The 71,614-nt window shown below is 44.8% G+C and overlaps 1 protein-coding gene across 2 annotated transcripts; it reads left to right on the top strand.

Moving 5' to 3' along the window:
* The first annotated feature begins 9,400 nt into the window (after positions 1-9,400).
* On the top strand, positions 9,401-49,810 carry EHF (ETS homologous factor). Of its 2 annotated transcripts, none has more exons than XM_037040492.1 (9): positions 9,401-9,555; positions 30,477-30,576; positions 34,365-34,610; positions 36,727-36,789; positions 39,308-39,376; positions 39,493-39,561; positions 44,709-44,771; positions 46,041-46,236; positions 46,332-49,810. In XM_037040492.1, the coding sequence occupies exons 2-9, from the start codon at positions 30,480-30,482 to the stop codon at positions 46,429-46,431; spliced, it is 903 nt and encodes a 300-aa protein (XP_036896387.1). In that variant the 5' UTR covers positions 9,401-9,555; positions 30,477-30,479; the 3' UTR covers positions 46,432-49,810. The 2 variants fall into 2 exon arrangements, with proteins under 2 accessions (XP_036896387.1, XP_036896388.1); XM_037040493.1 differs by having other exon boundaries at positions 44,712-44,771.
* Positions 49,811-71,614: the final 21,804 nt, after the last annotated feature.

A 71,614-nucleotide genomic window follows, 5' to 3' on the forward strand; every position in this document is an offset into this window, starting at 1 on the left:
GGCATGTCGGCTCCAAAAGAGATATTCAGCAAGCATTAACCAGCTCATAGGTCCTTTGCCACGGTGACAACTTCTTTTTACAGTGTTCTCAGTCCAGCCTCCAAGGGTACTAAGAACAGCAACCATTTATGGCACCCTGGCAAACTCCTTACACATACATTCCCTCTTTAATCTCCACCGAAGCCGTCAGGGATGGTATTACCTCCATTTGCAGGTGAGAAAATAGGAACTCAGAGACGGCAGGTAACTTCCCAAGGACACACAGCAGTTAGAGGAGATCAGGTTGTGGCACTGTCTACGTGACACACAGCTGGATTGACCAACCCTCTCGGTTTCCCTGGGATCACGGGGTTCCCCAGGAGATGGGGCTTTCAGTGCTGAAGATGGCAAAGTTGGGATGAGTAGGCTAGTTTATTGTGGCCAGGTTTGGCAGTAGTTCTGGAAAAGAGACTGACAAAAAAAGGGAGTTGCAAAGAGAAAAGAGCAGAACTCGGCACTGTTTCTTTGTGGAAAGATGTCTGGGCTTTTCCTGCTTCTAGCAGTGTTCTTGGGAGTCCTCTTCTCAGCAGTCGCTACAGAGCCTTATGCTGGTAGGTGTTCAATAGCCCCTGCGGGTTTGATTCCCACTGGGAATTAGGGTTGTCTGTGCCAAAGTTGTCCTTCCCTGAGGCACTCCATGGTGGCAAGAGGAGCCACTGGGAACCACGTACTTGCCCTCAGGCTCCAACGCATGGCCTCTGGAAAGATACCAAGCCCAAGGGAGGACGTCTATTCAACCATCTTGTGTGCATCACACATCCCAGGGACATTGGGAGGGTCTAAGGAGATAAATAGAGGAAACCATTTCTAAAGTACTATAGACACATAGGATGTGTGGGTTGTGAGTCTAGACACCAGAACCCCAAATCTGGGCTTTCAAGCTCTGAGAAATGTCAGTCTTATGCCCTGCCACCGGCGAGGAGTCATGTCAAGCCTTTCTGGGGACAGGACAGTGAAGAACCTGTCTGCTTGAGTACTTGGAATGGCTGGGGCAAGGCTGCACCCCAAAGTGGCCCCAAATAAATGGCAGAGTAGGACATGTGCTGACATCTCACTTCATTAGAACCTGTGTTTCCTGACAGTAGAATTTTCGTCTCTTTTTTCCTTCTAGGGTTGAATCCCCATCACCAGCACAGTGTCTAGCCCATGGTAGAAGCTCAGTAACCATTTGTAGAATGTTGACTATTGCATGGTTCCAAGTGCCCCCAGCTATTCTGGGAGATGTAAATTCTGATGAAGCAATTGGGAAAGGATGACTGGGGAAATGGGTTGGATTCCACTGAGCAAAGATGGGATAGGACAGTCCGCATGGTGGGAAAGGCAGGAAACAGGGAAGCAGGGGACGTGTGTAGAAGCGATCTGTGTCTACTGTGCCTGGGATGTACGTTGTGAGGTACAGGCGGAGATCAGGGGACTTAGGACATGGACGAGAAACAGCTGGTGGAGGACTGGGAAGTGGTGCATCCTCAGGGAGTTTGCACTGTCTATCTCTGAACCACTGTTTCCAAAATTTCACATTTTATTACCCCCATTTTTGCTATGTTCGTGTACCCACCTCTCTTACTTACCTAATAATTCTCACATGGACTTACAGTGACTCCCTATTTCACTTTGCTAGGTTTGTTCGCCCATCAGAACTCTGTAACTGTTAAAATAACAATTACTATTCACATTTAAAATCATCTTGCTTACCACCTTTGGTAGGTGTACTTCCCCCCGAGGAGCCCAGCCTCTGGGGACAGGGAACCGACAAAGAATTTTGACTGAGGGAATAATCTAGTTGCTTTCTGAGAAGGCAGCCAGCATGAGGAACGGGAGTGTGTGTGTAGAATCCTGGTACAGTTGTGACTACAGCAAAAAGAAATATTACCAGGCTGAGTTTGGAGGGCATGTGACTGTCTCTCTGTGGACATTAGGATAAAATATGCAGAAACTGCTCTGTCCCTCTCTGTCTCTTTCTTTCTTAGCCTCACTTCACCCTCTCTCCCAGCAACCCAGCCTACTGCCCGGTGCTTGCCCTGAGGGATGGACGGTCTCAGCAGTAAGAGGAATGAACAGAACACTCAGAGTAAGGCTTCGGGCCCTGCGGTGACCTTGGTGGGTCTGGCCGCCCACAATTGTGTTTATGTTCACTTAGTGCTGTGGTTTCCTAGGCTCATCTCACCTGGTTGTTCGATAAATGTTACCCCCGACCAAGGCTCAGATTCACAGAGCACTGACCCATCCCTAATATGCCCATTTTCCCAGCTGTATATTCAGCGTCCCAAGTTAAGGTGACCTGCCAAGCTGGAAAGAAAAGGGATTAGCCAATATCCAAAGTTTGCCAAAGGTTCCCCTCCTCCGCCACAACTACACACAATGGTGGGATCTAGGGTTGGACTCCCTGAAGTTTTCTGCTCTAGTGGTCCTGGCAACTCCAGGAGAATCACAAATGGGATGAATTGGAGAATTGTAAACCCTGGGAAGACTTTGAAGTCTTTAGGTCGACAGAATGAAGTCCATCAAAGTCAGACTTTGGTATCGATGGAGAATGTCCCCAGCAAGCTGACTGTGACCCTCTTGTACCTTCACGTTGTCAGGGGTGGCCCTTTGCCCCCTACATCCCATTCTTCCCAGCATACCAGAGTGCCAGGCCTTCTGGTTTCCATCGTAAGGAAGGGGTACCCTGGGTCTGGCCCCGCTTATTGGAGGGCTGTCCTCACAGAAATTTTCAGATGAACCTACTTTGCAGATTTTGGGTTTGGTTTGCAGAGGAGTTCCTTATTTCACTTTTACTATACACCCACCTACACAATATTTTTTGGTTCCCAAAACTTCAGAGCTATTACCCTCCAGCCCTAAATCAGGACTCTTCATAAAACTTTCCTGGGGCACTGTCATCAAAGAAAGTAGGTCTCAGAATAGGACTGTTCAGTACACAGGCTTTGTCCAGGAAGACAGAATGACTAATTCTGTACCCTGAACTCACATGTGGTTGCTTAGAATGGGGGTGGGGGAGAGAAAGGGGAGAAAAATCATACACATGCCATGATACACGTGGGGAGATTTCATCTGGATTTCCCCTAATGTGGAATTATTCAGAAATAATTCCAAGGGCTTCTTTCTTGACATTCCACCAATGTACAGGTGCATATATTTTGAATAGACTGAATGGATAATTTATTTATGCAAATGAGTTTTTTGCATAGTCCCAGGAGATGTGTTTGTCAACTCTTGGATATCGTTTCCAGGAGCTTTCTGGTTGCATGCTTTCCAGAGGCATGATCAGATCCAGAATTCCTAATTTCTATCTGGAGAGCATTTAGGAGCAGAATCTGGTCAATGATCATCTTACATTTCCCCAAGACATTCTCAATTGCTTGTGAAAAATGGAGACAGAGGAACTGATTTAGTGGGGGGCAAATTCCACTCCCAACTAGGTTCCACTGCTGCCCTCAGCCTTCATGTTTAAAGCCTTCATCATCATCACTCCAACTCTTTGCTCTATTCCTCTGCTGTTTCTGGAACCAGATGCCTAAGGGTTTTCTCACAGTGGTATTTAGCCTTCCCTGTGCTATCAGGCCTGGGGGTGTATCAGGGTGACCTTTGTGTCAAAAGAGTTTCATGACTTCCCGGGCAAGATCAAGTCACAACTTTTTCCAGTGGGTTTCCCCTCAATTCTGAATCTGAATATTTGACTTTTTAAATATTTGGTGTTTAAGGGCAGGGGCTGAACACTTTTCTATAAGATCCACCACACACCTGTCTACCTATTTCATAGTTTTGGCTTTTTCATTTCAACTTTACAATCTGAGTCTTCTAAGAAACATTTACATCTCTAAATGCCTTCCAGAACTGAGCTTGGTTTTCCACGTCTGTGTAAGATATTAGAGTCCAAATTTCAACAAGCTGTTAAGCTTCTCTTTTTTTTTTTTGAAGAGGGTTGTGGTTAAAAAATCATGGCATGACAGTAACTTTGGCCTGACCCTGGCCACTTGCTTGACTGTGTGACTTTGGCCAAGTTACTTTACCAGGCTTGCGAGTGAGGCTCAGTTTCCTCATCTGTAAAGTGAGAATAGTAATAGTAGCTTTCTGATGGGGGCGATGCAGGTTAAAGTCTTAATCTCATAACTGGGACATGGCTAAAGTTTAACAAATGTGAATGATCGTTATTATTCTTCCTTTTCCCTGGAACTTTCTAGTTTTACCCCCTCCTTCTTTGCATTTTGAAACTCGGAGTTATCTAATCACCCACATGTAACTTCGTGCACTGTCGAGGGAGTTCTTTTGGGATCCAAGCTCCACACTTACAGGAGGGGGTATGCATTTTCTGAGAGCCCACCAAGTGCCAAGCACTCTGCTAATGCTTTATGCAGTTTCTCATTTAACTTCCCAGACAGCTCCCTGAGAACATTTATATCACTCATAGATGGATGGGGAAAGTGAGACTTAAATTTTAAGCAAACGTGACAAGGTTTGTCTTGGTCTGTCTGCCTTTAAAACCTATGTCCTTTCTACCACACCTATGTCCTTTCTACTTCTGAGATAGCAGAGCCACCTTGCTTTTTTAGGGTGAAGAAATAGGTTCTGAGTGCCCCTAGTCTTCCAATTCCACTGTTTCTCCTAAATAATTAAACATTTGGATGGTAATTTTATACATTTTCTAGTTGTGTCTGAGAGTTTCCCATCTCTCATGGTGTCTGGATGAAAGAGACCGAGCACTGAGACCCTCACCCAAGGCCAGCTTGCTTAAAACGTCTCCTTGGAGGGCAGGCTCCAGGTCTTCTGGTTGGTGTTTGGTGGAAGGACATGGGAGTCCACACAATCTGAATGGATGGTGATGGACACAAAACTGATTATCGTCTCTACTACCACCCCACTCCCTGGAGGTGCCAATTTGGTAGGTGTGAGGAGGGACTCAAGAATCCGAACTTGTAAAGGTGATCTTGATGCCCCACAGGCTTAGAGCAAGGGCACAGAGTTCAAAGGACAGCGTGACAGAAAAGGTGGGGTGCCTGTGGGCGAGGGGCGGGGCAACCAGTCCTGGACAGCTTGCAGCTGCCTCTCTCCGACACCTGCGCACCGGCATCTCTTCAGTCTGTTCTATACTTGGGGGGGGTCCCAGGGATTATTTTATGCTAAAATAATGTGTAAAACCAACTGCTATAATGATAAGATCCTCTTCCCCACCCAAAAAAGAAGAAAATACTGGCTGCAGGAAGGCTGCTCAGAAGTGGCCCATTTTTGCCCTGTCTTGCCTGCTGCTCTGAGACTGAGAAATGAGCCTTTCTGAGGACCTGGTAGAAAACCTTTTTAGAGTCCCAGTTTGATTCTAAATGAAGTTGGCAATGAAGTTGGCAGTAAGTCAGGGCACTGTGCACAGCTATTTGTGAGGAAAGATAAGGCCAGAAAGAGAATAATAAGATCGAGGTAAGGCAGAAGGAATGACACAGGGGTGAGTTAAGTTAGGCATGAGTGGAAGTGTCTTGAGAATACTTAAAATATAAACAGGAGTTTAGAAAATTCATCTTTGGTACATAGGTAAGATTGGGGACACAGTAAGATCGTGTGTGTGTGCAATGGCTCATTCCTTCCAAAAATGGTGAGCAACCCTCCCCACTCCAGCTCCGAGATTGTCCCGCAACCCAGCAGTTCAGTGGTATGTGCCATTGGCAGAGGATTTGCTCAGCGTGGAGGCACAGATGTGACAGCAAAGACACCATCAGGGGGTGCTACACAAATCTGTTAGGACAGCTGTCAATGCCAGGCCTCCCAAACAAAACTCAGGTGCCACGATTCTCCTAAGAAGATTCCAAGGGCACTAGGAATCTAATGTAAGGCAAAGCATAAAGATTTTTTAAAATGTGGCTTCTAGTAGGGGGCAGGGTAAGAGACAAGATTATATTTATTAACTTTAATTTGTTATTTGATGCTCTGTAAGATGATTGACGATAATATTCTACTCTATAGAATCCCCTCCCCCACACTAGACAGAAATTCTTGCTCCCGTCAATCTTACAGTAATATTCTTATGGGGCTCTTACCAAATATTTGTTCTGCCCTGGAGGTAACTCCATGTCATCAGGAGGGAATGATAGACAGAAACACATATAAGCACACACTTGCTTTCAAAAATAAATATAAGGCTTCTAGTTTAAAGGTGCTGTGTAAAGTAAGCAACCATCCTCTTTCTTGTAAGGCAAGCACACAACTCTCATTAACCTTGTAACCACAGCCTGTGTTGGTATTAAGACTCAGACCCCTTAGGGCTTGATACTTGGCTTAGAGTGATTCTTTGTCTTGGCCTTGATTTGGGAATTTAGGTCCCTTGGCTTCTTTGGTTCTGTGATGTGTATCTTCTAGTAAACAATCCAACCAAAAGCAGAGTCCTCAGGCTGCCACAGACAACCTAGTTTGCTCCGCCCCCTTTTTCTCAGTGGGAACCAGCACCAGGGCTCCATCAAGTCCTACGTGCTTTTGTGCAGGTCGGAGACAGTGAAAGGGCCTTGACCTGTAAAGAAGACCAGGAAGATTTCTGTGCAGAGCATTTGTGTCTGTAGAGTGTATTCCAGTTCCCAGGGTCATCTTGTTCTTGACCTAAGGGCTAGCTGCTTTGCTTCACTCTCTGAAATCTTCCTGTCCATGAAACCCAGGCAATTAGCTTTGTCTCATCACTTGACTTCTTCGCCTGTGTCTTTATCAGTCTCCAAGAATCCTGGGACCTTCAAACAAATGCAATCTATTCTGGGCTTCAAGTCTGGCATGATAGTGAGGCTCTTGCCTATGGAAATTCCTACTCAAGAAGATTATGGTTTTTAGGAAACTAACAATGTGTTCATATAAAGGTTCTGGTATGTTTAATATTTTGAGGGTTATACTTTTAAACTTCTTATCTATGAGAGACATGCTTAAATATTTGAGGCTCTTCCAACTGGAGACCTCAGCATCAAATTCAACTTTTAGCATTCTTAGTTAGATATCAGAACTTCTATCTATCTACGTATCTATCTATCATCTATCCTGATGCAAGTGCTATCTTGTTGAAGTTGACCATAGGGTAAAAGACCTCACACAGGTAAACTCCAAAGGAATTTCTTTATGTATACAACATGTTTAAAAATCTAGTTTTTGGGAAGTGGGGGTGTTGTGTTTGTTTTCCTTCTGGGAGGTTTAACTAAGTCTCAGGCAAAGAAGATAACCAATAGTAGGTACCCACTAAGTACCAGACACATTCTTAAGTACTTTATATAGAAAAAAACTCCACAAATACAGTGGAGTTTTTATGTATATAAAACCAGAGTATGAGTATGAGATGATACCTTCCATCCCTTTTCATCTCTACCAACCCAAAGTGACTGTTCCCCAGAGTGAGCAGTCCTCTGACCTCAATTGGGCAGGATAAGATAGATGAAGGAATGAAGATGCAACTGAAGCTTTTCAGCTAGAAAATAAAGGGCTTATAATTACAGGCGGTTGGCACTGGGCCAGAGAGTGACGTCACTTTTGGAGCTGCTTTTGAAGTTCACCACCTCTTGACCACACAACCCTATGCACCTCCCTGCTCTCCCTAATCTCAGGCAAAACTGTGACAGAGTCAACTGGTACTAGTAATACCCAGCCTCCCCAACACACACACACACACACACACACACACACACACACCCTGTAGTGGGTGGAGTTGCTACCTCAGTTGCTACTCATGATTCATCACACAAGCAAAAAAATATATATATATATAGAAAGGAGAAAGAAAAGAAAAAAGTCACCAGGCTACTTCTTCAGCGCCCTGCTCTCAGATCTTGGAGCTGATAGGCTAATTGGGGCTAATGTGATAATGAGCAATAATGACATTTACTGTTTTTATCAGGCATTTACATTTTATAGGGCCCTTGGGAAATACATGACTGCGGCGAGGGGATGGTGGAGAATGTTTAATGAAGGTAAGAGGCAGAGGGGCTTTTTAGAACCCACAGATATTGTACTCCCAAACTCTTCAACCCTCCCATACCTGCCTGGGTTCCAGGACCCTCCCAAACCCACCTCTGCCCTCCTACCAAGTCTTCTCTACCTTCAGAAAACTTGGCATCACGTTGCATAAACTAGGAAAATATGCAAACAGGAGAGGAACGTTACTATTGCTCACTTGCCTTAACACGACCACCGCTTACTTTTCTTCCCGTTCAGCCTTTGGTCATATGCCGACTTTTCTTTATCACACAAGGAACTTCTTGGATTTAATCATAAAATCTTTGTCTCTTGGCCAAAACTCAATTTCTCTTTTCTCTCTCACAGAGGGCTGGCCTGACAAGTTAAAGAAATCTGCTCAGACGCTTAGCTCATGCCAGGGCAGTGGCCAGAAAGACCTGAGAGAAAGTTAATGGTTACGGGAGGAAGAGTCCTTGCCAGGAACAGTCCCTCACCTGAGTGGGTGGGTGTGCCCTGGTGACCCAGTGGAGCAGGCCTTTGTCCCAAGGGGATGGGGACTGCATGGGCATTTAAAATCCATAAAGCCTCTCCAGGGGCTCTTGCCCAAACCATGATATTCAGTTTCCAGTTTCAGCATCTTGGTCTTTTCCTCTCTGTAGCTCCTCTAGAGAGTGTCGATACACATAGATAAAAAGACAATGCAGTGTCAAGAGGAAGTAAAGAACCTGGATAATCCAACAACTGGACAGTCAGCCCTTGCACTGTTGATAGATGACTGTCCCACCTCAAGGACTCAGAGGGAACCCTCTCTCCTGGGACCCTCCCGTTAAACTTCCTCCCAAGTCTCTTACCTGGCACTAGGGGAGCTGGCTTTTCAAAGTCCATTGGAACTGTCAAAGGCCATTGTCATAGAGGCGATCGTGGTGCCCGACCAGAGAAGCTCTGCTGTCTGTGGGCCACCTGGCGGGGAGCCCCTTCAGAACCCAGCACCTGCACAGCCAGGGCAAAGGTCTCGATGCCAAAAAAGAGTGGACTAAATATAGATTAGTAAGCGAGACAGATGTTATTCTCCTATACTATTGCCTCCTCCAGATTTGAATTTCTGCTCACTTGGCTTTTATAGCCTCCCTTCCTGATGGTGTTTTTGGGCAGCACGTATGGGTGCTTTTCACCTGAAACAGCCTCTAAGCTGAAAAGAACAGTCACCACCAAATCAATTCCTCATCCATTAACAGGTTGTCTCTCTGTTCCTGAGACACAGGCATAACCTGGTTAGACCTGTTTTGTTTGAACACTAATGTGTGAGTTGGCCAAATGCAAATGAGCCAATGTTTGTAATCCCTTATTTTATTTTTTTTAAAGGGCCCGGCAGCCAATCAGAAGAGGGGGAAGTGACTTAGGGAATTCCCGGTTGGTGGCTTATTGCTTAACATCCTACAAAATGATTTAAAATTATTGTCATATGCATTTATCTTCACTCTGATGAGGGCTCAGGCACGATAACACCCCTGGCTCCCCACTCCCGTAGGAGCTGGCGTGAGGGCTGCCTGCTGCCTCCCCTCCATTAGCCACAGCTATTGGATTTCCCACCCAGAATCTTTAGTAAATGAGGTAAGTCCTTATTTTTAAAACTTCTTTTGAACCTGGAGTTCAACCACTTGAGTGGAAAGAGAAGTCTAACATGAATCAGACAGAAGAAACTAAAGCAGGCTCCCGGCGGCAGCAGGCAGGAAGTAAGCTTGCCTCACCTGAGCTTACCTCACTGGGTCTTAATAGAATTGTATTTTTGGGGGGGTGGGGAGAGCAGTTAGGCTACTTTGGCTGTTACCTGTGGATTCCTTGCATTGGTCTGGACTTCCAGACACGATGGATTTAGAAGCCCTTGGTTTCCCTCTGTCTGTGTCTCAAAGCCATTTCTCTGGGTTGAAGTCTGAGCCAAGCAGGCAGCTAGCTTGGGGGAGAGCTGGTTGGCTCAATAGCTGTTGGGCCTCATGTTCTCACTTTCTGGAGATGTCTTCTGCTGGTCATTTTTCTGGCTTGGTTGTAGGGAAGGGCAGAGTCATTTTCAGTATATTCTGGGGTCAGAAAATGGCTGGAAATAAGCAAGGGCATTCACATCCATATTGGAGAAGGTGGTCAGGCAACCCAGGGAGGCCAGGGCACTGGGGAGAGCTGCACACCGAAAAATGAATTTGTCCAGAAAATAAATTTTTTTTGGCCAAGCGTTTCACCATATCTCAAGGTAACAAACTAGACAAGCCTTTGTTCTATAATGGGCTACTATGACCACAGGGGCAGACGTGAGTCAGCAGCACCAAGTGCCTTCCAAGTCAGGGACTCTCTGGGTTGTGTTTGGACACTATGGAGAAATATTGACCCCCCAGGTGGATGGAGCTGGGGACAGTGGAGAATTAATCTTGGTGGTAAATAACAACACTGAGTCGGAAAAGTGATGTTTTTGCCATCGTCTTTGCCAAGATTTAGTGTGCTCCCAGTATAGTGGGAACATGTGTCTTTTTAAGATGAAGAGAAAGAGTCTGTGAATCTTAGTGTGTGAGTGTCTTCTGCTGGTTACTTTTTTTTTAACGTTGGTAGCAGTTAGAAAGTGAATGTTTGGATTCGGAGTACTTCCTGATGAAAGGTCTAACTCAGGAGTTGATTCTGTAGGCATGGGTATGAGGATGTGTGCAGACAGAGCCTTTCACTGTATAAAGGGTAGTTGGGGATCATGAGTGGCTGTGTGCTAATTCAACCGAGGTCAAGGGAAGAGCAGATCTGTAGTAGGAGAGAGGAAGTTTTGTTATTAGGGTGAACTGCATGGAAAAATGATACTATCAGAACAGGCTCTCAAGAAATGTTAAGAGTGGCATTAATAGCTGCATTTGGAGTTTCCAGAAGGCCCCACTGTCCTCTTTTTGAGACCCGGAATTCTGAGACTGTAAAATAACTCATTAATTCCATATTGTAGTCTGGAGTCCTATGGAGTCGAGTCACTTCCCCACTAATCACTAAGGGCTTATGTGGATAAATATTAAAAACAGTGATGAAATGTGAAATGAGAGGGTTATTTGGAAGTTTGTCACCGTATTTGAAGAAAATATATAATGGAGGCAATTCTTTTCCATGTTTCTGAAGTATTTTGCAAGGCATTTTAAAAGAAAGTAACTTTGAGGGGACAACTGCGCTTGAGTTCTCCGTGTCACTGTTTGAGATGGTGGCACCAGTCAGGACCTTTGCGGGGTGGCTGTGGGCAGGGGGCTGCCTTTGGCCCAGGTGCCCTACGTACAAAAGGTCTCAAATTCAATGATGTCTTTTCTTTTGTGCTCAGAAGCATGTATTTGTTAAATACATGCTTTTTAAAACACTTTTATTTATTTGTTGAAATGTATTGTGAACTCCCCCGAATGGAAACGCCTTGGGCCTTCCTGGACCTTGTGGAGCCTTGTACCTTCACACTTAGGATTATCTGTTAATGCTCCCGGTGATTTACCAAGTTTCCCCAGATCCCCTTTCTATACCTTTGGACTCCTTGAGAGGCTGAGACAAAACGAAAACTGAGAGGTTAGAATATTTACTCAACTGCGTTCAATTAGCGAATTGGAAACTGGAAGGAATTCGTATCAGGTCTCAGGTCAGAATGTGAGTGCTGTGGGCCAAAGTTCACTGCTATGAAGTGAAACTTGGCTTTTGTGGATCTCGTCACATTTTATTTCCTCCTCACATCCCTCACCCCTACCTCCAAATCAGGGGATTTTAGCCCTGGGTTGTGTTCTTTAGACCATCTTGCTTTTCGGAAAACCCAGTGTTAAGAACCCTGTTCAATGTTAAAGTATCAAACACAGAGATTTATACAAATCATGACAAAGTTATTCAATCTCCCCGCCCCCCACCCACCTCAAATGGAGTCATTTCTAAGCCGTTTCAAAGATACGTGATGTGCAAAGACCTCTGGGTGGGGTGGACACCAAGAATTCCGTTGCAGAACCTGCTGAGAGGCCATGCCATCATTTTAAGGAATCAAATATAAAGTTAGACCTGATTTTCAGTGACACCGTCTGGTTGCGGTTCAGCCCATTTCTCTTATAAAAATGGCTTTCTGGTAGAATTAAAGTCAATCGTTTCGGTTGTGGGTGAGGCCCTGGGCAGGAGCCTCGGTGTTTAGAGACCACACCTTCTCACCCTGGTTTTTTACTGGGCAACTGACCGAGTGCGGTGGCTTTCAGCTCAGAGAAGCTGAGTCTGAGTTGGGGGTGTCATCTGGAGACAGAGGCAGGAAGGCAGCCATGTCCTGCCAGGATTCTCTTAAATCTGTTGAATAACTGCAGAGATGGGAATGATAAACTATAATGTTTTCTTACTTTTTTTAATAGTAAGATTTTAAATAACACGATTTGGCCTAAGGAGCAGGCAACTGTGCTCTTATTAGAAATATTTGACTATTACCTTTACTTAAGTTGGACAGGGTTTTAAAGGTCCAGACTACTCAGCTGTGCAGCGAACAAACAGTGCAGTGGGGAGAATCCACTCACACTAGAAGCGGACAAGTATTCAAGCTGAACAGCACTGATGTCCGTAAGCTGAGGTGCTCTGGAGTAGAAATTTCCACAGGTTTCTCTGAGTTTTTGATAAAACGTGTATTGAACTTCAGAAGGGGTAAGAAAATATATTTCTTTAGGAATATTTTCTGAAGAGTTTCGGATTCACCTTTTGCGTGATCAGAGCACAAGGTGGGCAAGGCAGTGTGCAGGGCAGTGCCTGGGACCGATGGCCGGAGGGGCTAGTTTGCCAGCTCCGGCAAAGCTGTGTGCACACTCTAGACAACACATTCCACCTCTCTGGGCCTGTTTCCTCGACTGGACAAAGGGGCTTGGATCTGATTGCCTTTAAGATCCATTTCGACCCTCAGATTCTGATGACTGGGGAGAATCAGCTAGAGGTGCCTAGAGGTCAGCAGGTTTACCCGGAGTCTGTGAAAGCTGAGGATGGCATGGGAGATGCCCCTCTAAGGATGAGACAGAAAAGAAAATCGGTAGGAGCCTTTAAATGGCTTCCTTGGGGTCTTCAGAGTTTTGGCTAAGGGATATAGCTGGTGGAGGTACTCAGGATACCTGGAGCCTTTTCTGGGGGTGTTGGAGTCTGCTCCCATGTGTCCAAAGCTGGTGGGATTGCAGAGGCGGGTAAAGCTGACTGTTTCATGACCACAAGGAGCAGACAGGGCACAAGAGTTGGCATTCTAATGACGTCTTCTATAAAGCACCAAAGCCATCTGCTGAAGAGTGAACATTTAGACACCCGAGGAGTCGTTCAGTTTATGTGGTGCTGATCCGCTTGCTTGACTGACTGTCCCTGAATTATTGGGCAGATTAGATGGGCAGAGACTCAATTCTCCTAGAGAAAGACCCAAGGGGTAACAGAAGGGAAGTACAATTGGCCTAACCAATCACCAGGCAGCCAACCTGGAGCCTGGTGTTCCCAGAGGGCCTCACTCAGCCTGCGTCTGCAGCTAGCAGGCCTCACAATGGGGTCAAGCAGGGCAGCCCATTTAAACAGGCTCCTAGAGCTTTAATTGGCTTTGTTAAAAGAGGCACCCTGTAAAAATGCTCTTTTAAAAACTCATTTCACTAGCACCTAACCACATTCTGTCTTCAGTTTGTTTCACAGGGCTGCCCCTTTTATTCTGGTTCATTAAACTCACATTATCTTTTTTTCCCCACTCTTCTTCCACACCCTGACCCTCAGAGCCCGCTTGCCTTCTTTTCTCAGAAGCATCTTGTCATAAAGGTAGCTGCCTATTTATTTAAAACATGGCCAGCATAGGTGCATTCAAAAACTGCTTTCTGATGAAAACAACCCCCAAATAAAAAGGAGCTCCAATGCCTAGTGTAATATGTTGATGATTAGACTAACAGACCACCTGATCCATCCTACTATTTCCACACAGCTCCTTGTTTTTGCTTTTGTATGATCTTGTCCAGACGCATACTTTCTGTGATATAATTGTTATTGTGGTGAGCTTAAAATTTTATATTCTGCCACTTCTCTCTCACTCTATATTACAGACACAAAATAAACAATCTTGGGAATGGGCCCTAATTTGCCCAATTATGGACTTGAGAAATTTCTATCACCCTGCCGGCTCTTTCTCAGCCCGACGTGAACTTCATCCAGAAGTCCGAATAGTCTTTCTTAGAACATGAAGAAGGTCTTCTATTTTTTGTACATGACAATGGATCTTGGAGAGCATGGCTGTCTTGCAGAGATTATTTTTGGGACCCCTCTTAGGACCCTTTTAAATAATCCCCACAGTGGGGATAATGCTGTTTCTGGTGGTTCTGGTAGGCGGGGTTGGAAAGGTGAGGCTAATTTCAGCTTTGTCTTCAGGGTGACTACTGACAAGGCTTATTTGGTCTTTGCAGTGAACTTTAGATTTGGCCCAAATTCAGGCTCTTCTCGATTATGTCCACTTATAAAATTAGAGAGCACCTTGTAAATCCATTGGTCAGAAGGCAATGGCTGGAGGAACACAGAAGAAGCACAGACTTTGCTTGTGTACTAAAGGGGCAGGAGGCTGTGAGCTTTGGTTGCCTGGAAACTGGCGGAGGGTGGTCCAAAGAACACTATGCTTAGACTCAAAATCTCTGGGTTCAAATTTGACTCTGCCTGTGGGTAGCTGAATGACTTTGAGTGAGTTATGTAAGCCCTAGAATCTGTGTTTCCCTGCCTGGAAAGTGGGGTTAATGACATCCACACAAGACTCTTATTGGGATTAAATTAGATATAGAATCTGAAAGCACTTAGATAAATGCTTGTGAGTAAGTAATTAGTAATATATGAAATGGAAATGGAGGATAAATCCTCAACATGGGTGTTTTCAGTGAGTCTCTCTTGTGTCCAGGTGAATGAATAATTCTGAGATTTTGTTTTTTGAAATGATTAACGTTGGTTCTGCACTGTGACCTTGGTAAAGAAATGCTATAGGTTTTCACTGGGGAGGGTGGGTGGCAGGGAGATGAGATGAATCTGGGTCATGGGAGACCTCCAAACTGAGCCTTGTCTTGAGCTGGCTGAGACCACCTCCCATGGAGGTTCTGGGGCAGACCTGGTTGGGGGAAGGGCACACAGCACATTCTGATCCCTCTGCCTAAATGCCTGGCACGTAGGAGCCTCCAAAAGAACCTGATCCCCCTCCAGGCCGTTCCTGTGATGAACTGCAGCTGTCTGCACACGGCCCACTCCTAACGCCGTTGAGAGCGTTTCTCTAGAGGGCTTGAAAAACATTTCAGCTTCCTTATTATACCAAGGCACTGTGGGGTCTGCCTCCTTTAATTCGTTCAAATGAGACTTCTGGCCACGGAAGTGGCTTCTAGAAGCTGGTTGAGTTGAACAAGCAGTCTTCGCTGTTCACAAAACAGGAAGGGTTCCTAATCTGGGATCCGAGGATATCTTGGTGTCCCTGGAGAAAATTCAGGAAATGTGTGAACTTGGATGTGAAGAAAATTGTTTTTATTTTCAGTGACCTAACTAAATTTTAATATTTTTTCAATTTGAATGTAAGCAAAACTCCGCAGTAGCAAAACTTTGTAACTGTGTCACCAAGAGAAGTTGCAGACAGGTTCATGTCACATGACACTTGGTGCAAATTGTCTCAAAGTATCTAACTAACTAACTATTTTTCATAGAGGATATTGGACCTCTACTAGGTAATCTTATTTTATGTGCTAATAAAGAAGCACGTTATTATTCTATCACACATTTATTTAAACAGTATTTTGATCATTGTATTTCAACAGAAACTTACTTTCTAATCCTATATACTTTATTTTGTCATATAAAAGCATTTTGAGGAGGGGTTCATAGGTCTCATCAGACTTCTGAATGGGCCCATGGTATAGATAAAAGGCGAAGAACTCCTAATTTAGAGTATTCTCTTACACAGGGCTAATGAAAAGACTTCTGAACAGCATCGGCTAATGGATGGCCTTTTTCAGAATAGCGGTAGATATTTTTCCTGCCCATTGTTCCTGCCGATGGGTAGCCTAACAAAAATAATGGCCATAGTGATAATAATAACGGTAATAATAGCTAACATTTGTTGAGTGCCTGCTGTAAGCCAGGTGACTTTACAGGTGTGTTCAATGTCAAAATTTAAAAAATTTTCCCCAGCTACTTCAGATGGCTGTCCAAGGGGGAAAGGCAGAAAAGATTCCCCTCCCATCCCATGTGGAGACAGAGCAGGTGGAGGCCAAAGAGGGGACTGAGCCCTGGACAGGGCCAATGTCCTGGGTCTGCTACCTGTGTGGTAACTGTGCTCAGTTTCATGCTGCTGTTGCTGCCTTGAAATTCTTAATACATTTTGAACTTGGGGCCCTGCATTTTCCTTTTGCCCTGCAAATTATGCAGCTGGGCCTGCCCCGGGACATGGTAAAATTGTTCAAACGTGTGCGAACTCCCGAGATGCTTCTGTGAAAAGCCGCCCCCGCTCATTCTTATCTTGCTCATTTAGCTGACCTTAACCTCTGGTGGGAAGCTGAGGCTAGTGTAGAAGGGATGATGTCGTTTGTGAGTTGGTGAGTTTTCTAATTTTGTTTGAATATCAGAGATATCCTCTGAGTCAACTGGAAGAATGGAAGCTAGTCAGTTGGAAGGAATTTGATTCCTTGGAAAACCTTTTTGGTAAGGAATTGCTTGCCTTGCAGTTGGGTTTTTTCAGTTTTTAAAATAATTTAAAAATCGTTTCAATTGCAGTTGACATACAATATTACATTAGTTTCAGGCATACAACGTAGTGGTTGGCCACTTATATACCTTACAAAGTGACCCCCGGTAAATCTAGTATCTGCCTGACGGCATACACATTTACTACAATAGTGTTGACTGTATTCCCTTCGCGTTTCTCGTTTTCCAGAGGGCTAACTTCATAGACCAGTGAGCTAGGAACGGCAGAGCGAAGTGTGTTCTGGAAGGGAAGGCAGGCCTCCTTGTGCTGAGTCCAGCATTCTTGTAGGAAGGCACTAAAAAGAAAATCATGCTTTCTTGCCTGCCGTATTTATTGATTATTGGTACAAAAAGAAAATCCCGATTCTTCTAAATGGGGGAATCCTGTAATTTTTGGAAAATTCAGATGTTATTTGCTTCCTAAGCTGCAAAGATGACAATGGAAGTGGCCTTATCAGGTTCTGTCTGTGGTTTATGGCTAAGTTTTTACAAACTGTTCCAAGGTTTGAAACAGGGTCATGGACTTGGTGGAAGGGGGTGAGGACTTCCCTGCACTGATTGGTTGGAGTAATGGAATTCAGGTTCACAGAGTGGCCCATCCATGGTCTTTCTCTCATCACTGCGATGTCCACCACATGGCACGTTTCTTACCATGACCTGTGATGGTTCAGAACCCCGGTGCTTTTCCGAAGAAGCCATAGTTTCCCCTTCAATTTTCAGTAATAAAAACTGCTCTTTTTTCATGCCTCACAAGTCTGAGGTGGCTTCAGTCAGCCAAGCCCAACCCCTGAGTCAGTCTGGAGCTTTCAACGGAAAGCCAGACCGAAGTTTTGATGGATGGGTTCGAGTGGCCATGAACTAATGCTTTTGTAGCATCCACACTGGTATACGCTAGAGGCAACTTTCAAACTAGGGCACAAGGAAAAAATTCACATTGAGGAAAAAATTGTGGGAGCTGTGCTTAAAGGAATCTCAACTTCCAAAATAAAAGTATGCAATCTTAAGAGACAACCTCTTCCTCTTTAGAAATACAAAGATCCATTTTCAAAGCTACAAAGAATTATGTTGCACTCCCCCCTAATATATTTATTATAGTAAATCCAGTCCATTTACTAGCTCTGTGTCTTTGGGTAAGTTGCTTAGCCTCTCTGTGCCTCCTCATCCATGAAATGTGGGTATTATTTGTACCAACATCCAGGGTTATTGCAAGGACTAAATGAGATCATTCAAGTCAAGCCTAGCTCAATTCCTAGCACGTCGTGAATGCTCAATAGCTATGAACTATCTTCAATGTCATAGTTTGAGTTGTTGTTTTGTAATGATACCACCTCCAAAGTGGTGGCTGTTGACCTTTCCTTAGCTGGAGCACCTTAGTCTTTTCTTAGGAAGAAACTTGAATCTTAAAGCGGTCAAATTCATTGTCCCATTCCATCTCAACCCCTCCCTGGCTTCAATCCCCACTCTTACCTCCCTCCGCCCTTTCTGCATTCCTGTGCAGTTGGTCTTATTTATTTTTCAGCCAACTGAGGGTGTTGTTAAATCTCTTATTTTTCTGGCTGCCCGATTTTGTTCCGAGGCACTCCACTCCCTGCCCCGCTCATGACAAGAATGCCTGGGAGTGCTCAGCCAGCCACATCCCTCCCCTGTCGGAACACCCTGTTCTTAATGCTCTTTGAGAAGCGGCATTTCTGAGGCCTTTCCCCACTGCCATGACCCCCCATTAAGCCAGTGGTCTAATGAAGGCCAATGGCTCAGAGACAGCTGAGGAAAGGTGGTAATCTAGGGGAACATTTTGCATTGCCCACATCCTATGCTTTCTTCTCAAAGCTTAAAAAAGAGCTATTAAGAGGCTGCTTCTGCTCAGCGAGTGTCGAAGGCTGGGCAATGATGCCATTGCTTAATTAGTGTTGTCACGATCTCCATTTGAGTGATTTGTTTAGCTCTTTGTGGCCCTTTTTGGCTTGTGCTCATCATGTGATATTGACAAAGCAATGAGAAATGAGAATGTGATGACCCTTGGCTTAATGCAGAAATCGTACCTTGAGCACAGGTTCTATCACTTGAGGTCCCAAGTCCCGGGGGACCTCAAGTCACTTCTCAGGACCTAAGTGAGTCTACACAGCTTGCCTTTGAGGTATGTGTGGGTAGCCTCATTTGCCCAATGGGGAAAGCTATGGTCTGGGAACCAGCGTTTCCCAATTATGCTGTTTGTCCGGGACTGCACGTAAGAAGCCTGTGAGAGAGGCCAGCCTGAGATTCAGGCACTCCAGGTGTCTGTTTTAGGAGGTAACCCATAGACCACACCTACTCCCTGAACAGTATTGACTTTCAGAAGTCTACACTTTGGAAGAGTGTGGTTTGGCTTTGATCATAGCCCGGCAGCCCCTAGTCTGCCCTTGTTAATCGGATTCGTGATCTTAACCTGGGCTGGCTGGAGGCTGGCTACGTCACTCTGTGGCTCTTGGGCTCCCTTGCAGAGCCAGACGGTGGAAAAGTACAGTGTCTTCAGGCCTCTAGGCCCTACGAGCTCTGGCGCTGACCTAATTGATTCCCTCTTACTTTTGAGAGAGTGGGAGGGCAGCGTCCAAACTGAAAATGCAGGGGTTTTGTGTGTGTGCTGGCTTTGGGGTTATTTATTTATTTATTCATTTATTTATTTATTTTCTGGGTTTTTACAGAAAAAACAAATTGGCATGAATGCTCCATCAAACCAGCTCAGGCTGTTTGGGCAGATGCCTTTCTTTGCTTTTTTCTGTTTATTTTCCAACAAATCAATGCTTAACTGGTTGTTATCGGAGCAGAGCAACAGGTGCAAAAAAAGAACTCTGCTGCCAACTCAAATGAAAAGGCAGGGCTTATACCCTCTGGGAGGTATTCGGAAGATAACAGAAGCCCCTGCCAGCAACTGAATTAACAGCTCTGTTTACGGTGGGTTTTATGTTAACAACCTGGTCCTGACCCTCCTACACATAAACACGCCATTGTCTCGGGGAGAGACATTCAGCCATCCAGACAACCTACGGCTTTATTCCGCCCCGAGTGGAGATTGGTTTTGGCTGAGGCTGCTTGGTGAAACTCAGGGCATTCCCCTGCCTGCCAACTTGATGTCTTAGTAAGGGTTTCCTGTGAAGGCAAGGGCGTGGGCTTGCCAGGGAGAAGAGGATCGGTCCTGTCTTTAAATGCAGTTGAAGTCCTTTTCCAGGTTGGTCATTTCCAAATGCCAGGGCAGGTTGCCCCTCTCCCTGCTCTTGCTCCGTTCCATTCCCAACAGGAGGTGGGATCGAGCTCAGACGACTTTGGAAAGAGCTGCCATTGCTTTGGAAGTGGCGTCCTTATAGGGTGGATAATCGACCTGGGTAGGGTGGCCTCTGTGTTTTGTCCCCGGCACCCAGTATGGTGTTTAGTGACTAGTAGACATTATACACATTATACACACACACACACACACACACACACTCACAAATACAAAGTATATACATATATGTTATTTATATATATGGATAAATACTTATAGTAGCATGGCAGGAATTTCTGTTTTTTAAGATTTTATTTATTTGTCTCTAGAGGGGAAGGGAAGGAGACAGGGAGAGAAATATCAATGTATGGTTGCCTCTCCTGTGTCCCCTGCTGGGAACTGGCCTGCAACCCAGGCATGTGCCCTGACTGGGAATTGAACCGCGGTTGTTTGGTTCACAGGCCTGCACTCAATCCACTGAGCTACACCAGCCAAGACAGCATGCCAAGAATTTCTTGATGATCATTTCTCTCCACTGAAGGCTAAGACACCAATTTTTTTCTGGGTATCAGGCCTAAAATCCAGGCAGGGTGGCTAAGTAATCTTTTGAAGGGCTAAGGTGGAGATGGGATCAGGTAGGGGCGAGTCAGACAGCCAGAAGATTGTCTTCACAGGAACAATTGTCATAAAAGTCCTCTGCAAATGCAGTGTTCTGAGGCTGACTTTGTTTGCTGAGGCTTCAGAGAATTATACTTGTAAGCCGTTGAGCATTGTTGAGTTTACCAGTTTGGTGATACTGAGCATTAGGAATTACTTTATTTCAAGCTGGCAGATAACACGGTGATAGAATCTCCATGGACAGATTGGAGCTTGAGTTCTCCAGACTGAAGGTGTCATCTCTGACTTCCCAAGGATTTCCTGGCATTTATGGACATCTCCTTCAAGAGTGCTACCTCCTGGAGTTAGTTATCTTATTGTGAGAAATGAGGGAAGGCGGGTAGGTGAACCTGTGACCTGAAGTTCTTAACTGTGAGAGTACCTAAGGATTGGTTAAGGGAGATTCTTAAAAATGTAGCTCCTGCCCTGGAAGGCGTGGCTCAGTGGATTGAGCACTGGCCTGAGAACCAAAGGGTTGCTGGTTTGATTCCCAGTCAGGGCACATGCCTGAGTTTTGGACCAGGTCCCAAGGGGGGCACATAAGAGACAACCACACATTGATGTGTGTCTCTCCCTCTCTTTCTCCTTCCCTTCTCTCTCAAAAAATAAATAAAATCTTTTTAAGAATGTAAATCCTGGTTTAGAGATCTTGGGCGGGAGCCCAGGAAACTTTACATTTAACTGCTCCTCAGGTGAGGACGATACAGGTGTTTGTAATAGGAAGTGAAACCTGTTTGTTTGTTTGTTTGTTTGTGTTTTAGAATAAAGAAAGGAGGTTAGTGAGGAGACAGCTGCTGAAGTTCAGGGTGGTAGTAAATTTGACAAATTCTTTACTGCATTTACCGAACAGAGGTTCAGAATGGCCTTGCTGGACACATGGTTCCTACTTCAATGGCTGAAGGAGAGGCACAGGAGGCCTTTCCTGGCATCCCTGTAGGGGAACAAGATGACACCAAGACCAAGTAGGAGCAAGAACAGAATTTCTCAGGCCTTCTCTTAGGGGTTGGTGTAAACATATGTCTCCAAAACCTGACTCCACTAAAAAGCCTTTATTTTTCAATTCATCCTGAGTACAAGAGAGATTTCTTAAAGACCCATGGTGTCCACAGATCTTTAGGGGACAGTGGGTGGTCTGGGGGGGGCCAAGTGCCCACAAAATACAAGAAAAGCCAGGTGCGGACATGTGTTTTGGTAAATGGAGGGAGCCCTAACTTCTACCGAGGGCTCAGAAGGCTCTGTGACCTTTTAAGACTCAAGGTTTGCTCTGTTCTCCTTAGTTCGTCATTTCTGAATTGGATTGATACAGGCTCTGGAGGTCACGTAGGGTAATCTTGTCTTTCAATCAATTCTGATGTCTGTCGGCTGTCAGTATCTTCGTCTCGTCTGAGTCTGGCACCATGAATGATAAAGATCAGCAGAGCATGTATATTTCCAAATGGCTTACAGTCAGTAAAGTGTATCTGTAAGGGATCAACACTTGGCCTCCTGATACTGCCTCATTGCTCATGAAAATGCTTGAGAGCCCAGGAATAATACCTCTGATGTTGCTCCTGGAGCATGAAATGTCTGCTTCAAAACACATTACGGGCTTGTGAAACTACCTGTGGTGTAATACCAAGAAGATCAAATACATTCCCCAAGCTTGATTCACATTTTGGTTCACTTGAAATCCATGAATTTTGTCTGCATCCCATTCAGTGAGACTTCACATGTACGTGAATTTGCTTTTCCCCTCCTCGGGAGTGCAGCTCTTTTGAAATGATAGTCATACTGAAACAGGAAGTCCATAGCGGTTGCAACATCCTTAAGGTGAATGCTTTGAATTCACCTGCTGCTAACTTTGATTCAGGGCTAAAAATGGTCTAGACATCGCTGTAAACTCCAAAGTAATGATTCAAAATGCCTAATTGCTCTACTGGCTTGAGGAGTAAAAATAGCCATAGGTCAGCCAGTTCTGTGGCAATTTGGGGATGGGGTGGTTGAACAAATAAAGGAGCTGGGAAGACGCAGACCACGGCTTTGACTTCCAACCCCCAGGGGCTGGACATAGCACAGGCACCAACCAGCCCTGCTTGACGTCTGCTCTGTGGCCCCCAGAGCTCCTGGCAGCAGGAGCGAGCTGTGCTTTTTGGCCTGAGGCCTCCTTCAAATAAAGCACAAATAGTTATGGATCAGTTTATTTCCAAAATATAAAATAAAATGACTTTCTTGAGTCACAGAGGGAGTATTTATAGTATATATGTACAGGGTGGGGCAAAAGCAGGTTTAGAGTTGTGAGTATGTGAAACAGAGTCTATTCTTGTATAACCATTTATTTATTATTATATTATTTTTCATAAGAACAACTATAGACCTACTTTTGTCATATCCTCTTTGTGTGTATCTACACATCACAAGCCCATAATGTGTTTTGAAGCAGACATGTGTAGACACATGTGTCTATAAGTGTGTACCCATGGATGCATGTGTAGATCTTACTTTAATGGCTACAAGAGTATCATGAATTAAACTGGTCCAGCTTTGGAATCACTAAGCATATTGTAGAAGAGGCAAAATGAAGGCAGCTTTTTACTCTTTCATCCTGGAGGGAGCTCTTGGATGTACTGGAAAGAACGACGTCTTCAGATCGCTCTGGCAAAAGGAAAGAGGGTCTCAGTCAGGGTCCTTGCATGATTGAATGTGCCCGAGTTCGATAGTCTTGGAGAAGCTTGATAACGGTGAGAGGCCCCAGATGGCACAGGGAGGACACTGTGAATATGTTTGGGATGGGGGGGGGGCGGCGAGGATGAGTGGAGGCAACATTCTTCTCTGGCAAATACCTTCTTCACAGCAGAAAGTGGCTAAGTTCCCGGGGTTTGTTGCTAGATGGTCTGAAGTTTGAATTCTCTTCTAGCTCCAATTTTTGCTAAGTTGTGTGACCTTGGACAAGTCATTTAAACTTTCTGAGCCTCAGACTGGTCATCTGTGAAATGACATAATATTAGCCTTAGAGAGTTATTATCTCTTCTCAGCTGAGACTTGCAATACAAATAATACAAATGCATTTAAAACTATTAGCACAGAGCTGGCACATTTTAAGTGTTCAATAAATCCCTAGATGCTACAGTATATTTATTATTACTTTTTTACAGCATTCATTCCCAGGTCTCAGTAACCCCACCATGGAGCAAAAGACATTTCTTCCAGCTGGGCTGTATTTGTCTCTGTTCAGAGGTGAGGCCAGCTGAGCTGTCCTTGGCTTTGATAGAGTCTGTGACTGGGCATAGCCTCTGGGGTTTTGGGGTCCATGGTTCCAGCTCTTTGCCAGTGGTGTGTCCTTCCCTGGCTTTTTTGCTCCCATTAGCTCCAATTCCAGACCCTACTCTTTGCAGATACTGAGCATTCCTCGTGCTAAGGGACCCCATAGAATAAAGAAACCCTGTGGTCATTCTCTGGCAGGAGCTCTCTCCTTTGCGCCTGTAAACCAGCCGTGGTGTATGGGAGTGTAGGGCAGGGTGATACCTGTGGCTTGCAGAAGTGCGCCCTCCCACTGCTCCTGGCCAGCTTGGGCACAGTGTGTCTTGTGGGAGGAATGGGAGCAGGAGGGATGGCTTGCTGTCACTCTAGCAGGTACTATGCCCATGGGGGCACAGCATGGCTTCTGTGAGCAATGGCTGAGAGAGGCTGTTCATAGCTCAGCCTAATGGCGCATCCACACAGCATCCCAGAGTCGGGTGGGGAGGTGGGAACTCCGACTCCAGGCTCCACTGTGCCAGCCAGCTGGAACTAGGGAGTATTGTGTAGATGGAAGAGGTTAGAGGCCTTGCTTGAGATGAACTTGGCCCTCACTTTCCTCCTTGGAGATCCAATAAAATAGTAACAACACAATAAATAACGAAGCAGCTAACATTTACAAGTACTTACTGTGTGTCAAATACTTTTCTATGCATTTTGCAGGTGCCTTCTCATTTTATCTTTCAACCACCCTTTTCGCATTATTTCCATTTTATAAATGAGGGAACTAAGCCCCAGAGAAGTTGGATTCCTTGCCCAAACCTTCCGCTTTAGTAAACTGGCAAAGCCAGGCAGGATTTTACACATGGCTGTCTGGTGCCAGAGTCTGGAGTTACCAACCATTATACCATCCTGCCTCTGCAGAGTCCACCCTGACTCCAAGAATGTCCCCAGATCCAATCAGCACAGTTTTAAAGAGAGATTTGTGGGCAATCCCTATACCAGTAGCTGACATTTCTTGGCGCTTGTCACGGTTGAGAGATAACGTGCTGGGGATTTTACAGACATTCTCCGAGAGTTCTCATATCAACTCCACTTTCCCCCCGCTTTTTGTCGTATGGGGAAACTGAGGCTTTAGAGAGAGTAGGGCTTCCTGAAGGTCAATACCGCCAACTGGCAGGCAAAATCAAGACTTCACCCCTCGCTCTCTGAGGCATGAGCTCTTGCTCCTTCTGCCCTGGAGAAACACGACAACCCTGGGCTGGGTTTGAAGCTCCTCTCACCTTGACTTTGTCCTTTCAACTCAGATGTCAGAGAGATCCGGTCTCTGTGGCCAGGCTCACCTTCTTCTGAGCCACGGCCAAAATGTGAGGCTTTGAAACGTTAGGGTCAGGCCAAGGGTCTGTTGTCCCTGCCCCCAGGTGTGGTGGCGGTTGAGCCGGGGCTGGGAGAGAGTCCAGCTCTGACAGAGGCCTAGAGGAGGAGCAGGCACAGGGGTGGCGGATTGTCTCTGTGTGTGGGTGGCACAGAAGTAGTCCAAGTCCTTTGCACCTCAGGGCTGTGTGGACCTCTGTGTTTGACCCGAAACTGCGCATTAACAAAGTGGGGAGCAGAGAGTGGCCGACCTCTGCCACCACGGTGTGGTCAGGGGCCACTCCGACACAGCTCAGTGCTGCCTAAAATCAAATAGGTCCTGGCTGGAAGCCTGGTAAGAAGTTCTGATCTGTACCATGGTCGTGGTCTGCTGGGTAGGCTGCGTGGCTCTTCCTCTTCCAATACATTGTAGATGTCTGTCTCTAAAAGTGTCCGTTTTAGACACTTTTGCACAGAGGGTGAGTTCTTGGTCACTGTGAAAGTCTGGGGGGCCTGGAGCCAATACTGTTCCCTCCCATTTTTCCTACATGTGAAGAGGGCATAATAGAATGCGGATGAAAACCTCACTGGATAATCCACATTGCGTTTCAGTTTTGGTGTTTGAAATACAATGTATAGTTTGTGTGTGTGGAGTTTTTCATAGCCCAAGCAACAATTTGTGCTGTGTCCCTAGAACACTACCTGGGAATAGATAAAGTTGCCTGATACCCTGTGCATTTTCCTAAACCTCCACTTAAGATGCAATGACTTGGGTTGTACCAGGCACTGTATGGGGGTCTTATTGTCCCTTATGTCATTTAATCCTCCCACGAGCCTAGGTGGTAGTTCCTGATGTCGTGCCTGTTTCCCAGAACATAGAGCTGCTCACAAAGGGCAGTGGGTAGCCCATAGTTATCACACCAGCAAGGTCAAAGTCAGAACTGTCACTTCCACAGACTCTACTTTCAACCAGCATTCTCAACAGGAGGTAATTTGGCTACAGGGGACATTTGGTGGGGGGTGCATTTGCTACTAGAATATAGTGGCTAGAGGCCAGGGATGCAGCTAAACATCCCACAATGCACAGGATGACCCCTGCCAGAAAGAACCATCCCGGCCCAAAATATCAGTCATGTGGAAGTTGAGAAACTGTGCTTTTTACCTAGTGTAGTGGCTGAGGACCATCCCCAGAGTTCCCCCTTGAGCTAGAGATGGGGAGTGGTAAGCCCTTTATCCAGCTTGCTTCTGACTCGAAGGGAGAAATTATTCTTACTTAGGCTCTGAATTTTCTTCTTCAGCCCTAGAGAAGGTACAGTGTGTTAGAGACATACCTTGAGAACTGGTGCTTAAAGAAAGGAAAGGAAACTGATCTTCACTGAAGGCGTGTGCGCTGGTGCCGGATTAGACACCCTTACACTATTTATCCTTCAAAACAGTCTTTACACTTAGAAGACACCAGCATTCCCCTGAGTTTCCCGTTTAAAGCAGGGGAGAAGTTGAGGCTCAGAAAAGTTAACACACTCCAGGTCCCATGGCTCAGAGATGGAGCCAGAATTCTAACCCAGGATTCAAAGGCTTCCAGTCTCTACCTCACGTCCTTGGTGCTTTGCTGTTCTTTTTTCTTTTTTTCTCTTTCTCCTTTCGGTAGGAAATAATAGAAGCTATGCTGAAGGTAAAATGGGGAGTTTTAAAGAAGAGCATTGAAAAATCCCCCTTTAATTTAATTTAAATTTAATTTAATTTAATCTCCACTTTTAATTTTTTAAATTTTATTTATGTATTTATTTATTTTAGAGAGAGGAGAAGGAAGGGAAAAGGGGAGAGAGATGAGAGAGAAAATCGATTGGTTGCCTCTCATAGGCTCCCCAACAAGGACTGAACTCCCAACCCAGGCACGTGCCCTGACTGGGAACCAAACCTTTTGCTTTGCAGGACAATGCCCAACCCACTGAGCCACGCCAGTCAGGGCAATAAGCCCCCAACTTTTAAATGAAAAGGGTGGCTTTATATCCCCCATAAAGTAATCACTAGGTACCATAGAAATTCTGTACTGGTAGGAATGTAGATGAGTTGGTTATAGTAATACTTTTCTTGTTTTTTTCACAGTTCTCAAGGCACATTTATTATCCACGATCTCATTTTTCAAAAAGATTTTAGTATTTCTTTTTAGAGAGAGGGATAGGGAGAGAGGAACATCCATGCATTGCCTCTTGCATGTGCCCCGACCAGGGACCAGCTGAGCCACACCAGTCAGGACTCCATTATCTTATTTGATCTTCACAACAGTCCTCTGAGGCTGTTGGGGGAGGGGTGGGGGTGGGGCAAATGTCCTCCTTTGACACCTGCAGAACTGGGCCCCAGAGCAGGGCTGGCTTGGTGAGAGGCCTTCCGCCGGGTGAGCCCGGGGCCTCCTGTGCCCACGCCGAGGGCGCTGTGCCTGCCATGTCCTCCTGGGCTGGAGACGCTGGCCTTCTTTTCTCGAAAGCCTGAGTGAGCTAAAGTGAACTCTGACTCAGTAAGGGTTAAGCCACATAAACTCTTTTATGAGCTGTAACCATTTACTGTGCCCTGTAAAAAAAAGGGCCCCTCACAATACTGACTCCTTTCCCTGGGAAAAGGGGTGCCAGCCTCCTCGGGGGGAGGGGGAGGCAGCAGTGACCTTGTAGTCCTCAAGGCTCCTCTGTGGGTTGAGTAGGTCTGGAGGCCACCAGAAGATAATGGCAAGAAATGGTGTCTGCCCTGAGGAGAGGGGCTGGTGGGCAGTGGGTTACAAGCGGAGAACTGGTCCACAATGTCCTGTGATAGTTACTGAATTCTTTTTTACCGCCTGCTAAGCTCTGTCCACACACACCCTCATCGGAGTCTCATTGTGCTTTGAGTGTGGGATTGTTCCCATTTTACAGGCGGGGAAAGTGAACATCAGAAAGTTTTTGGCTAAACAGACTTGGGAGTTGCTCTAGGTCATGCACAGTAACCAGGGGGACTAGAGTCTGAACCCACATCTCCTCAACTTCAAAGCCAGGGTGCTTAGCCTGCATACCACCCTGCCCTCTGGGAATTTATTTTGGGAAGTGGTGAACAGAAGCTCTGAGCTAACCTAGGAGGTATACCTCAGAATTGGCCAGGGCAGGTCTTGCTTCCACTGAAACGGCCACTTACGAAGAACCCTGCAGGCAAATTCTTGTGAAAGAGTTTCAGGGAAATCTCCCCTGCCCATCCCCCTCCCGCCTGGCGGTCCCAGTCCTCCCTGCAGAAGGGCTGGGCTCCTGAGCTTCAGCCCTTTCGGGGTTAAACAGTAACCTTTTTACTGCTTGTGGTTGAGCAAATTTTGGCGAGGAACAAGCCCAGCCTTGAGCAAACAGGAGACCGGCCAGGCCCCTTCCCTTCCCAAGCCTCCCCGCTGGGGACTGGGAGGTTTTCTTTTTGCCTTGAAACCGCTCATCTGATTTCTTACCTTTCCAGCGATTGCCCTGAAAAGCTGGATGGAGAAAGGCCCCGTCGTCGTGAAAAAGAAATACTTGACTTGGGTTGGTTTCTTCTTGTCTGAGGGTGAGAATCAGAGTTTTCTGGAAGAGAACTTAAAATCAATTCAGTCACCTTCTTTATAGGTATTTGTGTGGAGAAACTGAGGCCCACGCTTCTTTCTGGTTTGTCTGTGAAGCCCTGTTTTGTGCCAAGTGCTTAAGGTGTGGAAACTCATTTAATCTCCAATCAGTGCCCATGGTAGGCACGGTCATCGGCACGTGGTAGGTGAGGAAGTGAGGGTTCGGAGAGGGTGACAACTGTCAGCGTGAGCACTGACCTCCACTAGTCAGTGGCAGAGCTTGGAACAAACCCCGACCCTTCTGGCATCGAGACTCTCACCGCTGGCAACACCATGTGCGACCCAGCTCTCCTGCCTGGCCGTGCCGTGGCCCCTTCACTGCCACACGGTCATCCTTCCCACCCTGTCTTTCTTTTTCCACCTTCGACTTAGGCTGGACTCAGGCCCAGTTTTTGCCAAACAACCGTGAGGATGATGTTAATGATCATCGCAAAGGTTTCTGTCTCGCCGCATTTAACTCTGTTCCCAGTACCTGAAACAGTGTCCAGCCTATTACAGGGCTGATACCTTTCTGTTGAATAAGTGAATACATGTATAAATTTTTATGCCCTTTCTAGGCCCCTGTCTTCCCCTCTCTGACCCTCCACAGGACCAGAAGGGCAGTCGCTAAATCAGAGGAGGGGGTTTTGAAGGCTGGAACTACTCTGGGTGGGCACTTCAATTCTGGGGACATTGGGGACCCTCAAAGATGCAAGATTCCCCCAGAATAGGCAGAAAAATTTCCATGGTCTGCTGCTACCAAACCAGCTCTGTCTCCTTATGCCAACATCCTAGGGACTGCAAGTTACCTGTATAGACCCTCGGTAATGCTCATGCACCTTCTGGAATTGGCTGCTTTTCTTCTGAATGATCGAGCATTCGTTTAAACAGGGCTGGGTTCTGAAAGGCACAGGGTGCCTGGCTTGGGGGCAAGAACATTATATATAAATAGATGCTGGAGAACTGAAGCGAGTATTTCTAAAGTATACATTTTTCACGTTGTTTAAAAAATTGCAAGCAAGCCCTGGGAAGGAAAGCTCTTCTCCTGGATCCTTTACTGAGAAAATGTGCCCTCGGACTGAGAGAGTCACCTTTTGGTCACCTTCGAAGCTTGTGGTATTCTGCAGGTCACTAAGATGGGAGAGAAAGCTAGTCCAAATTTTTACCAGGAAGGAAGGGAGGGGCAATATCTTGTCAGGGAAACCAACTGATTCCTGATACGGTCACGAAGCCAGATGCTGGAGGAGCTCTGGGCACACCCTGACTGAGGACCCCCCAACACGGCCCACCCAGGGCAGAGAGCCGAGCGGGGGACACGGGCTGGGACTTGGGGACATCTGAGTTCAGGTTCCTGCACAGGCGCTGGATCTGTGCTACTTCCAGCTTGGATCTTCATTGATTGCAAGTCCACTTTAAACAAAACCTCTTTGGCATTTTCACTTTTGGGGGGCGGGGGATAAAAAGACAAGACTTGGCTGCTGGCCAGACTCGCCCTGTGAGCAGGTATTGCATTTTCCCTCCGCTTCATTCCTGATCAGAGATTATTCATTTATGAATGGGTGGCTGTAAAAACTTGCCTCATGCATATGAAAATTGAACCTGGAAATTTTTAATTGCCAGGGAGTTTTGCATTTACCGAAAGGGCCGTGGCAACATGCTTTGGAGGCAATGGTTGGAAGGACGAGTTCTCTTCCTAAATTCACTCCGTGACCTGTACTCTCCAATGATGTTTGTCCAAGAGGCACTGACTGAATGGGCTGTTTGATCACCTTACAGATCATGATTCTGGAAGGAAGTGGTGTAATGAATCTCAACCCCAGCAACAACCTCCTCCACCAGCAGCCAGCCTGGACAGACAGCTACCCCATGTGCAATGGTAAGGGGGCCGAGGCGGTGCCACCCAGGGGATCTTTGCTTTGCTTTCACTAGGGCTTCATTTCCCAACTTAAGGTATGAACAATACAGCAGGAGGCGCGAGGCGCCGTGGGAACGGGGAACACTCTTCATGCCGGAGTCCTCTTTGGTCCCTGGTGCTCCAGACCGAAGCCCATTTGATACATTTCATTGTTTCCTCCCAAGATGGAAGGTTCTGGGTGGGCAGCCTAGCAGAGAGGGCTGTAGAAGAGATGCCCAAAGGGGAGGTGACCTGTTGAAGCTTTTAACAGTATTTGGCTTAATATTTCAAGATAGGATAGGAGGGAAAGGTGTGTGTGCGTGTGCATGCATGTGCGTGTGTGTTGCACGGAAGCATGGAGATTGAGGAAGAGGGCGGTATAGCAGCTTTATCTTTCTATGTCACATCCCAGTGACCTGCCTTTGTAAGGGGAGAGGGTTGTGTTAGGAGACCACGTGCCCCCTTTTCATGCTTCAGTGTAGAACCTGTTGATTAGAAGAGGGAGGGGTGGCGGTGGGGCCTATGGAGGGTTTGGTGGCCAAGCCCGTGGCTTACTATAGAAGTGGAACTGAATCAAGCTGTTGCTGAATCAGGGCCCCACCGCCCAGTGTGAAGGCATTCAGCTCAGGCAGACTCCTGTGCCTCAGACTGCAGTGGCTTTAAGAAGCTCCACGTCTTCTCCCACGGGGCACCTGCTGTTAGGCTCCTCACCAGAGACTCTGCTGCTCTGACTCCCCCCAAAAGTGGGAGTGTCCTGGTGGGGAGCAGAGTCTGAGGAGGAGGCAGATGGTAATGGGAGGATTATGTTCTCCAGTAAGCAGCTGGTCCATGGGCGGTTCTGTCTCCTAACTTGGAACCCCAGCCAGACCTGCACAGGTGACCTTCTCTTACTTGGGCACCTGTCCCACCAACCTGCTGCCTTTTTGGGGGTAGTGACAATTTCTGCTATTGGCCTCAGATTGCCTGTGGGGACCTTAAAGGAGGATTTTAAATAGGGCAGGAAAGTTCTTCAGACTGGAAAGTCTTTGGCATCCCAAGGCCCTTGGATCCTCGATTAAGGCAGCATTCTTCCCGTTGGTTTTGGAGAAAGCCAGGGCAATGTATTCAGCAGGGAGAAGAATTTAGGTGCCATTTTTACTTCTTAATTTCCAGAAGCCCCAAAGAAGGCCCAGCTTCTGGTCAAGGTTGATGGTGTGGGGGAAGTCAGTTGAGTGAAAGAGAAGAGTTGAAGTCATAGGAGTTTCAGCATTTCTCCTGAAATCTCAGGCATCTGATGAGTCCACGGCTGATGGAGAGAATTTCCCAGCTGACTTCATATGAAATTCTCTGGTTCTTTCAAGTTCTAACAGGATGCAGTATCAAGAACTATCCTCTAATCTGGATCATGAGACACTGAGAGAAGAAACTATTCCAGGCCTGTTGTCGCGTTTTTGAGAGTTATTACCTCTTGTTTTCAAGAGGTAATAAGTTGTTTGCTGAGGCAAACAAGTTGCACTCAGCAACTCTGGGCTATTGTAGCAACTCAATTATTTTAGGAAGAGAGAACAAAGATTCGTGGAACCCCCAAAAATAGAGCCTATCCTTAAACAGCTGTATTTGTGAGACCCCTCAAAAATGGAAACATCCAATCTAAGCTGTTTGTGTGTATATATTTAGAAATATTTCTATGTAATTAAAATTTGGGGCTAGATTTTTCCAATCCTTGTCCCCATCCCTCTCTACCACTGGCTTCCCCTCCAGGGCCCAAGCTGAGTGTTCAAGGCTGATTTTGTCTGGTCAAGCAGTACGAGGAGTAAAGTATTACATATACCATGACTGGCAGGTTTTACCCAAGGCGGTCACCTTCGTGCCTAAATCATCTCGGTCTCCCGGTTGAGTGCTTCCGAGGTCTGGAAGCAGCGTGTGGGTTCCGAAGGAGTGAGGAGAAGTGGAATTAGGTTGGAAACATTTTTCCTACAGCAGCCTCTCCTCCGGAGGCGTTGAGGGCTGGGCCATGGCATTATGGGAATCCAGTCTCCAGGGGTTCTTTCGTTTCTCGCAACTCACGCTGCATCCACAGATGATGGTTGTCACCTTATCATCGTCACCATCAAGTGGAAGCTTCTTAGGAATGCAGAAACTCAGGTCTCACCCCAGATCTGTGGAATCAGAGTCTGCACTTGAACAACATTCCCTGGTGATTCATAATTCCATTAGCTTTAGTGCCGATCTGCCATGGACTTGAAGCAAGCTGGGGACAGTTTCTGTGCTACGCGTTCCTCTGTCCGTCCCTCCTTGAGTTTGTGGGAACATCTGTGTGTCGTGTTCAGTGAGAGCTCCCCTGCTTCAGCTTGGTGGGCTGCAGCAGGGTATTCCCCTGCACCCCGCCCCCCACCCTTTCCAGAAGAGAGCTAGTCCCCTTAGATCTCTGTTTACAAGGGGACTGACTGACTGTCAGACCTCTGAGGCCTGTCACCTGCCCCCGAAGGCTGGCACTCTCTTCTCCATCTCTCACGACTCGGGGCTGACTTTGTGATGTTCTCTTAAGTGAACGTGAAACGATAACCATACATAGATGGTTAGCCCATATAAAGCTTAGCAATTTTTATTGGCCTGACTGAACTTCTCTTCTTCACTGGTATTTGAATTAACCATCTCATGAATGCACCTCACAGCTCTTCTAGGTTCCCACATTATTTCTTCCTCAGCAACAAATTCTACTAAAGAAGTTTAGAGAGAGTCCTTAAGATGGTGAACCCTCTGCGGTAGTTTCTGTAGGTACAAAGATGGGTGAGACAGGATCCATGACTGTGAGCATGTGATTTACAGAGGAGAATGAGACAGTATTTAGATACCCTTGAGGATAAACTGGACACAATGAAAGCCATGAAGAGGAGTATTCAACGCGCCCCCTCCCTAGAGATTCAGAGGGCAGCGGTCCTTACAGAAAGTTGGGACTCTGTGATGGCTTCGTGGGGTGGTCGGGGTTTGAAAGCTGTGTAGAAATCCACAGGGAGTGATCGGTGGAGTATAAGCTGGGCTGAAAGAACAACATAGTAAAAAGGCAAAAGTCACAGGGCACTTGAGGAATAGCTAGTTAAGAACCCCAGTGCGTGGCTCGGCAGTTTTGTACCCAATTTCACTGGCTAAAGGGAAGTGACTGAAGGTAACTGAGTAGGGAAATGACCTCGCAGTAGCTCTGTTAACCAGTGTGGGGCAGGGGTAGAGCCGCACAGTTAGCAGATGAGTAACCTGGGCCACTTGGGGGAGACGCAAAGGCATCAAAGGGGAAAGAACCTTACCCTCGGGTCTCACTTTTGGCTGAAAATAGTCTGAATTTGGGGTATATATGTGTGTATGCGTGTGCAAGAGAGAGAAAAGGATGGGAGAGAGAAACAAGGAAGAAGAGAGGAAAACTATGTGGGTACGAACAATAGCTAATGAGTCGCTGACACTGTAGTGATGCTTCAGCTTTGATGGTACTTTGAGGGAATGAGCTCATGTCCTCAGTATTTCAGGTCTCAGCTTGTCATCCACTCTCAGGGGGATTTTGCACTAAGGAGGGCATCAAGGGACACAGAGGCTAAAAGTCAGCTCCTACCATAACTGGGGAAAGAACAGTATTTCCAAGAGCCTCCTCTCCAGAGCCAGTCTCATGCTCTGACCCCACTGGTGCACAGGGATGTGGTTGCATTCCTCACACCACCAGGCACCAGGGGTACAACCCCCTGTCTGGGATTATGCCCGGGGACAGCCATGAGTCACTCACAGAACGACCTCCTCTTTTGCAGTTTCCAGTGGGTTTTTTGGAGGCCAGTGGCATGAAATCCATCCTCAGTACTGGACCAAGTACCAGGTGTGGGAGTGGCTCCAGCACCTCCTGGACACCAACCAGCTGGATGCCAGCTGCATCCCTTTCCAGGAGTTTGACATCAACGGCGAGCACCTGTGCAACATGACTTTGCAGGAGTTCATCCGGGCGGCGGGGACAGCGGGGCAGCTCCTTTACAGCAACTTGCAGCATCTCAAGTGGAACGGTGACTATCTTTCTCCCCATCTCACTAGGAGCCAGCTGAGAAGAGCAGGGACTCTGCAGCCAGCAGGCTTCCTAGGCAGGGGCACCAAAGGCTGGTCTCACCTCCTGTTTCCCAGACAGGGAAGTAGAGGGGAGGCGAGAGAGCAGGCCGGAAGCCTGGGCTATGAGGTGTCTCATCCCACAGTAACCTAGTGCAATCTAATCCTCTCCTTATGGCTGATTTTCCAGGAGACGTGCTAGGAGGGTATCCACCGAATGCTTGCTACTTTCAGAAAACCTTTTCTTCTTTGCCTTGCAAACAAGTTTTGATAGTTTCATTCCTAATTACTTGCTTGCTAAGATCATTATGGCTACTTTTTTTTGTTTAAACTTCTAGACCTAGGTTCTTTAGATGGAACCTAAGGGTGGTAAGAAGATATGCAAAATTAGATCCATGTTTGTGTTTTGGGAGGGAAGGGGAGAAGGCTTACATCATTTCAGCAGAGTCTTAGATGTTTTGTTAACTAACAAAAAAGGGGGTTAGAGGTTAGCCCCAGATGGCTGTCGTTGAGGTCTCACCTAGCACCCAGACAGGCACCATTCAAATGATGTGCCTAGGTGACGGTTTATATGCATGGGCACACGTTCTGTACTGTGTACTGTCTTATATACAACACATGGTGGGACAGACAGCTCGTGTTGCAGAATGTCTTTGGCACTGGCACACAGTTGCCCTGGTGATGGTTATATAAAACAGGCTCCTCTGAAAAGGATGGCTATTTTGGAAAGCAGTAACATGTAAAGAGAATGAGCTGGCCTATCCACATCAGGATGAGCAAGTCTGTCTCAGCAGATCCTGAGTGTAGGCAGGTAGGTGGGGCTTTGAAAGCATGAGTTCCAGGCCTGTGAACTGTGCTCAGAGCCCGACAGCTGCCGTCATTGCCGAGGAGGGCCCAGATTCTGGCTGCAGAGCTGGCCGCAGCGGTAGCCATCTGGGATGACCTCATTCAGCTCCCGGCACTTTCTCCTTCCCACCCACCTCACGGAGGTGCTTGCACATTTTTCTCTTACTAAAACCAAACCAAACAAGGCTCTATAAATAACCCTCAGGAATCTTCAGGAAGAGTAGACTTATACTTGAGGAATTAAAAATATTTACCTCCCCACCTCCAATTAAATCCAGTCAGTCTTTAAATCTTTACCCTTGATTGAAGCCTAAAGCAGGGTGTCCTGGGAGGTGAGGTGGCTGTTTTTGACTTCCCATCTTTGACCTTTCATGACTTGTTTGGCCCCACTGGGTGCTGCCAGTGCCTCTTGACCTCTCAGCTTTGATTTGTTGTTTGCCTCTTTGGAGATGTTCTATGAACTTCCATTTATTAAGGGTTTATGTACACTAGGCACACTAAATGAATTGATTCATTCAGTGACTTTATGAGAAAATGCTGTACCCATTTTACAGATGGGACGACTTATAGTGAGAGAGTTGAAAGACATGGCTCCTGCTCCTGAGATATTTCTAATCAGACTGGGGAGAAAAAAACATGAGATTTATTCATATGGATATATGTGCTTTTGCATGTGACCCATCTGTGAGGCATAAAGAAGGGAGGAATCAGTGCATTTCCCCAGACACGTCTCATAGATTGGATCCAGTCAAAGTGGGTTTGATTAAATTTAATATCAAAGAAGAATAAAGCCAGTTCAATTAAAATGGCTTTCCTTGTTTTTTCACTTTCATTTCATATCATATCTTAATGTGGGAAAGCACCTTAGGTGCCATCGAATAATGACTTTTTCTAGTTTAAGCCCCTAAATTTACAGAAGAGGAAACCAAGACCCAGGAAGTAGCAGTGCCTTGCAGTTATTAGTGGGGAACCGGCCCCCTGACCCCTGGGGTTCTATTGCCGCCACACTGAGTGCCTTCCCTATACAAAGCCAAATAATCCCATCTGATGTGGGTGCCTGAGCTCCCGACTTTCTACCGAAAGTTCAGGTTTGCATTTGTAGCTGCACCACCGCAAACAGGGGTGATCAGGCACTGGGATTGGCAGAAGCTCTTCCCAGAAGCCAGGTTTGTCCTCGTTTAAGTTTTGGCTCCCTGTGGGCCTGCTCTGACTTTCTCAATCTGTCCTTCACAGGCCAATGCAGTAGTGACCTGTTCCAGCCCACACCCAATGTCATAGTCAAGACCGAACAAACGGGTAAGTAGTAGCAGACAAAGAGAGCCAACTTGGTAGGCAAATACCCTGGCGAGGACAAGTGGGAGGGAGTGGGAAGGAGTGTGGGAGCAGGACGGAGCCAGTCGTTTGGCAGGAAACCCAGGAACGCCTCTTCCCTGGCTGTCTCCAGTGGGCCGCTCTCCGTGAGCTTCACCCCTTGCGCTGGGGACCAGTGACTGCCAGCTTTTTCTGATTTTTAGACTGATAGTGAGACTAATTCACCTCACAGTTCTCTGCTTCCCGCCCCTGGTGAGGGCATCATCCAGGCTCCCATCCAGGAGCTGGAAAAATGCAGCGTTTCAGTGGGCCTCCTATTCACCACAAAGAGCCAGAGGACTTGGCCGGGTTAGGAGAAGCAAGAGGAGAGAAGAGGAAGGGTCGTTCTCTCCCCCTCCTCCCTTGGTAGGAGTGTCACACAAAAAAGAGGAAGAGTTGGACTTGTTGTACACACTGTGGTTTCTAGGGACTCGTGGAGCTTCTGTAGGAATGTTGCCCCAACTCCTGCCTTACGTGCACTGTTAGAGGAAAGGCCCCTCTGGACCCTGAGTGGGGTTTGTTGGAGACTTGCGGGAGCAGGAACTGCCTTGAGAAGTTATGCCTATGGCCTTGCACCAATCAGACCCCCTTGCATATTGACTTTGGCCTATGGTCTCTTAGTCTAAGGAGAGCTATGCAAGTCCTCCACAGTCCGCTGGCCATGATGAAACTCTGCAGCTGCCACTGCTCCAGGGTCACTCCCCAGGTCCTCATCAGCGAGACTGCAAGCCACTGGGGCCAACCCTGAGTTTGCCACAGGCCTGCCTGAGGGTTGCGTGCCAGTCACGAAGGGCAGAATTTCAGCTGGGAGTGATATGTGAGTCATTCAAATCCATCGGCCTCATATAATATTTGCTCTTAAGGGGGCTAGCCCACCATTAGTAAATTAAAAAGAAAAAACACAATAGCTGCTACATATGCTAATTAGTTTTCTCTAGCCCTGCCTTTCCCCCATAGACCAGGGGCTGGGTTACCTGGATGGTCCGTGCTTTATGGGCCTGACTGTCCTAGAGGCGGATGAAGGACTCAGCAGACAGCTGGTGTGCCCCCCCCCACAGTGACCAGGAAGATAGCCCCACCTTGGCCAGGATGGTACGGAGAGGCCCCCAATAAGTTGATCATTCCTCCTCGACCATCCAGATATTCTTGTGTTGCCAGTTCAGAAAAGCTAAGCCGAAGAAGGGTGGAGAGGAAGGTCCACCCAGGGAGGAGGGGAGAAGAGGCTTGTAGAGGGGCCAACACCCCCAAACCTTTTGGTTCAGTTTGTTTTCAGAGACAACAACAGGTGTATGAGGTGACCCAACAAGGAGAGAGGGTGTAACCCCAAGAGATTGGGCTTGGAGTGCCCAAACACGTAGCTATTAGTTAAAATACCAGCTAAATCCCTGTGTCGTAAACAAGAGGACTTAGCCAGTGACTCAGGTTTTATACCTTTTATGTTGTAAAAACAAAATGAAACTCGGCCAGTGGCTCACCACCCGGCCCAGAAATTCAGAAGCTGGGCTGGAGGGGAGCAGAGGGCAGCCTTGATCTGTGAAAAGGAGAAATCAGGAAGTTCCTGCTGGGGACAGCTGAGAGCTCCTTGCCAGACCTTGCAGCTCTTGGCCAGCCAGGAAAGAAAATGCTTCTGCTGGAGACCAGCCCAGGTGTGGGCGTTGTGTAGGAGTTGGGCTTCATCTGGGGTAGGTGAAGGGGAGTGTCCTTTGAACCTGAAATCTGAAGAGTCAATCAGAATGAGACATGCCTGGAGAGAGAGAGAAGGAGAGAGAGAGAGAGAGAGAGAGAGAGAGAGATGCTTCTGCAAGATGAGGCAATAGGGCCTTACTGTTAAAGGCTGTTGGATTTGGGTTTTGAGAATTTTACATTGCCTCTCAAGCTAATCAGAGAAATCCCAGAGAGAGGGGGCTGTCACCCACCTTGAGGGCACTCTCTCCAGATTGCAGCAGCGAAGGCACTGTGATAGAACTGACTAGGCTTTTTCTGACAGAAACATTACTAATTCCCCCTGGAATATAGTACTAGAAAAAGATGCTTATTAATCATGAATTTGTCTCTCACAGTTTCTTTTTCTACTGTAAATGTATTCTAGTCATTATGTAGTAGAATGCAAAACAACGCCAGGCTCCTGGACCCACCCCCTGCCCCGTGCAAACTGAGCAAAGCCCCAGGAAACCAGAGCATTGGTCTAGAACAGGATCTCACTGTTGCAACTTCCCCCTAAATGCAACAGGTGTGGAACACCTGGATAGAGCTATAATACGGCCCATTTCCCCAGGACACGGGAAGAAACATGGGGTAACATTATTATAGAGTAACATGTGGCTGGAGCAGAATTGTATCCCTTCTCTCTGGGGACCCCCCCCCCCTTATCCCAGGCCTCTCTGAGGAATAGCGCATTAAGAAAAGCAAGCTCTCCCCCCAGGGGTGATGATTGCTGACCATTCCCATTTTCTGTCCTTTGTAGACCCTTCCATCATGAACACCTGGAAAGAAGAAAACTATTTATATGACACCAACTATGGTAGCACAGTAGGTAACTAACTCCCCAGCACTTAATGCCCTTCTACATTCTGTCTTTGTTATCCCAATAGCCCAAAAGTTCCCTGTCAGGAGGGGCCTCTTAATGTCCTTTATCTTTTCTTGCCACAGATTTGTTGGACAGCAAAACTTTCTGCCGGGCCCAGATCTCCATGACTACCACCAATCACCTCCCCGTAGGTAAGTTGTCCTGACACCGGAGGTTAAGTGCGCCTCAGGCGGGTGCTTACGGAGCATTAAAGAGAATTTCTGACATCCTGCGTTTCTACTTTGCTGGAGTCTTCTTCTCATGAGAAGGCTAGGAAAGGGCTGGAGTTGCAGTATGAAAAGGTCTGCATTTGAGCCAGTATTTGTACATTGACCATGACCAGCAAGGGTGCCTCTAGGAAAAGTATTTGTCTCCTGTGAAACCAGGTCACTCTCTTGTGATAACGAAAACTCTCCTTTCAACCAAAACTCGCTCTTGGGAACTTATCTGATAAAGTTATTCATACTGGAGTATATTTACGGGGAAGAGGGCTACATTTAATTTTTGACAAATGTTGGACTTCAGAGAAAGAACGTCAAACAGTGGCATTCAGAGGTCCGTGAACCTGTGGCGGTGGTCTTTAGGTAGAAGGGTAGCGATCAGAAATGTTCGGAACCCTGGAAACCACACTGCTTGGTCAGTTTTTGAAGTCTGACCCTGCCAGCTCATCAGGACTCTTCACTCAGCCAGACAACCTGTATTTTTAAAATTCTGTTCTCATTAGTCACATTTGGTTAAAAGTGGATCTACCTGGGGTCTACCCATGACTCAATCAAGGTTAGACTGAGTGAGATGGTCGGCCTGCGGGGAGTCCGGGGGAGGGGCTTCCAGATCATATTCCCCCTTCCCTTTACAGATAGCAACCTTGTCACGTGTTGTTCAGGAATGAGTGTGCCAGGGAGATGAATAGAGGGTTTCGTGTTGTCCCCTGGTCTGGGTGCGAACTGGTGGGTCTGGTTGGGTCTGTGGAATGGAGCTTGGACTTGTCACAGTGAATTGCTCTTTTCCCAGAATTGAATTTGGGTCTTCAGAACTGGGATTTAAATGACTGTTTGGAAAAGAAAGCACCGACTCAAACAACAACCCCTTCTCTCCCTTTCTCTCTCTCTCTCTGTCTGTCTGTCTCTCTCTCTCTCTGCTTTTGTTGAGTATGTTTTTTGAGAACTGAAATAATGAAAGCTTCTTGTTTGAGGTTTTGTTCGGGTCAAGTCCCTCGAATGAGACAGGGCTGGGAGCCAGTGTAAATGCTTCTGGAACTGAAGTGAGGCTCTGAGGGCAAGTCATTTCTCTACTTCCCCCTCCCCGCAGCGACCCATACCATGTGTCACGCTAAGTATTTGCCAAAAGTAGGAAACAGATCCATCACAGAGAAGGCGCTGCTGCAGTGAACTTGCCCTTCTCAGAGATCAGAGCCAAGTGGGGTGAAATTTCCGTGGCGAGCGTTGCCACCCAGTCGGGAGAAGGGTTGCAGGGCTGAGGGAACCAGCCACCCACTCACCTTCGGACTTCCTCTCACACTTCCTAAGGTGTCACCTCCCACATCCTTCCTGTTGGATCTTTGGCTTATGGCAAAAGATTCCGACTAAAAGTAAACTTGAACCAACCACTTCTGAGCCTCCGGGGTTGTTAGGTCCCGAGGCACCTCAGGAAGCCAAAAGCCTCCATCACGGCCCTACTGGCCTCACAGCCTGGCCACTCTTCTGTCCTCTCCATCTGCCCCCCGGGGTCTTAGAACGCAGAGGGGCCTCGGCGGCCAGTTCCTACTTTCAACTCACATCAACAGAAAACTCACAGTCTCCCAAGTCCACCGACTTTAGTTTTGAAAAGTCCTTCTTCAAACGGCCTTTGCAGACCTGCTCCAACTCATCTCCCCCGATCCTGCGTTCCCCCGTCTGTCATGCCTGTCCCGTGACTGTGACCCAGGCTGCAGAATGAGATAATCAGTTCAGACCCTGTACTGGAATTATTACTTCAAGAATCAGCCGAGTGTCGGGGGTTGGCAAGTTCTGTGGAACAACGGCCCTCCAACGGGATATTTACTTACAGCCCCGATGGGTCGATGCCTTTCAGTACATACAGTTCAGCGCCTGTTGGACAGCACCAGACACCCCCCAGCCCCCATTTGTCATTTGTCTCTGAGTCTTTACCTCTCTAGCTCCCAGGACACTGAATGCAGTTAAATATCTTTCTATGTCTTAATGCAAGTTACAAGTTGAATGGGGGCGGGACCCAAGGTAAACTGATGCCCTCTGTGATAAAGGCAGGTGGGGAAGCGGGCTTTGTTTTGATTTCTCTGCCATCTGCCCATTTCACAAAATGGCCGCCAGTGTTCTTGATCTGCCCGATAGTCCCCGGGCCAATCACGCCAACTCAGGCTTGATGTGTTTATCCACTGACTTGCTGAGCCTCCAGCTAGGGCGGCACGGTCTATTATAACCCTGAAATTTGTATATCCCGTAAAGAAATGGCTCACAGCTGAATCATATGCAAATGCTTCTAATCTTCACTTCTTGCGAAGCAGCTTAGTTGAAGTCATGATCTGGCACTTGCAGCACAAACCTGCGGCTTCGTGCGGCCCCTGCCCTGCCCGGACCTCGGCCTGAGGTGCCTGGGAGCCCAGAGAGGAAGCCAAGCCAGACCACTTCCCCAGAGCGAGCCATTCTTTTATAAGCGTGAATCACTTAACCACAGGGCTACCTTCAAAGGCTTTGAGTTTTATTTGGGGGTGAGGGGAAGACATCGTGGGGGAGGCTACCTTAGGAAGGGGGGCGTTGAGAACATCTTAGTGCTAAGGCAGGTGAGCGATTCCGCAGCTTGCCCTCACACCCAGAGGACGGGACAAGGAGGCTGGAGGAAATTAGAGTTGCCCTTTGCCTTTGGCTGCGTGTTCCTTCACACGATGATGGAAACATTTGTATTTGGGGATTTTTTTTTTTTTTTTTCATTCGGTCTTTCCCAAATGGGATGGAGGTGTAGCCTAGGTAAATGGCTGACAACTCAAAGAGAAAATTCTCTCAAGGCCAATCTGGGGTTTCTTAATCTGGTGCCCATGGACTCTTAAGTGAGCCACAAGCCCCTGAAGCCCTGTGCAGATGTTCACAAGTGTAGTATATGTGCCTTCTTCTGGGGAGAGGGTCTAAGGTCTCTGTCTTATTCACAAAATTACCTTAATCCCAAAGTAATTGATTCTATATCAGCTTGGATCCCATACACAGTGACTGGGGCCAATAAACTGGGAGACGCTGGTTTTTTTGTTGGTGGTGGTGGTGTTTTTTTTTTTCCTGAATTCAACCCTGGCTTTGAAATAATGGCCCCGCATCTTTCCTGGCTGCCATTTGAAGATGAGCTTTGCTTGTGGCCTGCTGGGTAAATGCCACCCTTTGTCTGAAGAACAACGTGGCCCTGTCAGAGTGATGTATCACTTGGAAACCTGGGACGGTGCCAAGCCTGTCGCAATATTGTCACATCCTGATAGGATGTTGCAACCTCACCCTGAAACCTACAGGGAGAGAGAGTGAAGTCTCCTTGCATTTCTTGTGAATTTGTCCCTCTAGATTTCAGAGAAATCCAAGTCAGGTGCAGTTCTCTTGCTGACAAAGCCAGTGGAAAAATTCTTAACCAGAATAAGACTTCTTTTTTTCCTAGCCAGATCTTATTAAATCCCTCTCCCGCATCTGGCTGCAGCTTTCATAGAAACTGCGGGGACGCTGAGTCATGACGAGCTGGGTGGTCTGCTCAGCATATGTGCCCATAAACACTGGGAAATACAGAATGATCACATTGGAATTACTTTGCCCCACCAACTAGAGCATCGTGGAGCTGAACCTGATCCTGGACAGGGAAGGCTTTCGTAAAATCTGTTACATGCCTCCAGCTTAAGAAATGGCATAGAATAGTGGTTATGAGTAAAGCCTTCCACTTCAAACTGACCGTGGTCACATCTCGGCTCTACTCTCAGGTTGTGCGACTTTAGACAAGTCATTTGACCTCTCTGTGTCTTGGCTCCGCCAGAGCTTTAAACTTTGGATCATAACAGTACCTACCTCATAGGGTTATGGTGTGAATTAAATAAAGAGATTCAGGTAACGTGCCTAGGCCCATGCCTAGTACATAGTGCTCCATCAATAGGAGCTGTTCGTCTTAACCCCGTAAATTAGGAGCTAAGGGCCTATTCAAACTTTTTAGAGTAATGGACCACTCTTGGCAATTGAATGAATGCTATGGAGCCTCTCCCTTTGCATATATTCTCAGTCAATCTGAAATGCCCTTGAAGGCCACATCTGGGCTAGTGAAGCCCAGCATAGGAGGCCGTAAAGCAACACAGCAGAGGAGATGCATTTTACTGGCCCAGTTTCTTAACAGAACGGGCTTGGGTTTAGGAACTGCTCTATTAAATTTGGTAGATTTTTGATTGTGTAACTTTTCATTGTTGTTGCTTGGATCTGCCTTGGTCCTCCCGACGCCCGGCATGCCTACTGACAGACACGCACTGACACACACACTGCTAGGTCGTTTAGTTTCCTTTTCAAGAAGTTTGAGTTCACAGATCCGCTTCTGTCATCTCCTCTTTGGTGACAGTCACAAGGGTAACCATAACGAGTCATTTGTTAAACTAATCTGTGTTTCCATAGTCCCTGTGGCCCTCTGTACTGAGCGCAGGCCAGTCAATGGCCTCTTTGTCAGGCTGATTAAAATGCAGCTTTGCATGCCAGAAAAAAAGCACTCCTTTGGCTTAAAAGCCATCTTTCTTTGTTATAGATGTTTACATTTTTTGTATTATGAAAAATAAACCCTTTCAATGACCTAAATCCTTCAATGGCTTTCCATGTCTCTTAGAATAAAAGCTAAAATCCTAAAATCCCACAAAGCCTCAATGGTCTGACCCTCAGCTCCAACCCTGTCTCCCTACTCACAGGCCCACTGGCTTCCTCCTGCTCTGTGGACATAGCAATCACACACTGACCTCAGGGCCTTTGCACTTACTATTCTCATTCTTGGGGCACTCTTGCACAAGCTCGCTGCATGGCTATCTCCCTCACACCCTTCTGGTCTCCTTATCACAGAGATCCTCTGTAGCTTGCACCTTATATTACATTGCAAATTAGTCCCATCTCCAAACTTCTTACCCTGCAGTGTTTTTCTCCATAGCACTCTCTGTTTTGTATTGGTAATTACATACCGGAAACATGCCAATCCTGTAGTAGGTGCTCAATAAATATTTGTTAAAAGAGTGGATGAAGAATGAAAACGATAATGGAAGGAAATAGGCCAATTAAACAGCTCTCATTTTTCTCTTTAGCAGAATCACCCGACACGAAGAAGGAGCAAGACCACCCTGCCAAGTCCCATACTAAAAAGCACAGTAAGTTGGCTGGCTTTCAAAGGGCACACAGCCCATCCCTTCCAGCTGGGTGTCACCAGAGGCCACCAGTTTTTAGACAGATATCGCCTCTGCCTGCTGCCACCATTTCTTCACCTCAGACTGGGGTGGAGGGTGGCGAGAAAAAAGAGGCAATGCTTGCTGGCAGAGGGATCCCTCGGCGGTTGTTTCTCAAAGCGGAGCCCCAAAGAGTATCTCTCCCTCATTCTGTCTATTTGTTTTAAAACGGAGACGCCCAGTGAATAAGAATTTCTTGTAGGCACGGGGTTAGCAGTTACCCTTTCTCCAGAAAAGAGGGTGGGACAAGGAGAAAGATAGGAGGAGACAGCTGAGCTGTATTACTGTTCTTTCACTGAGTGTTGGCTTCCTGCTTCTGGGGAATTATTGTTCCGAGAAATGACTGTTAATTCTTAAGAGTCAACAGTGCTCCTTGGGAGTTGTATTTCCCTCCAGTAGTAAAACCGTATGAAAGTTTTAAAGTATGAAAGTAAGAAAATGTCAGAGACAAGGTGTGTATAATCTTTAGGGGACTGGACATCCTTCTTACAGAGTGGACACAGAGCAGAGTAAACAGAACCCCTCAAAAACTGGGGGGCCAGCGTGAGTCTGTGTGTTACAAGTCTAGTGGGGGTGAGACCAATTTGGGTGGCTAATCTTATTACAGCTACCTCTTCATTTCCAAATTGGCCCCCTCAATCCCAGCAAGACCAGGCCCGGATCTATCCTAGGAGTTAAAACACTAGAACCCAGTGGATGTGCGGTGGTGGGAGCACAGTGGCTGGGTGGGAGTGATTTACTTGGTGGAAGAATGTACTAAGGAAAAGCGGTGAAAAGTGGCCTTGTGGGGAAGTTGCCAGTTGAAATGGATCCTGAACGATCTGTCAACAATACTTAGAAGACACTCCAAGTACAGTACACCTAAGACCTTTCCTTTCCTCTTGGCTTTGCTGCTAGTTAACTAGGTAACCTTGGTCAAGTCGCTGACATCCTCTGTGTCCCACTTTCCTGACCTGGAGACTAAAAAGACAATGTGCTGGTTCATTCTCAAACACCTTTTTAAAAATGTGCACTGTTTGGGAATGCTGTGATCTGGCTCCGCTGCTGGGGCGGGGGTGGGGTGGGGTGGGGTGGGGTGGGGTGGGGTGGGGGGAGAACCGAGTCTCTGCCATTTGATGGAGGACGTCCCAGCGCCGCACTTGCTCGGAGCCTAGTCGGCTGTGACTTCACTCAACGCCTTTTTCTGCTTCTCAGACCCACGCGGGACTCACTTGTGGGAGTTCATCCGCGACATCCTCCTGAACCCAGACAGGAATCCAGGGTTAATCAAGTGGGAGGACAGGTCGGAGGGCATCTTCAGGTTCTTGAAATCGGAAGCTGTGGCGCAGCTGTGGGGGAAAAAGAAAAACAACAGCAGCATGACCTACGAGAAGCTCAGCCGAGCGATGAGGTGAGGAGTCTCGGAAAATGCTGAGACCGCACGGCCCGTTAGGGTGCGGGAGGCCTGGTCCGACCAGCGGCCTGACACGGTGTCCTTTGTTACAGGTACTACTACAAAAGAGAGATTCTGGAACGTGTGGACGGGCGCAGACTGGTGTATAAGTTTGGGAAGAACGCACGCGGATGGAGAGAAAACGAAAATTGACGCCTGGAGCCCAAACCGAGCCAGCCCCCTTAGCCTAAGGAGCCTAGTTCCTGGACATAAATATTTCAAAGACGGTTTTCTCTGATATTTATGTGCCAGGAAGGGGAGAAAGGAAAGTCCACTTCTAACGGGAGAAGGAACACTACAGTCGATGCAATTATTTTGTTACTTTGAAGTATATCCTGTGTGGGGAACAAACGTACACAGTTTTCTGTGAACTATGACGCTGTATGTGGTTGCGATTTGTTTTTGCCTTTATTGTGAAGTTCTTTCCACTGCAAGAAGAATGGGGTTTGTGGCCTGAAGGCCATTCTTAGCAAGAATGGGCTTCTTGCTAAGAGAAAAGAAAAAAAAAAGTCAGAGGGCATTAAATATTTTATATGCAAAGGATTTAGGAAAAGAATGTGTCCTTCGCTCGCACGTAAACATCTACATGGCCTCATCAAGAGAGGCGGGCACGGTTGGTAGGATGAACCCCAGGGTCTCGGATGGACAAGAAGAACCAGAGGATGCTGGGAAGTTTAACCTGCCCCTGGGGAGCCACTGGGTGGAGAAGGATGACTCCCAAAATCCAGGTGGACTGTAATCACTGCATAATCACGTGACTTGCAATGTTCAAATCAGCAAGAAGAATAATTTTGGGGGCTTTGTACTCATTCAGGAGTGATTTCCCTGATGCCACGCCCCTCTTCGCTCCTCCCTCCTGGAGGATTGGTGAACAACTTCAGTTACCGCCTCTGCTAACTTCTAGTTATTCAAGAAAGGTGCCAGTCTTGGTTACTTTATGACAATTGCCTAAAAATAAATGGGAAAAAGGAGGTGGAGACGAGTTTGCTCTTGTATTCCTATCGTCTGTGTTTTCTCAGTGGGCACCATTGACACTTTTGGTTGAATAATTCTTTGTTGTACATTATTTGGCTGTCCTGTGCATTGTAAGATGTTTAGCAGTGTCTGTGACCTCTATTCACTAGAAGTCATGGGAGTTGTGACCATCAAAAATGTCTTCAGACATTTGCAAATGTGCCTTGGGGAGGGAGCAAAATGGCCTCTGATTAAGTACGACTGATTTAGCCAGTCCAGATGGAGTTGGTGATTTACTCTCAGAACAGTAAGATACAGCAGATCTTTTTAGTTTCGAGGAACAAGCAAAAGCAAGACTTCAAAGTCAGCCTATTTTTAATTCTTAAAATATTAGGGACAATGGGTTTACATATCTAGAGGGACTTCTTTTCAGTACTCCAGATGAGAGTGAAAATCAGATACATTGAACAAGGTAATGCAGCCAGAACCAAAAGAAGACATTTTCGCTGGAATTACAGAGCAGAGTAAAAATTTTATTTTAGAAATGCTAAGAGAAAAATGGGTGTGCGTGTATTTGTGTGTGTTAGTGTGTGTGTGTGTGAGAGAGAGAGAGAGTTCCTGGGAAAATCATCTTTGCAGGTGTTAATTTTTATAGTCTTTCCTCTTTTGAATCATCTTTTTCCTCTCTCATAAGAATCCTTTTTAAAGTGAATGGTGTATTATTTAGACTTGCAATTAGAGGAATGTTTAAAAAAAACACAGAAAAGAAAGGAAGCATGTAGGAGAAAAAAACAGAAAACAGCTAGGATTTACAGTCAGCAAGGAACTGGAGACTTCTTCAATGATGGGGTTGTTTGAGTAACTGGAGACTTACCACTGGGTCCCGCAGTCTGGAAGGATTGTGAGCCTGTAGGCGCTTTGCAAATGGATTTGAACATCCAAATCCCATTTGCAACTTTTCTTTTTGGCTCTATGTGTCTTTGGCGGCTTTCTCCTTCCTCCTGCCTCTCTTGAGCAATAATACTGTGGGGCTGAAGACACGTACCAATGCGAGGGAGGGGCCTTCATCAACTCATGGATCACCTGCCACGGTGTCTTACCCAGCGAAGGTGAGCAATCTTAGCCCAAGATTGTGAAGTGTTTGTGATACAGTCAGAAGGCTGGAAGTGAGAATTAACACTGTGTCCGAATTATAATGGCCACCATGCTGGATGGTGACCTTGGCACACCAGGGTATTGAGGTGAATGACCTTCTGAAGGCACAACCAAGTCCATTTTTAATTCTGCCTGGCTTGGTTCCCTCCACAAAGGCATTACTTAGTGTTGGTAAGTAGCAGCTGCTGAGGGAATGGAGAGAAATAAGAGTTTGCACCCCAGATCTGAGACATTCCTTTGTAAAAGACACACCTTGTTTCCCAAGCCAGGCTAAGAACTGTGAGGCATCCCCAGCATTTAACTATACTTCACACAGAATGTATTCAATCTCTAGATATTTTAACTGGTATAAACACCTGGATATTTGGGTGCCTATGTCTGAGTTGTGTGAAGATAGTAGGGCAGCTGCTCATTCTCTTCGCTGTTCCTTCCTTGGCTTTGCTTGTTCCTCATCTTAAGATGGCTAGATTTTCTCTGAGTTTACACTTCCCCAAACCTGTAAGTTTCTCACTTTCCCCCAAACTGTCCCTTTCGGCACCCTCTCCATAGAAGAGCAATCTTTTCTCGGTGGTAAGTGAGTCTGGGGAGAACCAACTGAAACAGTTCTAATTAGCAGACTGTGTTATTTCTTGAAAGTGACGGTTTCTTGGCACCCAGTTCCTACTTAAATAGGCCGGAGTATTAAGTTCTCAGCATATATCTCTATTGTCTTGACTTGAGTTGGATGCATTTTCTATGTGCCGTTCGTGACTTGGAAAACTCAAGGTAATCAAGCCATGCCCACTTGGGGTGTGAACAGAGGACTTCTCACCACAGTGTTGGAAGGGAGAGTGAAATCCCAGAGGTAAGCTGGCATCAGGTGAAGCAGCCCCTCCTTTGGGGGACACATGGCTTCTCCCTGGGAAGCTGGTCTTGCTGGATGCTCACAGGGTCACTGCACCTGGTCTCACTGTCACTGGGTCAAGCTCACAGGGTCACTGCACCTGGTCTCCTTGAACCTTCCTTGAGCTAAAGGCTTGGGCTCTTATTTGTAGTTTTCACGGGAACCTGAGGCAGGAAATGTTTTGCTAAGACTTTACCAGACTCAGGTCATCTGAGGGGCCTAGGTGTTTGACTCGATGAGACTTTAGTAAGGCCCTGCCTCCTGGGGCCATACCTATAGCTTCTTGAACTTGCCTTCTGAGCCAGGCAGACCTAGGTTAGGAGTTTTTCTTTAGACAACCTTGTCCTTTCTCCAGGCTTTTGCCTTTCTAGACTGTAAGCTCTTTGTGGGCAGGCACTCCGTTTTATCAGCATGTTTTCCCTGCACCAGGCATGAGATAGGTGCTCCGTAAATATTTGTTGAGTTAATAAATGAATATCTTGCTGGAGGACCCCTCAGATTCGGAGGTCATACCCAGAATCGGGATGAGGGTCACTTCTTCACGGGAATAAGAGCACACCGGCTGTCACTTGAAAGACGTGTTATCTGTCAGATGAACACTTCATTGTGAGGTTCCTGACTTTGCCTCCCCACCTGCGCTGCAATGAAACCCAAACGGGCTGCCTGCTTCCCCAAGTCATGTGTTGGATGAGAATTCTGTGGCCTTGTTAGGAACTGTGAGATTTACCTGGGATAACAAACCAGGCATGAACTTTTGACATGTTTTAACCAATGAAGATTATGAATGTGTTTATATGATGTAAATTGTTATTTAAATGTAAAGCAGTTCTAAATTTTAGTATTTGGGGGTTGGTGTATACATGTATATATATATATATATTTTTTCTTTTTGAAAAATACAGAGGGATCTTTTCATAAGGTGAGCCATGCATAGTAGATTTGTTTTCCAAGTGTTGTTTTTCAGGTATACAGGGAAAGGTATAATAGTAAGAGGGAAAAAATATTATTCTTCTGCAGTTGAAAAGGAAACATTTGTTGCGCACCCACTATGCGTGCTGTAGGAAACCATATATGAAGAGTTGATCTGATTCCACAGATATTCCACGTGAACCTAATGGGTGCACACTGGCGGTATCAAAGACAGGACAGCACAACAGTCACAGTGTCAGAGCCAAGTTAACCTCAGCGTTGGTTCTCAGGATTTCATTTCAGCAACAAGAGATTCAGCATTCAATAAAGACCCTTTGAAAGTATGCCTTATGAACCACCAACACATATATGCCTTCACAAGTTTAGCTAAATTGAGACGAATATTTTCATAGTGATCTTCTTAATTCTTGCTTTTATTCCCATCTGGTTTCTGAGTAGACAGTTTTTTTTGGAAATGACCTTACTGCTGCTAATTTTTAAAAATTAAAAATCATGCCCTTTAAACCATGTTAAGTTCAAGTTGAGTATTTCTCTTTTATGAAAGACTAAGATTTAAAATATATATTTTTTGTCTGATGGGCCCCAGAAAACACTAATAAAAACCGCAGACTGTCTTGTAACTAACTGTGTGTTGTGTGTTTCAACAAGCCACCCACCACGGGGCTGGGAGGCAATGCACTTAGTCTATAGCACCAAAGCCCATGCAGTTAGTTACTCAACGTGCATTCACTGAGCGTCTACTCTGTGCCCTGCACTGTCCTAGCACTGAGCTACAGCAGGGAATGAGAGACAAAAACTCTGCTCTCGTGAGTTTATGTTCTATTGAATAGAAACAGCCAAGAGACAGAACACTAACAAACAAGACAGAGCAAGCGTGTCAGACATGTAGTCGAGAAATGAAAAGTGTGGAAGAGGTGTGTGTAGGGATGGACTGAAAGTTTAGGGATGGGTAAGAAGGAAACATTCCAGCAAAGATCTGGAAGATGTAAGAGAAGGCATCATGCATGTAATTGGGGGGGACAATTCCCCATTGGAGGTACCAGCAAGTGCAAAGATCTTGAAGTGGGTGTGTTTCTAACATGTCCAAGGAACAGCAGGAAACTCTGTGTGCCAGCATCGGTGAAGCACCCATAGGAAATCATGCAGAAGAGGCTCCAGCAGGCTGGGTCTCACAGAACTTGGAGGCCATTAGTGGTGGCTCTAGTTTTTCTTTTGATTGAGATGGGCAGCGGGCAGCGTTGGCCACAGAAGAGTGAGAAGCTCCAACTTCTGGTTTAAAAGGATCCCTCTGGCTATGGTGTCGAGAATGAATTGAAAGAACATATAGAATGCTGTGTACATGCTCGGCCAAGGATGAACACACCGGGTAGAAAAGACTGTTTTCGCAGGCAGGTTTCCAGCACAATACTGAAAAATATTTCAAGGCAGTCAGTGAACTCTGCCAGTTCATAATATATTTCTCCCAGGCTCAGAAAATCCCAGTCATTCAGTCACTCATCTTCGTAAATAATAATGAAAATGATCATAGCTAGCCATTTTTGGAAGATCCCTGTGGTCCCAGATACTGTGATATGGTCTTTACATACATTGGATCTTCTTGGAAGCCCATGATATATACAGATTATTCCCAACTTTCACATGAAGGAAACTGAATGTCAGAAAAGGTTAAATGACTTATTCAAGGCTGCACAGCTAGTAATAAGTGAGAGAGGTGGCATTGCTCACCCAGGTCTCTCTTTCCCAAAGTCCATACACTTAACTCTCGTCTGGATGCTAATATCACACACACATGCACACACACACACACACACACACACGGCCATGGTTAATACTGAGTCAAACAGTGTATTTACAGAGTTATTCACTGTTAGGGTTTCTTAGAGCCTATACTGTGACGGTGTGCACTGTGAATCTATGATACAGAAAAAGTGTCCCCAATTTTCCAAGCCTGTTTGACAATGGACCCTTTTCATCAAAGAAGATTTTATGAAAAACACACTTTTAAAATAGTACCTTTTAAAATACACACAGGGAAATGATCTTTAGAGATTACTTCTCTGAAGAAGCAGTATTTTCATATTGAGCCAAATTAGCATGCTGATAATATTCATGCACATTGAACTCGGCCAACTCTGTATATATTTCTTTTTCCTTATTGAAAAACAGTTGCCTCACTGATCTGGGCACTATTATTTGCATTGATGCATTTCTCAGTAATCACCAAGAAGTGACTCCTCTTGGGGAACTATAACTCTCCTGAATTTTCACTCTTTAGAACTATCTGTTCAGAACTGCAGGCACTAGCTACATATGGCCATTTAAGCTTAATTTAGTTAAAATTGTAAACAAAAGTAGTTTCTTAATAGTTAAATCCACTTTCCACTAAGTACTGAATAGGTGGTTACTTGGAAAGCAACCACCTATTCAATGTGCCTAGTGGTTACTGTATGTGGACAATGCATATATAGAACATTTCCATAAGCAAAGACAGTTCTATATTGGACAGAACTACTGTAGAATCCAGCCTGGGGAGATGGGGTAAGGGTGGAAAGGGTAGTGAGCAAAAGTAACCAACAGTGAAATAGGATCTAGTTAGCCTTAGAAATCAAAGGTGACCCTGAATTGTAGAGAACAAAAAAGTAAAGGTCCAAAGTAAATATCTCTGTGTTTGCTGGAATGGTGACAATACCTGCCAGTGCAAACAAGTTTGATGCTGTCGGTGGAGTCTTGGAGTGGGAGGATTTGATTATTCTTATCTTCAAACCCCACAGATACCCTACAGTCATTAACGTGAAGCTCTGAGCCAAGGATGCGGCTCTCAGGTTGAGAATACTGGCATTGGTTGGGGCGGGGGGCACTGAAATGGGAAGGAAGAGGAAAGATCCCCAAGTAGGAATGGGTGGCATTGCCCATTCTCTGGATAAATGGCACTGATACCATTTTCTTTTCTCTTGTTAAGACCACCTTCCTGAGTAACTATTCTACCTGTAGGCTTCTTATTCCTAATAAGTCAATTCTCTTCCATTAAGTATCATAACCTGGCTTCTGTTCACATCAATTCACTGACATGTCCTTTTAAAGGTTATAGTCAATCTCATCTCAGCCTCACGGACTTTGCTTTAGCTGTTCTTTCTCTCTCTCTTCCTTCCTTCCTCACCTAAGAATATACTTTTATTGATTTGAGAGAGAGAGAGAAACATGGGTGTCAGAGAGAAACATCAATTGGTTGCTTTCCATACACACCCTAACTGGGAACTGAACCCACACCTTTGGTGCACAGGACAATGCTCCAACCAACTGAGCCACCCGGCCAGGGCTGTTCCTTCTTTCTAAAACGCACTTGGGGTCTTTGTGGGTTTGTGGGGCTGACTCCTAGTCATGCAGGTCTCGATTCAAGAAGTCACCCTTCTTATTTTACTATCCTCATCTTACACTATCTGAAATTATATTTGTAATTTATTAGTTCTTTTGTAGTATTTTACTTTTTCTGCCAAAAAGTAACCCCCAGGAAAGCAAGGGCCTGGTCTGCCATGCTCACCAACATATTCCTAGTGCAAGGAGGTCCTGACATACGTACCTGATTCCATGAATACATGTTGAATACATGAAGATCCCTCTTTATTTTCCGATTCCCAGGCTTTTCTATTGACTTCATGATTTTTGACACTTGGTGCCCTGCCTGTCTACTTCTGGAAAAGATCAGTTCCTTGTTTTCTGCAACAGTTGTCTTCGGCTTTCCTGCGTACTCGTTCTTCAGTTCTTCCTCTTGCCATCCTTATAACTGTATGTGTTTCCCAAGATTAAATCCCTCGCTTCTCTTAACATGCTGTCTCTCAAAGATTAGCCCCTTAAAAGCTCAGTGCAGAGACGTCGTAAGGAGACGAGTAGTTATAGTTTGTTTTCTCTCTGGTCCTGGTTTCTACTCTAACTGGCTGCAGACTGTAGACATGTCACTTACAGTCTCTGTTCCTTACCTGCTCCATCTATTACATGGGGGTACAAACCTACATTGGTGTTGTGGGAATGGAGTGGAGAGAATGTCCTTAATAATTTTGTAATTTATGGATGGTTTATACACGAAGGCACTGTGCTAAGCGCTTAGCTTTTGTTTTTTTCTTTTAATGCTCACTCCAACACCATGAGATAGGTCCTACTGTTATCTCCATTTTGCAGGTGAGGAAACTGAGGTTCACAGAGGGGGTGAATGCTGCTGGAGCTCACCCTGCTAGTGTGTGGCTGAGCTGAGATTTGAACCTCTGCCTGGCTGAGTTTCAGAGCCTGGGTCTTAATTATGATGCTCTGTTGTCCTCTTGGAAAGTGTTATGAGAAAAATTAAGCACAGAATGAAGTGAAGGAATTATTACTAAATTATAACAAAGAGAAGTATTTAGAGTGATGTCTGGGAACACAATGATACCTAGCCAACAGGGGTGTCTTCAAGCCATTTTATCCTGTATTAAAGTCATACCTGGTCACTCCGAGCCAGGGACTAAGAGTCAAAGAGAATTTGGTGACTGATCTGCCTTAAAATCATAGTTCCCAGAGATGTTTAGAGCTAGAAGATCATTTGGTGCAAACTCCCATCATAACACGGCAGGGAGTTTAACGCACAGATTGAAGGTCACCCAAGCTCTTAGTTAGAAGGAAAACCAGTTCTCCTTTTTCCCTATTCATGCATCCTTTCACCCAAGTGTGAGCTCTCCTAGTCATGGGTTCCTCATAATCACACGAATCTTCCATCCTCAACATAGAGACACCCTTAAGGAAGCTCCTTTTCCTCCTTGCCTTCATGGTGATGCCCTGCCACCTTCTTGTGCTGATTCTTCTAATCCAGCCAGGGTCCTCTCTCCTCTGGGTCCCTGCCAGGTTTGGGAGGAAACACTGCTCATCCTAGATGTTAGTGGAAGCAGATGTGGAACAAGAAAAACCAAGTCAGAGCTACTAAGAAATGATGAATGCAGAGGTCCTTAGCAATGCAAAGGAAGGAGCAAAAGAGAGTATGGAATCTGGTAGGAGATCCCATTAATCATCAAGTCATCAGCTCTCTCATGTCTCTCCTGTGCTTCTTTGTGTGTATGTGCATGTGTGTGTACATGTGTGTACGTGTGTGCCTGTCCTCTTCCCTGCTCTCTGTGTCTCTTTCAGAATTCCAGTTTCTCTTCCTCATACCCTTCCTTCCTCTTGCTCACTAGTCCCTTTCAGACCCCTTTTTCCCCCAAACCTGTCTTTCCAGGTTGCCGAAAGACAGAGCTGACAAGAGGACAGTCCTGGACCAGGAATGGTGCCACCTCTCTGAAAGCCTCAGTGGTGACAAAAACAAGTAGTGTTTACCTAAGAGTTATTAACACATCAACTGTTCTCTCCTTGGCTGTTTAGTCATGTCATTCAACACTAATGGACTTTTCCAAAGGCAAATAGAAAGAGAAGAAGAAAAACAAACAGCGTATTCACCTAAGATAGAGTCAGTGATCTCTACGGAACCTGGGGAAACAGAGGACATTGCTTAAGTTTGACCTGAGGACACATCTCACTTCAATGGAGATACACAGGATTCTGGGCCCACGTTGGGCTCTCTCCTGAGATTTCCTGTGACGGGGAAAGCAAGCAGTAAAGGGTGTGGCTGTTTGGTATGTACAGAGAAAAAAGTGCTTCACATATTCAACAGTTTTCAACTACATATTGATCACAACCAAGGTGCCAGGCACTGCACCAGCCACTGCCCCAGTGCTCAACACAAGGTCAAGTGACTGACCCAAGGTCAGACAGCAAGCAGGTCAGTGTGAGAACCAGCTTGGCTTCCAGGATTACTTCACCATACTACCTCCACTGATGCCCATTCTTTCTTTGGGAAGAAATTGTTTTTAAGTCACTAGGACTGAAAAATAGAGTAACAAGCACACTTTTTTAAAGGCCAAAACGGCCCTGGCTGGTGTAGCTCAGTGGATTGAGCACAGGCCTGTGAACCAGAGGATCGCGGTTCAATTCCCAGTCAGGGCACATGCCTGGGTTGCAGGCCAGTTCCCCGTAGGCCAACTCCCAGCAGGGGATGCATAAAAGGCAACGATACATTGATGTTTCTCTCCCTCTCTCCTTCCCCTCTAAAGGTAAATAAATAAATAAAACCTTTAAAAAAGGTGTTTCCTGAAGCAATTTTAATTAAAAAAAAGGTTGAAACAACCCCAATTCCAAATCTCACACTTTCACTTAGAAGCTGGGTGCACTTGCCCAAGTGACTTAACCTCTTGAAGCCTTAGCTTTCTCATGAACAAACAGGCATTCTAAGTTGGAGCTTATACTTTGCAGGGGTGACGGCCAAATAAGCAGGACATTATAGGGCAGTGTGATCAATAATAGGAAAGTGGAGGAGGACGAAACTTGGGTTCCAGTCTTGGCTCCACCATTAACTAGCCAGGGGCCCTTAGGCAAACTTCTTAAACTCTCTCACTTTGGTTTCTTCATCTGTAAATCAACAGGCTAGGCTAGATCACCTGTGAGGTTGTTCTAAATAATAAGTTCCAGGAATTTATGAAAATAAATTTGAGTCTAGTTCAAAATTTATTTAAATCTTTACAATTCTGCAGAACTCTTTATTTATTTATTTATTTTGAAAATCAACTTATATTTAGTGAAGTGACTTGTAAATCTTTTATGAAATGAATTTGATGTGTAACATTATGTAAGTTTAAAGTGTACAACAGGTTACTTTGGTATATTTAAATATTGTGTAATCTGATCGTCGATGTAATGATATTTATCGCATTAAATAATTATCATAAGACATTATTGTTTATATTCATTTCACTGAGCATTATATCTATGGCTTATTTACTACTTGTTACAAGTTATACCCTTAAACACCATCTCTATCCCCTTGACTCTCTGGGTTTTACAGGTTTAACTTTTTAAAATTCCACATATAAAGTGCTATCATAGAGTGCTTTTCTTTCTCTGTCTGACTTATCTTGTGCTCAGGGTGAATTTATGCTGTTGCAAGTGGGAGAATATCTTTCTTTTCCACAGCTGAATAATGTTCCCTCTTGTATATCTGCCAAATGGCTTAGAAATAGACTCCCCTTACCTCCCTGGCTTGGGTTGGGAGCTAAAGGAACATGGAGTTATCTGATGGTTTTGTAGGGCTGCGGAGGTGGGAGGGGAGTGGACACAAGAAAAGCAGAGCCTCAATCCCTCTATCTATGGTCAGTGCCAGGGGAAGCTGCCCTCTGGCATCTGAGAGCTGTGTTCCCACCTGGGAAAGCTAACCCTTGGGTATATGCTCATTGGTCACAGCCACAGTTGATATTTGTTCAGTGAGAGAACCATGCACTTGTATGATCTCATTTAATCTCATGAGGCAGGCAATATTATTACCATCCTTCCTTTGAGATGAGGAAACAGAATGATTAAACAACTTGCCCAAGTGACAGAATTATGACTCGAACCCAGCTCCCAGGCAGTGACGTTGTTATTGCATGAACTCAAGCTGTTAAAGGGAACACCATCTGCGGTTTGAACAGCTGAGTGAGGTCCTTTCTTTCTTTGAGTAAGCTTTCTTAGAAACAGGAAGTAGAATTTTGCCAAAAGCACAAAAATTAACAACAGGTTGCTGGGGTATCGAGTGTAATTTGAAATCCAAAACTCATGAGAGGTACCCCCTTTCCTTGAGTCTGATTGGTACCAATGTCACAGGCATATGTTCATGGTATAGTCTTTCCTATAAGTCAGCTGGGGAGCTGCTCAGCTAGCTGCCTGCTGAGCAGCCTGGCACCAAGGAATAGACAAGAGTCACATGCAGTAACTGTGCTATTCACTCAGCTTTTATTGAATGCAGGTTCACTCAAAGTAGAACATCAATGTACATTAATATTCTACTCACTCTCTAACAGTCTAAGAGGAATCTAACACACACACACACACACACACACACACACACACAGAGCAATCGATTGGGAATAACAAACCCAAGTGTCCCAGTCTGCAGGTCCAGGACACAGCAGTATGGGCAAAAGAGTCTTCAGCATCTTGCAAGCAAGGAACTCTACAGTGAGGTGGGCAGCAGGGTGGACGAAATCCTCCATCCAGCAGGGCAGAGCCTCCAGTGGCTAATGCCAAGGGAGGTCAGGGTGGCATGGAGCAGCACCTTGGTGTGTGGAGCTTGGCTGTCTCAGCAGTGGTTGGGAGCCTGCCTCAGTTATACCTTGAAAGTGGTGGACTCCACCCTTCTGGGTCTTTTGATAAGTGTCTGGGCACCCCTGATGGCAAGTGGGGAACTTGCTCAGAAGCCTATTTATGGGTGGTACATGGCTGTTCTGATCATGTGTGCAGATATCTTAGATGTCTCTCCTTGCCAGATGTATCTGCTCTGACTTAGGTAGTTTCCCTCTTGAACCAAAGTGTCATGGCTGACTGGCAGCCATCTTGGTTGACATGAGTGACTCCACTCTGCTTCATATACTTTATGCCACCTTGACTGAACCAACGTGATTTTATTAGTCCTGCTCTCCACAACAAATATGCTGTGGTGGAACCACACATTGAACTCATTTGAGCTCCTGCAACAGGGTGCATTACATGTCCACAAACAGCTCTAGTCTCAGGGAGTATGTGTGTGGTGTGTGAGTGATGCAGGCTAAGGGATTCAGGTCACAGAGAAAGTTTAATTTCTGATCTCAAAACCCAGCAAACTCTTCACAGAAGAGTGGGGTAGTAGCTGGCCATTAAAAGGAAAGAATTATTTTTCTTTCTAATATAACTTTAAACATAATATCAGGTGATTTTTGTAAAAAAATGTAAAAAAAAGTAACAAAATAAAAAAAAAGCCTTCAAATCCTACTGCTCAAAATAACCCTTCTATTCATTTGGTGGATATCAGTCCAGGCTTCTAGAATAATGAGAAGATAGATGGATTGAGGGCTGAGAATTGGGAGAGTGAAGGGTGTGGGTGCAAACAAGACTTTTCACAATAAAACTTTATGTCTCAATTGTATTGAGATATAATGTAATAGCTATTCAATAAAAATAGATAGGTGTATGCCTACACAGAAAAATAATTTTATAAAATTGTGATCTTATATACTATTCAAAAATTTAAAAAAACATTCAATTTGACTTGACTTCAACTTGAAGAAAAAGAAAAAAGAATCTCTGAATTCAAATAAATTTTCCTTACTATAAGATGTATTAGTTCAAGAAAGATACCTTTACATTCATAAGAATAAATTATGAAAATATTGACACTTGAGTAATTATAATTTCTAAAAGTGCAAGTTTCCTTTATAGATAATATTGATTAACTTTTTGTTGTGAGAGATAATACAATTAACCCTCTCCCATTTGCTGAGCTGATTTGGGTTAGTATATTTTTATTTTTACATTGCTGAGAATTAAATACTTTTATTCTTTTTGAGGAAATCAAAGTCCAAATTCCAAAGTTGTATAACCTTAATCTAAATTTAAGTGTGTTAAATGTTTACCATTAGTCCTTTTGCCTAGGCTACTCATTTTGCATTTCTTTTTGTTGTTGTTTTTAAAATTTATTTTATTTTATAAAAAATATTTTATTGATTACGTTATTAAAGTTGTCCCATTTCCCCCTCCTTTATTCTCCTCTGTCCTGTACACCTCTCCCACCTGCATTCCTTCCCCTTTAGTTCATTTTACTGTTCATATTTTTTATCTTCTTTTTCTTAGATAAGCCCCTTTAACATTTCATGTAATAAGGGCTTGGTGATGATGAACTCCTTTAACTTGACCTTGTCTGGGAAGCACTTTATCTGCCCTTCCATTCTAAATGATAGCTTTGCTGGATAGAGCAGTTTTGGATGGAAGTCCTTGCCTTTCATGACTTTGAATACTTCTTTCCAGCCCCTTCTTGCCTGTAAGATTTTTTTTGAGAATTCAGCTTACAGTCTTATGGGAACTCCTTTGTAGGCAACTCTCTCTTTTCCTCTTGCTGCTTTTAAGATTCTCTCCTTAACTTTAATCTTGGGTAATGTAATTATGATGTGCCTTGGCGTGTGCTTCCTTGGGTCCAACTTTTCTGGGACTGTCTGAGCTTCCTGGAAGTCTATTTCCTTTGTCAGATTGGGGAAGTTCTCCTTCATTATTTGTTCAAATAACTTTTCAATTTCTTGCTGTTGTTCTTCTCCTTCTGGTATCCCTATAATTCAGATGTTGGAATGTTTAAAGTTGTCCCAGAGGTTCCTAAGCCTCTCCTCATTTTTAAAAATTTTTGTTTCATCATTCTGTTCTGATTGACTGTTTATTTCTACCTTCTGCTCCAAACCATTGATTCGAGTCCCAGTTTCCTTCCTGTCACTGTTGGTTCCCTCTACATTTTCCTTTATTTCACTTTCATAGCCTTCACTTTTTCTTCTATTTTGTGACCACACTCAACCAATTCTGTGAGCATCCTGAATACCAGTGTTTTGAACCATGCATCTGATAAGTTGGCTATCTCTTCATTGCTTAGTTGTATTCTTTTTGGAGCTTTGATCTGTCCTTTCATTTGGGCTATATATGTATTTTTTTGTCTCAGCATGCCTATTACATAGTAAGGGGTGGATCCTTAGGTATTCACCAGGGTGGGGCAACCCAGGTTGCTGTGTTGTGGAGCTGTATGTAGGGGAGGGGTCTGAGAGGGAACAATGCCACTTGGTCAGCTCTCCCTTGGCTTTTAGTCACTTCCCTGCCACCCACAAGCAAATTGGGCCCTTCTGGTGCTGATTCCCAGGTGGGTGGGCTTGTGTACATTCTAGGACCCTTGGGTCTCTCCAACAAATTCTCCTGTGAATCTGGGAGTTTCTCCCACTGCCTCAACCCCCCACAGGTTTTTTCACTTAGAGGTTTTGAGGTTTTATTTCCCTGTGCTGGAACCCTGGGTTGCACAGTCTGTCTTGCTCCTCAGTAGTTCCTCCTGGTTTATCTGCACGTGAATGTAGGACCGCCCAGTCTGCAAGCCACCACCTTGCTGTGAGTCTCCTCCACCCAGCTGCCCGTCTCTGCCCTTCTACCAGTGAATGAATGTTCCTTCTTTAACTCCTTGGTTGTTGGACTTCATACAGTTTGATTTTCTGGTTGTTGTTTTTTTAACTTGTTGTTGTCCTTTTGGTTGTGTAAGGGGGCACAGTGTGTCTACCTACGCCTCCATCTTTTCATTTTACATTTCTTTACTTTGACTCATTTCCTGGGTGTTGGGATTTCATAATGTAATAAATTCCTATTGGTTTCTCTGAGTGCAGTCTTCTCTTCCTAGTCATTCTCAGTTTCCACTGGGGATCCATGTAGTTCTAAGTAGGGAAACTAGCTCTTCCTTCAACTTCATGGATGGAGCACATGACTCAGGCTGAGCAAATCTGAATATTCTACACAGGGGTGGGCAAAAGTAGGTTTACAGTTGTGAGTATGCAAAGCAGAGCCTATTCTTATATTATTATTTATTTCCTTGTCATTCTATTATTCACTATTATTATTAACCTACTCTTGCCTTCTCCTGTGTCCTCGGTGAAGAATATCTCTATGATCTAAACTGGTGCAATCAGACTGAGTCTCAGGACTCTTTGCTGGCAGTGTTAGAACATAAAATGCTCTTCCTCAAGATTGTGTGGTATTAGGATGTGTATCATAGAAGTACTGTGACTTTTTTTCTTCTGTAAAGGAAGTTAGCCTGAGGATAAAGTCAATACACTGAGGGGTGCAGAACAAATCAAATTTCATAACACTAGTGCTGGATCCCTGATGAATCACGGACCCCTGGGTCAGGCTGCATCTGAAGTTCTCCTGACTACTAGACTTCAATAACAGGGCATAATAGATCCTTATTTTAGATATCTCTATTTTCTATTGATTGCAAAACAAAGAGTATTACTTAATACAATTGTGAAAGGTCTAAAGAAAAGAGTATTTCTGTATAGGAAATAGCATGAACAAAGCTTTGAAGGCCAGACAACAAAGAGCACGTGGCTTAGTCTTTGGGAGTTTAGCCTTTTTTTTTTTTAAGTTACACACAGTGTTATTCTTGTTAAAAAGGAGTAGAACATTTTGGTAACAGCTTGCTTATCATAGTATAAATTATTTTCTTACAGGAAGATTTTACCTGGGGCTGAAAAATAAAAGGGAGCCAAGATAACTCAGTGGGAGAGATGGGAGATGGGGGAAAGGATTTTTTTTTCCCAGCAAATAGATGCAACCCATTTCCTTCTTTTGTGAAGCATCTTAAGGCATCAGGAACAGTTCAGTTGTGGGACAAGTAGAGACAGAGTCCTGAGTAAGAGAAACATTAACTCATACTAAGGAAAGTAACAACTTTTTGTTAGACAATTTTATTGCAGTTTTCTGTCTACAGTGCAAAGTCTCCTGTTGTAATGTCCTGAATGAGCTTAGCATTTGGAGTCATTGATCTTTGATCTGGTTGAATCTCTGGTCTGGAGGAGCCGGTTAAGGACTTGGGCGAGCTTGAAAGGATCCCTGTTGCCCACAGAATGACCACCACAATGTAGGGTATTTTGTTTGGGACATATGTGACTTGGGGGATTTCACAACAGTCTGTGGTGCTCAGAGAGGTAGTATATTACAGTATTTAAACACATGGCTCCAGGGCTGGATTGCCTGAGTATGAATCCTGGCTCTCAACCACGATACTAAAAACCACATTTAATCTGTGAACTACCTCTACATGGCATTAGCATTCTCATTTTAAAGATAAAAATGAGGTTCGGAGGGTTTGTGATTTTACCGAATTCATACAGTTAGTTCATGGCAGAGACAGGATTTACACGGAAGTGTATCTGGCTCCCGAGTCCTTATTTTTGCCCTTGAACTCCTCTTTATCACTTCTGTTAGGAGATGTCATCCATAAGCTCACTGTTGCAAGAACACCTCTTTCTGATTTTTCTGGACAAGGAATAGGAGTCTTAAAGCTTGGGTCATTCCTCAAGCAGGGAGAAGAAGTAGGGAAACAATTGCTTGTTTCTCCATTTCCTGCCTCTCCTACCTCCGTTCTATTCAATATACTTCTGCCAAAAAACACCACATAATACGCAGCTTCAGTCACATCATCATCTCTGGGCCCTACAGTAGAAGAGTCTCATTCCCAACAGATCAGAGTCTTCATCTGCAGTTCCCATTTGTACCCTTCATAAAAATGACCGTTTGAGCTCAATGAAATTTAAACATTCTTCAAATTTTAAATACCACTGCAGACTTCTACTTCCAAGTGTAACACAGCAGCTTCCAGCAAAAATGACTAGAGAAGTTTAAAGGCATTGAGAGCTGCTAAAGCAACCAGGACCCAAGGGGACAGTAATGCAAGGAAGAAGGAATCATGCAAGAAAGTGAGCTGACATTTTAAGTGACTTTTTATTCTCAGGGCATTTTTTTAAATTTTGAGTTTGAGAAAAAGCACCCAGGCAGGAGGCAGCTACAAGAGTCGGGGAACATAATGACTGTGAGAGTCTTGTGCGACTTGAGAGACAACCAGAAGATAGAGACACATTAATAACAATGAAGAGAGAGGGCTGGAGAATTTAGCTCAATACTCCACCCAATCTCCCACCCCTAAGAATTTGCCAAATTCTGAAACTACTTAGGAGAGGAGATCAATAAACCTTGGCTCTCAAAGAAGAGCAAAATTTTGTTAGTGTCATAATGTCAAAAGGACAAAGATTAGGAATCAGGACCAAGCTGGTAAAAAAAAAAAAACAACAACAAAAAAAAAACCTTCAATAGACATCCCAGGATCTTATCGGGAATTTCAGAAAGGGAAAACAAATCGAAAGTGATAGATCCTTGCTGCAACTCAAATCTACTTAAACATGAACTTAGTTCTTGATTGGTGAAAGTTGATAGCCCCAACCTATCTGCTTACCAAAGGAAAGGGTGAACCTTTTCAAGAGAAAGATAACACTATTCAGTCTTGACAATTTTTCATACATGATTCAAGAAAACATTATTAGGACCAAATGACCAGAGAAAAACTATGCAATAGAAAAGACACTGAGGCATAAATATCTCTAAAAACAGTATAATTGGAGTCCCAGAATGAGAGGAGAGAGAATGGGCTAAAGCAACATTGAAGGCATGAGGGAAGAAATTTTCCAAAATAGTTGGAACCCAAAGGTTCAAAAACTCCTTCAAACTTCAAGAAGAAGGAGCCAAAAGAAAATCACGCCGAGGCATTCGTTGTTCAACTGTAAAAAGTAAAGACAGACAGCAGACAGAGAGAAAATCTTAAAAGTAACTAGAGAAGAAGACCAGTAACATGATTTTCCTTAAGAAACAACAGAAACTAGAAGACAATGGAATAACATCTGTAAAATTCTGATGTTTAGTCCCCAGCTAAAAGTTCTGTCATTAAGTCTCCAGCTGCGTGGCCGCCCTCCTTGAATTAAGAGGTGTTCGTGTCTGGGCTCCTTGGAGGAGGTGAGGCTCTGGGTCTCCCATTCATTGTCAACAAGGTGGTTTCACTTGTGTTGACTTGACACTTTGGGCTTTCCTACAAAATTTCATTTGAGCAAAGCGTTCCAAAGTGAAGTCAAACCAAACTAGACTGGAATAAACAAAAGAGTCCACTGACCTTGAGGGCCAGGCAACCTCTAACGCTCTACTACAAAACTGCCTCCAGTCCCTCCCTCCTGGGACATCAGTCTTCGGTGTCGGAGGCTCCTGGCAGTGAAGCAAGAGTACGGAGCCAGACCCTGTGGGGCATAATACAGCAAGCAGCTCCTTCCCTCTTGCTGTGCTCAGCTTCAGGGCCCAGGCCCCAGAGGAAAGAAAAGGGGCACTCTGGCAACACTGAACTCCTACTATTCAGCGGGTTCCTACTTCCACTGGCAGGCTGGTGAGCTAGGATAGCCTAATGTTTAAATGGGCTTTGGACTCAGATGTATTTGGTTTAGATCCTGATTCCCACTCACTGCTAGCTTTTTGACCATGGCCAAGTCCCTTTATCCCCCTAAGCCTCAGGATCCTCCTTGGTAAAGTAGAGACATTGTTTTATAAAGTTCTCGAAAAGATGAAATGGGACCATGTATATAAAGAGCCAGCGGCGACTGTTTGTTGAACACTTAGTATATGCCATGAGCTCTACTGAGTCTTTCAGATACGATGCTTATTGCAACTCCACCACCACCTTGTGAAGCTGGATACTTGGTCTATGACTGGCTACATGAGAAGTAGTCAGTAAGTGGGAGTTGTCACTACTTGGTTATTGCCATTACAGTGACCTGGTGTTGGGTCAGCTGTGCTGGGTGACTGCTCGTTGCAGAGCACCCACATGCAATGCTGGGCTGGACCCTCCCACGGGCTGCCTCTGCTTGGTGCTCTGGCTAGGGAAGGACACCACCAGGGAGGTAAGGGCTTCTCTCAGTAAGCTCTTCCCCTCAGGGTTTTCTCCTTTCTTGGCCCACACGTCTTGTGCTCCCCTCCTTTGCCTCAGTCCTAATCAGGCCCCCAAATAGCTGATGCTAATAGGTGAGAGGGCAAAAATAATTTTCAGATAATATATTGGATTTTAAATTAGAAAACTACCTAGACTTGAGTCCTGGTTCCCCCACTTTCTGCACAGAGAATGAATGTCCGTCATTCACTATTGATGTAGGATATTCTTTGGCACATCGTAGAATATGTCCAAACCTAAATTCCTGTATCTGAAAAAACTAGAAAGAGAATGAATGAAGAATACATGTTAATCGAACACCTACTACAAGCTAGGAGAATCCATAAGAGCTGTCTCAACTTTTCATCTCTATACCCTATAATTATTGCCACCACTTTACAGATGATAAAACAGAGAGTGAGGGAAGTTTAAAAACCCAAGATTATACTTGCCATACAGAACTTGAACCGAGTTTTCTGCAAGGTCATATCAACTAGCAATTTCAATGGCTGTCCTAGAATCGCCTCCCACTTGCCCTTCTGGGTATGTGGAGGAATAAAATCTCCCATTTTCCTCAGCTTTTTCACAGGCAAACATCTCTTGCAAACTACCCACTAGACTGCTGACAGGTGCCTGCAGCCTTTCAAAACAGGGTCTTTTTTTTTTTTTTGCTCTCTTTTTCTTTTTATTGTTGGTCAACTACAGTTGTCTCCATTCCCCACCCCCTACTCTCACCCACCCCAGCCATCCCCGCCTCCCACCCCTCAGTCCTACCCCCTCAAAAGAGTTTCAAAGTCTATCCTACACCCACACTCAGACAACCTAGCCCTGTACATTTTGTGAGTCACCTGGGGCAATATGGGCCTCTGGTTTGTTCCTGAGGTTGTGTCTTCTCTGAGTCTATGAGCTTGGATGGACACAAAGGCAGCTTTAGTCGCTGTAAACAAACACAGTGCTACCAACCCATGACTCACCTACCAGGCCTTTCCAGTGGCTTTCCAAAGCATGGGCCGGGCCTGGCCCTGGCCCCCATTCAGTCGTTCTGTCCCCTGGGGCACACCGGAGACAACTAGTTTACAGTCAGTCACCCACTGTGCCATCCTGTCAGGGTAGACTAAAGGCAGTGAGGAGCAAAGGCTGAGAGCAGGGGGCACATGCATGGCTTTGCTGGGAAAGAAAGGCTTTTTGCTAGGAGAAATTGGTCGTTGGACAGCCTGTTGAGTTAGAAAATGTTGAAAGACAGGTCCCTGGAACATAAAAAGGGATGAGTTCATGGGAACTTAGAGGCAAAACCAAGGTTGGAACACATTGCCCAACCTGTATGAGTGGTAGAATATTTGATATTATGGCGATTTAGAGAACTCTGGAATTCTGCCATAGGTTTACAACATGGGACTCTGCCATGAATCCTGTGTTTTGGTAAAGGGAAACGAAATTGTTGGGATTGAAAGTCACCTCTTCCCAAATCTCCTCTTTCACATTTTGGGAATTCCACCTTGAGTTTTTGTGTTTAGCCTAAAGTTTTGATATTGTGGTCAAATACATTCCGAGCAGGCATATAAATATCCTGGAGAGGAATGATGCATGAAGCCAGAGATAGGCTTCACTATCGTACTATTTCAACTGGTTGGAGGGAAAGAGGTTGAAGGGAAGCGTTTTGTATAAAATGTACCGTAGTGTCCAGTGATATCCTAGGCCTTCACGCTGGTTCAGCACTCACTCACTGACTTACCCACATCAACTTCCAATCCCGCAAACTCCACTATGGTAAGCCTTATACAGGTATCATTTTTTTATCTGTTGTACTGTATTTTTTACTGTACCTTTTCTATGTTTAGATATACAAGTACTAACCATTGTGTTACAATTGCCTATAGTTACCAGTACAATAAACATGCTGTACAGATTTGTGTAGCAGATGGCAACATCTAGGCTTATGTAAGTGCACTCTATGATGTCTATACAATCAAGAAATTGTCTAATGTCACATTTCTCAAAATGTATCCCTGTTGTCACGCACCACATCGCTGTCTGTTTATACCTACTCTGTTGTTTCCCATCGCTCTGTGATGCCCAAGGTAAGCATCTCCCACAATTTACCTTGCTCCCCTCCCACCCCTGAACACGCTGGCGTCTCCAGTTCTCTGCCAGCACTGTAGTGTAATGTTCCGGTACTTGGTCTCTTATGAGATTTGGTAAAGACTTCAATTAAGACCTGCACCAAAGACTGAAATTGCTGGGTCTAAACTCCCATCCGTAGTCCACAAAGGTTCTTGTGGCTTCTCGACCTCCCAAGGCTTCCATTGTCTGGCTTTGGAGCTTGTTGTTAGAGTAGGTATAGAGTGACATTTTATCTTAAATTGTTTTTCTCCAGGTACTAATAATTTTGAGTGTCTTTCAAATACTGAGTAATCTTTTGTGTTTTCTCTTCTGTACATTGCCTTTTTACAGCCTCTGCTCCTTTTTCTGTTTGGGCTATTGTCTTTTATTGAATTTCCTTGAAAATTTTACATATTGGTTTTAGAGATCACAGGTATCTTTTTTTACTCTATTATTCACTTATTACGTTTGTTCATGGTGTCCTTCAGGGAACAAAAAATACTTATTTTTATTTTAGTCAAACCCATTCTTTTTTTCTCGTCATATCATTTATGTTTTGGAAGTTTTATGAGTCCCTCCCCACTACCCAGCATTGTTCGCCAATTCCTAGGTTACAAAGGTATGCTCCATTTTCTGCTGTTAAATTTATAGTTTTATTGTGCACATTTAGGTTTTTAATCCATGGAGTGAGGTAAGAATCCAGCTTTGATTTTCTTCCTATAGTAGTCAGTTTTCTAGTTTCCCAATGTGATTTGTTAAACAAGTGTCTCTCCCAGTTGGTCTGTGGGTCTATCTGTCTATCAGTCTGTCATCTATCTTTACCTAGACACTATTTTTTTCTCTTCTGTTGGCTGATCTGTTTGTAAAATCAAAACTACACTGTTTTTATTATTGATTTTCTAATAGGTCTTAAAATGAACGATGTCTCGATTAGTTGTGAGCCAATGTAAATGTTAGGTGATCAAGTGTCTGAAAAACAATCCAACTGGAATTCCAGTTGGGATTGCGTTAATTTTACATGTCCTCTGAAGCCAAAGAGGTTTTTTTTTTTTAATTGTTGGTGACTTTGTGACCATTGGCAATGGACCAGATGTGGCACTTGGTGTTAGGAGAAGGGTTAGTGATGCCAGCACATCTGGTGAAGCCAGCACTTGGGGCTTCCTGGAAATCCTCACCAATAGAGATGACTCATGGTTTCGTAAAAAGCTGCTGATCTCATTAGTTTCAGAAACAACGGCATGACTGGGCAGGGCCTGTGAGGGGAGGCAGTGCTGACTGGGGCCCCTGGAGCAAACCTCTCACTTCTCCTAAGGTGGTGAAATACAGTCAGAAACTAGTTCCCATCCAGAGCCTGGAAACCACCGTAGGTGAGGTCATTCCATACATGCCAAGACCTTTATGTGATTATTATCTGCATCGTCCAGAAAAATCACTCTTCCACTGAATGTTCTAGATGATTAATGGAGAAAAAGTTTCTCCAGCTGTGTTAACTGTTGTAGTTATTACTACAGAAATATGTAGCAGGAATATGAGCTACATTATACATACATACATTCAAGCTGTTCAGATAAGGGAAAATCCTCATTATATCATACTCAGAAGAAAATTCCTTCTGAGCAACAAAAAGGAAAAGAAATCCTAGAACAACAACAACAAAATTAATTCACACACCGAGAGATGACCACTGTAGGAAAAAAACTTTTGATTTTACTCTCCCTTCTGGATTTTTGAAATTGTTGTGAACTATCTCAAACATAAAGAAATGTATAGAGTTTCCTACTTCTGACAAATAAAAAATGATGATGATGAATGTAGTTGGAGACCCCTGGTGCCCTACCCCAGGTCCTGTTTTCTTTCTTCTCTTCTGAGAGCTAACTATACTCCTGAATTCTTAAGCTTAATTTTATACTTTTGGTATCTATGTATCTACCCCTAAGGTATAAGTTGCAAAGTTTTTCACATCTAAAAACTTTATATAGATGGTCTTACACTGTCCTTATCATTCTGTAATTTAAGTTTTATCAATAGTCATATATGTTCCCCTCTTAGCTTCATTTTAAGTGCTAAATAGTGTTCCATTATATACATATATCACAAATTTCCATTCTTCTATTGATAGGTACTCAAATCATTTCCAGACTTTTGCTCCCATTAAAAAGCCACGATAAACATTGTTGTACGTATTTTCTTGTGCATGCGTTACAGTTCTCCAGAATGTTACACTGAAGAGTCTGAGTATTCCTAGATAATGCCAAAATGTGCTAAGACTATGTTTGGTAAGAAATTGCCTTTCAAACTGACTTCCAAAGTGGCTGCACTATTTTGCATCCCCACTGGCCACGAATGTGTGTCCCTCCTGTTCTGCGTATCAGTGTTCTGGATTTGGGTCATTCTAACAGGTGTGTAGTGGTAAACTGTTGTTTTAATTTGCACTTCCCTGATGACCTATGATGTGGAATACCTTTTCATATGTTTGTTTTCCATCTGTATATCTACTTTAGTGAGGTGCTTGGACTTTTCCCATTTCTTAAATCAGGTTGTCTTCTTATTGTTCGGTTTTAAGAGTTCTTTGTGTATTTTGGGTAACAACCCTTTATTGGAGGTGTTTCTTGCAAATGTTTTCACTTAGTCTATGGCTTATCTTCTCATAGACTTTGTCTTTTGCAGAGCAGAAGATTTTAATTTTAATGAAGCTCAGCTTATCAATTATTTCCTTCACGGAGTGTGCCTTTGATGTCATGTCTATAAAGTTATTGCCATGCCCAAAGTCATCTACATTTTCTCCTATGTTATCTTCTCAGAGTTTTGCAATTTTGCATTTGACATTTAGGTCTCTAGTCCATTTTGAGTTAATTTTTGTGAAGGGTATTTATCTCAATTAAATTTGAATTTCAGATAAACATTGAGTAATTTTTAGCATGAATATGTCACAAATATTATATGACATTTATGTTAAAGTTATTTGTTGTTTATTTTTATGTAGAAATCTAAATTTTACTGAATATCTTGCACTTTATCTGGCAACCCAAACCTGGACACAGAGGGGAAAAAACCAGGGTAAAATGCACACTGGCTCTAAAAACTTCCTCTTGGAAATAAGACATATTATCCCCAGTTGCATTTCAGTGGCCATAGAAGTCAATGGCCAAGTCTAATGTCAACGATTCTGAGAATTCTAATTATTCCAGAGGAAGGGCAACCTCACAAGAAGCATAAAATATGTCAAACAGAATTATAACATGCCACATATAATTTAACATTTTTTTCTGGCAGAGCCTGAGGTTATCCAACACATTGTATATCTAGCTTTTCCTACACAAGACAGAGAACTTCGTGCATGTTAAATTTATTCTTTATGTATTCCTCATCTTGTTTGTGTTGTCTGAAGTTTTAATTTTACCTTCCAAAATACACAAAATAAAATTGTTATTTTATTAAAATAAGTAATTAATGAATTAAATTTATTGACATATACATTTTTGTGCCCATCACTGTTTTCACATCCTCTTTATAGGTCTGCTTTTCTTTTTTTTAATGAATTTTTAAAAATATTTTATTTATTTATCTTTAGAGGGTAAGGAAAAGAGAGAGGGAGAGAAATAGCAATGTATGGTTGCCTCTCGTGCGTCCCCTGCTGGGAACTGGCCTGCAACCCAGGCATGTGCCCTGACTGGGAATCGAACCACGATCCTCTGGTTTACAGGCCTGCACTCAATCCACTGAGCTATACCAGTCAGGGCTGCTTTTCTTCTTAATGACACATATCCTTTAGTAGTTCTTAGAGTTATAAGGTAATTTCTCTTGATACTTTTAAGTCTGAACTGTCTTCACTTTGCCCTCACTCTTATTAAATAATTAATTGGTTATAAAATTTTAAACTAACATGTATTTTTCCTCATTAGTTAGATTATCTATTGCTTCTGGAAACCAATATGCAAATGAGG

Source organism: Sturnira hondurensis, unplaced genomic scaffold (assembly GCF_014824575.4).
Source record: "Sturnira hondurensis isolate 20B ecotype Veracruz unplaced genomic scaffold, ASM1482457v3 Scaffold0002638, whole genome shotgun sequence".
Lineage (NCBI taxonomy): Eukaryota > Metazoa > Chordata > Mammalia > Chiroptera > Phyllostomidae > Sturnira > Sturnira hondurensis.

Bases quoted from the DNA above. Each gene is read 5' to 3' on its own strand.
- EHF (XM_037040492.1), top strand. From the start codon at position 30,480: ATGATTCTGGAAGGAAGTGGTGTAATGAATCTCAACCCCAGCAACAAC. The intron at 30,577-34,364 runs GTAAGGGGGCCG...CCTCTTTTGCAG, and splicing joins CAGCTACCCCATGTGCAATG to TTTCCAGTGGGTTTTTTGGA. The intron at 34,611-36,726 runs GTGACTATCTTT...TGTCCTTCACAG, and splicing joins GCAGCATCTCAAGTGGAACG to GCCAATGCAGTAGTGACCTG.